The sequence below is a fragment of the Miscanthus floridulus genome, chromosome 16 (assembly GCF_019320115.1).
Source record: "Miscanthus floridulus cultivar M001 chromosome 16, ASM1932011v1, whole genome shotgun sequence".
NCBI classification, from domain to species: domain Eukaryota; kingdom Viridiplantae; phylum Streptophyta; class Magnoliopsida; order Poales; family Poaceae; genus Miscanthus; species Miscanthus floridulus.
In genome coordinates, this window is record NC_089595.1 from 97,161,936 (window position 1) to 97,232,195 (window position 70,260).

General features: G+C 52.0%; 3 protein-coding genes and 4 pseudogenes across 3 annotated transcripts; 1 reads left to right on the forward strand and 6 right to left on the reverse strand.

Annotated features, from left to right (window-relative positions):
• Nucleotides 1–8,632: 8,632 nt before the first annotated feature.
• On the reverse strand, nt 8,633–11,422 carry LOC136513037 (phosphoglycerate kinase, chloroplastic-like; annotated as a pseudogene).
• Nucleotides 11,423–23,326: 11,904 nt separating this feature from the next.
• Nucleotides 23,327–24,187, reverse strand: LOC136511084 (uncharacterized). Its single transcript, XM_066505301.1, has 2 exons — nt 24,086–24,187; nt 23,327–23,665 (listed from the first exon to the last, which is right to left on the reverse strand). The coding sequence occupies exons 1-2, from the start codon at nt 24,185–24,187 to the stop codon at nt 23,327–23,329; spliced, it is 441 nt and encodes a 146-aa protein (XP_066361398.1).
• A 3,932-nt stretch (nt 24,188–28,119) lies between these two features.
• LOC136513398 (metacaspase-6-like) lies at nt 28,120–34,327 on the reverse strand. The gene is made up of 2 exons (XM_066507408.1): nt 33,807–34,327; nt 28,120–29,252 (listed from the first exon to the last, which is right to left on the reverse strand). The coding sequence occupies exons 1-2, from the start codon at nt 34,153–34,155 to the stop codon at nt 28,339–28,341; spliced, it is 1,263 nt and encodes a 420-aa protein (XP_066363505.1). The 5' UTR covers nt 34,156–34,327; the 3' UTR covers nt 28,120–28,338.
• A 2,428-nt stretch (nt 34,328–36,755) lies between these two features.
• Nucleotides 36,756–38,257, reverse strand: LOC136511085 (protein FAR1-RELATED SEQUENCE 5-like; annotated as a pseudogene).
• A 929-nt stretch (nt 38,258–39,186) lies between these two features.
• Nucleotides 39,187–56,775, reverse strand: LOC136511086 (metacaspase-4-like; annotated as a pseudogene).
• A 346-nt stretch (nt 56,776–57,121) lies between these two features.
• Nucleotides 57,122–59,320, reverse strand: LOC136513261 (metacaspase-5-like; annotated as a pseudogene).
• Nucleotides 59,321–65,583: 6,263 nt separating this feature from the next.
• LOC136511088 (uncharacterized) lies at nt 65,584–66,501 on the forward strand. Its single transcript, XM_066505302.1, has 2 exons — nt 65,584–66,036; nt 66,442–66,501. Exons 1-2 carry the CDS (start codon nt 65,584–65,586, stop codon nt 66,499–66,501), a joined length of 513 nt encoding a protein of 170 aa, XP_066361399.1.
• The last annotated feature ends 3,759 nt before the right edge of the window (nt 66,502–70,260 follow it).

Here is a 70,260-nt window from a genome sequence, read left to right on the forward strand (position 1 = left end):
CAAATTCTTAATTTTTGTATCCATCATCGAGCATCATGTTTCGTATTCCGCATCATGTTAAACATGGCATTGTTATTACGTGTAGTGAACGAAGGTGAACACGTGGTAGTTAATCAAGTTGTTGAGGAGGTTAATCCGTCTGTTGAGGTCGGATCGAATACTTGTGAAACGACGCAGGAGCCGGACTTTTCCGTCAACGAAGGCAAGCCCCGGATGCATACAACCCTACCTTGTGTTTTATAAATTAATTTCGCTTTTGCTTTCTGTTACTGCATTAAGTGATTAGGAGTTAAGTAAGAGCCTAATTGGTGCATTACCACCCTTGTTATTCCATATTTACCATATTACCAGTTTTTAAACTCGTATATGCCTAGTTTTGCTTAGCTATGCGTAGAACGATGAAAGTCGGGTGATTACCTGTCACCTGCAAGTTTTAAATGGAACATTGGTTAACTATGTTAGCATGTGATATGGGAATGTGGAGTAATAAATCTAGACCGGGCGGACTCGGTGTGTGTGAGCCACAAGACATGGAGGTTTTGTGAGCGGGTTCTTTCCGCCTGTGTCGATTAAGGCACGTCCGTTGTTGAATTGCATGAGGTGAGAATTTGTAGTACTAACCACATACTCCGGTAAGCCTGAACTTGGTAATTCTATTACGAGAATGGCTACTCGCGCACTGGGAGTGGAGAGATGGCGGGAATAGCGTGTACCCTCGTGGCTGGAATGTGGCCGGATTTGAGGCGTGCTGTATTCTCGGGTGGCGCGGACCCGTTCTTGTTTTAGAGGATCCGAGGGTAGGTTGGTATATGTAGGTCAGGGACCTGCATATGTCGTGTGGTCTGGAATTCCCAGCTGGGTTTTTAATCGGTTCGAATCGTCGTTGCTCCTCGGTTATGGAGACTCAACTCACTGTTCATCATCGTAGAATTAATAACTAGAACTTGAGAATGGTTGATGAAGGTGTTGGATATGAAGTTTCATGATCTCATTACGGATCATGTCATCTTTGTATATGATTTTATGAAGTTTAAATTGTTGAAATAAAGAACTTTGTTGAAAGAGCTTTTACGCAAAATAACTTTGATTATGGCTAAAACCATACCTTGAATCCCTGAGCCTGCATTCCTGAGTTATCAGTTCTTATTTCGGTTAAGTCTTGTTGAGTACTTTTGTACTCAGGGTTCGTTGACCCCTTGTTGCAGGTGAGCCTCATGAGCAGATCTGTTTTGGATCGTGCTGCATGACTATCGTTCGTTCTGACGATGAGAAGTAAATGTGTGATCCTTGGGCAGGATGTTTATTTTGTGTGATATGTCTATATTAATTATGCCACTCCACTACTACTATGGTTTGTAATAACTATCAAACTTAGTTTGTAAGGTTTGAAACTACTGTTTGTAAATTATGTTATTGTAAGACTTCCGCTGTTTTCACTCTGATGCATATATTTGAATAAATGTTGTAATACTACAATGACCCTGTAACGTGATCCTGCTCGGAAATCGTGGATGATTCGGGGTTCCTCGGGGACACCCGACAGTCTTCTTAAGTTACTAGGAACATATGCATAGTCGTCAGAGGTCGTTGGACAGTGACAGGTGCATGTGGGTCCTATAATTTAGGAGGTTCTGCCACAATGATGTGACTAGAATGGTGTATAACAGCTTCTGAACCTGAGGGTAATGAGTTTTGGACTCATTAAAAACCTCACTGATGAAGTAGACCGGATGTTGCACCTTATAGGCATGTCCAACCTCCTCATGCTCAACGACGATAGCTATGCTAACGCCGTGAGAGGTAGCGGCGATGTAGATCAATATGGTTTCATCTGGTTGAGGCGCTGTCATGATCGGGGGCTTCATTAAAAACAACTTGAGTTGCTCGAAGGCTGTATCAGCCTCCTCCGACCAGGAGAAGTGCTTACAAGCCTTGAGTAGTTTGAAGAACAGAAGTCCCTTTTCGCCGAGGCGTGATATAAATCAGCTGAGAGTAGCCATGCACCCTATGAGCTTCTGTATATCCTTTACGTAGGTCGGTTGTTTCATATTGGTAATGGCGGAGACCTTGTCGGGGTTGGGTTTGATGCCGTGGGCGCTGACGATGTAGCCTAGGAGTATGTTAGATGGAACTCCAAAGATGCACTTTGAAGGGTTCAACTTCCATCGGTATCTTTTTAGGTTGGCGAATGTTTCTTCGAGGTCGGTGATGAGATTATCGACGGTTTTGGATTTGACGACCACATTGTCGATGTAAGCTTCGATGTTGCGGCCTATCTGTTGGTCAAGGCACATCTGGATGGCCCTTTGGTAGGTCGCCCCAGAGTTTTTTAGTCTAAAAGACATGGTGGTATAGCAATACGCACCGAAAGGCATGACGAATGATATTTTGATTTGGTCGTCCTCTTTGAGGGATATCTGGTGATAGCCAGAGTAACAATCGAGGAAGGAGAGGAGTTCACAGCCAGTGGTGGAGTCTACAACCTCGTCTATCTGAGGCAAACCGAAGGGGTCTTTAGGGTAGTGTTTATTGAGATCAATGTAATCAACGCACATTCTCTATTCTTTATTCTTCTTTTGAATAAGAACTAGGTTTGCCAGTCACTCAGGATGATACACTTCTTTAATAAATCCGGCTGCTAGGAGCCATTTTATTTCTACCCTAATAGCCTCCTTGTCTAGCGTGAATCGTCGGAGCTTCTGCTTGATCGGCTTGGTGGCGGTAAGACATTCAAGGAGTGCTCGATCTTCTCTCATGGTACCCCCGGCATGTCTATAGGTTTCCAAGCAAACACGTCAGTGTTGGCACGTAGGAAGGAGACGAGCGTGCTTTCCTATTTAGGGTCGAGATGAGCCCCAATCTTGGTGATCTTGGTGGGGTCGTCGAGGCCGAGGCCGACCTCCTTTGTTTTCTTAGACTTGATGGAGGCACGTGGAGGCTCCAGCGCTAGGATCTCCATGTCATCAGTGGGCACCGTCTTGGCGTCGGTGACCATACTAGCCATCTGGATGGAGAGGTCGATGGCTTCGACGAGGGAGATACTCTATGTTTCATAGGTATAGGCGATGGAGAGGTTGGCCCACAAAGCTAGAACTCCTATAGGCGCGGGCATCTTCAATACCAGATAGGCATAGTGCAGTATGGCCATCAACTTGGCCAGAGCTGGCCAACCAAGTATGGTGTGGTAGGCGATGTTGAAGTCGGCGACGTAGAAGTTGATGTGCTCGACACGAAAGTTGCTAGCCATGCCGAATTGTATCGGGAGGGTGATCTCTCCAAGTGGTCGGGATGCCCTACCAGGTACCACCCCCTAGAAGGAGGAGTTGGAGGGAGTGAGGTCTTCTACTCTAAGGCCTAGCTCCTTTAGGGCTCCAGCGAAGAGCAGGTTCAGGGCGCTTCCGCCGTCGATGAGTACTTTCCTGAAGAGTACTTTCTTGACGGTTGCATCGAGAACGAGGGGGAAACGCCCTATGTAAGGGATGTCCACCCACTGGTCAGCCTTGTTGAAGGTGATGGGAACCTCAGACCAGAGGCGATAGCTGGGGTCAGCGATAGCATCTTCTGTGTTGACGGCGAGCACCCGGCTGGCGGTGAGTTTTCGATCTCTTCTATTCTCAACAGCGATGAGGCCCCCGAAGATAGTGGCGACCACTTTGTTGTGATCCTAGAAGGCGTTATTGTTGTCCCCAGGTGGTCAGTGACCTCTGGCTCCGACATCGTTGCCGTCATCCTTCTTTTTGGCCTGGAACTCCTTAGCCAAGCCAAGGCAGTCCTTCATCTTGTGCTTATTGTTCTTGTGGAGAGGGCACGGGCCTTCAAGGATTTTCTTATACTGCTTGTCATAGTTACGTTTGGTGCGAGATTCATCAACGGTGGCGACAATGTTGTCTGGTCGGCGGTGGCGATACTGACCAGCTTTAGACCCTTCCGGCCGATCATGGCCACTGCCCTGATGGTGGTCGCGGTCGTCGTAGCGGCGGTCACTATGGCGTCGTTCGTTGGGGTAGTCATCACTACGGCGAGTTGGGGCGGTGAGTGGCTACATCTTTGTTGAAGCGAACTTCAGCCTCTTCAGCGTCGGCATATTGATTGGCGGTCGTGATTATCTCACCAATCCCCTTTGGTGGCTTATGATTGAATTTGGAGCGGAGGTCACGATGATGGAGTCCTCTAACAAGGCGATGATGACTTCTGTTTCTATGATGTTGGGAATAGAATTCCTCATCTCAGAAAATCGTCAGATGTAACTATGGAGGAGCTCGGATGATTTCTAATAAATGCGATTCAGATCGTGCTTGGTGCCCGGCCGAGTACACGTAGCCATGTAATTGTCGATGAAGACCTTCTTCAACTGTTCCCAAGATTCGATGGAATCTGGGCGAGGCTGGTGAGCCAGTTCATTGCGGTCGGGCATGAGCATGATTCAAAGATAGTTCACCATGACACTGGTATCTCCCCCGGAGGCACGCGTAGCGATGGCATAAGCCAATAGCCACTGTGTGGGATTCATCCGCCCCTCGTAGGGCTCGACCCTAGTGATTTTGAAACCATAGGGCCACTAGAGTGTTCAGAGTGCTCTCGTGAATGCTCGGGGCCCTTTGGGATCATCATCGTTGGGATCGGGAGCATTGCCGACATTAAGTGGCTGGAGGGCTACATCCGGATTACCAAATTCTTGCTCGTATTCTTGACATCGACGTACTTCCTCCTCATGCCAAGAGAAACGGTGCACATCGATATGACGTCATGCATCCCAGAGGTTGTTGATGTGTGCTCGGACATCTTGATTGACCTCTTGGTCGTGTTGGCGAGGGTTGTCGATATGGTTCCCCCTAGCTCCCCCCTAGAGGGGTTGTCTATCATCACGATGTTGGTTGGTGAAATAGCTTCTGCTAGGGCGGCGATTGAATTTTGGCATGGCGGATCGGTGACTCGAGCTTGTCGAGTAGGAAAGTCCCTGATCCTGGTGGATCTTGTTGACCTGGCAGTGCGCAGCTTTAAGCATTACAGCGACCTTGGCGACCTCTGGCGTTTGTTCGAGCCGAGCGAGCTCGTTGGCGGCCACGGCCAAGTTGGCGCTCGAGGTCTTGTAGACATTGTGGCCATCAACACGGACGAATTCATCGTCAAGGTTGCGGTAGAGTAGGCATGGCCTCCCTTGTGAGTCGAGTTGTTCTCCATTGTGAAAAGCCTCGGCTAACACAATGGCGGCCTCATTCGCTCGGTGCTACACACGGTTGGCATTTCTGTTGATGCGAGCTGCGCTGTCCTCATCGGTTTCTCCATCCCATGGAGGGCTATCGACGCTGACATTAAAAATCCTGCCTCCTTGGAAGGGAGGAAAAGGAGGTTGGACGGCAGCGGTTTCGGCGACAATCTCCGTAGAGCCCTAGAACTTAGAGTCTGGATTTTTCTCCAAGATGGTGTGGAGGGATTCATTGGGATGTTGGTCGATTTGCAGCATATTGACAGTCGACGAGAGCTGGTCGGCGATCGGGTCGGTGAGAGGGTAGATGTTTCTAATCTGGTTGGTGAATTTGTCCCTTAGGGCATCCTAATGGATGGTGGTCGTATCCCCTGGAGTTTCTTGTTTGGCTTCCGATAGATCGAAACCGAAAGGTGGTTGGCGCTGAACTAGAGTGGTCAGAGCTAATTCCGTGAGGTAGAGGTAGTCGGTGAGCTTCTGGCCGACCTGATCGATGGATGTGATCAGATCGTCGTTGCTGACCTGCTTCCTCGAGTAGCAGGGCAACAGGCGATGAGTTGTTGGTGAAGACGACCTCGGAGGCGGTTTTGAGATCGGATCTGTCGTTGCAGGTGTTGGTGTGGTTGGCACAGAATCGATCTGCACTAGCTTGATGATCTCTCCATCTCCGTCAGCATTGATGACCTAGGAGATCGATCCAACCATAAAGATTTGGCCAGGCTTTAGAGAGGACAAAGAGCCTAAAAAGTGTACCATCTTGTTCGTCTTGGAAACATCACGCTGAAAGCTCTAGTTTTGTTTTAGTGAATTGATGAAACCCTAAGTGCTAACCTAATTTACCAAAGTGATCATGAGATAGGTAGCACATTCCAAGTGGTGAAGCAAATAAAGATCATGGCATGATAATGGTGATGCCATGGTGATGATCAAGTGCTTGGACTTGAAAAGAAGAAAGAGAAAAACAAAAAGCTCAAGGCAAAGGTATAAGTGGTAGGAGCCATTTTTGTTTTGGTGATCGAGACACTTAGTGATTGTGATCACATTTAGGAACGATAGCCATACTATTAAGAGGGGTGAAACTCGTATCGAAATGCGGTTATCAAAGTACCACTAGATGATCTAACTCATTGCATATGCATTTAGGATCTAGTGGGGTGCTAACACCCTTGAAAACATTTGTGAAAATATGCTAACACATGTGCACAAGGTGATACACTTGGTGGTTGGTACATTTGAGCAAGGGTTAGAAACTTCATTGGTGGAGTGTCCGCCCGTAGAGTGCGAACAGTCCGACGGTGCCACCTGCACCCTGTACAGAAAAGACAGGGTTTCATAGAGTGCACCGGACGCTGGTCTCAACTAGACCGGAGCGGCCGGTCAGTGGAAGCAGTGAAGACACTAGCGTCGGTCTTCGACCGGACGCTGGCTGGCTATGTTTGGTCCCGCTGACGTGGCAGCGCACAAAAAAGATGGTGAGTGACCGGACGCTGGGTGAGTCCGGTCGGACATGACCGAATGTGTCCGGTCACAAATTTCCACCTCTGGGAGCTTACTGGAAGTGACCGGATGCTGGGGTCCTGTGTTCGGTCGGGCGTGACCGGACACGAGTGGAACTTACTGGAAACGACCGGACGCTGGGGTCCTACGTCCGGTCACTTTGAGCAGTGCATCCGGTCACAACTTAAATGTACTGATGACTGTTGAGATCGGGCGATTAGCATTTGAAGCAGGAGACACGTGGCGTGCATCGTGCGACCGGACGTTGGGGTCCTACGTCCGGTCAAACCGACCAGTGCGTCCGGTTGCCTCGATTTTCAGCGGACTGGAGAGCCAATGGCTCTATTTCGTGGGGGCTTCTATTTAAGCACCATGGCCGGTTCAAGCTCACTCTCTTGGCCATTTGCATTGACATAGCAACCTTGTGAGCTTAGGCAAAGCTCTCCCACTCATCTCCATCATTGATTCAACATCTTTTTGAGATTGAGAGTGAATCCATGTGCATTGCTTGAGTGTTTGCATCTAGAGGCACTTAGTGTTCGTGTTTCGCTGCGGGATTCGCTTGTTACTCTTAGTGGTTGCCGCCACCTAGACGGTTGGAGCAACGAGAATCGTCTAGCGGAGGTTGGTGATTGTCTCCGGCTTCAATCGTGATGATTGTGAGGGGTTCTTGACATTTTCCCGGCGGAGAGCCAAAAGGTACTCTAGTGAATTGCTCGTGGCTTGGGTGATCCTCATCTTATGTTGGTTGTACGGCACCCTATTGAGGGTTTGGCGTGTGATGCCAATTAGCGCGTGAACCTCCAAGTGAGTGAATCACCATAACGAGGACTAGCTTGCCGACAAGCAAGTAAACCTCGAAAAAAAATCATTGTGTCATCATTTGATTCCGAGGTGATTGTGCTTTATTGATATTGATTCTTGTGATTGATTGGTTCATTCCTCGACACGGCAGTATAACCATCTTACTCTCTCTCTCTCTTTACATTATCGCAAACTAGTTATCAAGCTTTTAGTGTAGCTAGTTATGAGAGCTTGTTAGTTTGGTTAGTGTGGCTCTTTAGTTAGTCGTTGAGAGCACACTAACTTAGTGTAGTGACATAGCCATTATGTAAAAAAAACTATAGAAACTAAAATTGTGGTAGGTGGTTTGTATTTTTAGTAGGCTAGCGCAACACTTGCTTTGCCTCATAATTATCTAACCGGTTTGTTAAGTGTTGTTGTAGAAATTTTTTAATAGGCTATTCACCCCCTCTCTAGCCATTAGGACCTTTCACACGCACACCTCTACCTGGCGCGCCAACTGTCGACAAAATATCGTCAGGAGTCCTCCGAGGAGTATCCCGCGAAGATAGATTGATCGGCAGAGGTGCACGTAATCAAGAACAAGAAGGCAACAGAGACACAAGAGTTAGACAAGTTCGGACCGTTTGCACGACGTAATACCCTACTCATGTAGTCTGTTAGTTTGTATTGGCTATCGTATGATATTGCGTGTGTTTTGAGAGAGTCCCCTACCCGCCTTATATAGCCGGGGGTAGGATTATAAGTTGGTTAGATCTAGAAGATAACCGTTAAGTAATAACAGATTACATGAACCACATGATCGAGCATATGCTAACAGATCTCGTAGTATCTTCAGGATATCGCTCTTATGTTTTGCGTTACACGCCGAGCAGTATTGTACACCGTAAATCTTCGTCTTGTGGGCTGAACCACTCCTGACGGCGCAGCCCATATACAGCCTGTTCGACTGGCTGGGCTGGATCGTGGATTATTTACTACTTGACTGATTTAGTGTGAGAAAAAAATATTGTTCCAGCTTATAATCCACGATCGTATACGATCGTTTACGGCCTACCGAACAGGCTGATAATCTGTCGTGGATATCCGGAGTCGTACCCTCGTTAGCGAGGAAAGATGACCCAGTAAGCACGTATTATTTGTTTCGTTGTTCAAACGATTTCCAGTAGCTCTATAAACACATTGATCTCTTCATTTAGAGCGGCTGACGAGGAGCAAGCAAGAATGTAGCAAGTATACAATGGCACGTGAAGATGAAGATGAAACAAAATGAAAGCTTGCTTCATACAGCCACAGGGACGGCTTCATCAATGCGACAACTCCTGGAAGCTCCTTTCCTTCCAACAATTCCAAGCTGGCACCACCTCCCGTGGAAATGTGGCTCATAACGTCAGCAACTCCCACCTTCTCAACGGCGGCGACAGAGTCTCCACCTCCAATGATAGTTGTGACACCCTTGGCGCTAAGTTCTGCCAACTTCTTTGCCACAGCCTAGAAAAGAGATATCAGGGTTAGGTTTCTTTCATTGTAACCTCTCCTCAGTCCTCAGTTCGATAGCTAAGCTGCATCAAGCATGTTTGAGCAGTGCTTTACCTCAGTTCCTACAGCAAACTTGTCAAATTCGAAAACACCCATGGGCCCGTTCCAGATGACCGTCTGGCATGTATCCAGGGCTGCGTTGAATGAAGTAACAGCATCTGGGCCAATATCCAGCCCCATCCAACCATCGGGATTGCAGATGCTGGAACAAGTCTGTAAAAAAATTATATGGTCAAGTTTCTTCCTATGCAGAACCGAGAGATGCTTCAACTTCACTACAAAAGATCTGCTGATTAGGAAAGGAGAAGATGCAACAAACCTGGCTGTTAGCATCAGGGGCAAACTTATCAGCAATAACAACATCAGTTGGCAACAAAAGGGAGACACCCTTTTCCTTAGCCTTTGCAAGGAGAGATGTTGCAAGATCAAGTTTGTCTTCCTCAACCAATGAAGCACCAACAGAGAGACCTTGTGCCTTGTAAAATGTGAAGATCATACCACCACCCAAGAGAAGGATATCACACTTTTCCAACAGGGATTCAATAACCCCGATCTTGGATGACACCTTTGAACCACCCACGATGGCAGCAAATGGGCGTTTAGGGCTTGAAACAGCTCCGACAAGGTAGTCAAGTTCCTGCACATTGATTTTGTTAAATATAAGGATCAGATTGAGATTGAGGGGAAAGAGAAAATAATCACAATTTTCTGTTTTATGTAGCATTTTTTTTCCTTTGATCCCATCTTTCATAGTTTCCTGAGTTACAAAATGGAACATGTAAACAAAGAAAATAGAAAGATAACCTTCTGCAAAAGGAACCCTGCAACAGAAGGCTTCAAAAACTTGGTAACTCCCTCAGTCGATGCATGTGCCCTGTGGGCTGTTCCAAATGCATCATTGACATAAAGATCTGCTAGGGAGGCAAGCTTCTGTGCAAACTCTGGGTCATTCTTCTCCTCTTCCTTGTAGAATCTTACGTTCTCAAGGAGCAAAACCCCACCATTGGGCAAGGCGGCCACCAGCTTCTCAACTTCAGGGCCAATAACATCGTCGGCTTTTTGCACCTATTTGTGGGTATAGATACGCTTTAGTCAGAACAATCAATTAGCACATGTGACTTAATTAGAAGTACCAATGATGTAGAATAAATCAATACCTGAATGCCAAGAAGCTCAGACAACCGTCCTACAATGGGACCTAAGCTAAACTTGGGTGTAAAACCCTTAGGGCGACCCTGCACATCCAGAGCAAAAGGGGGGATATTAACCATAATTGGATGAAAAGAAAATTAAGCAGCTATCTGAGAAAAATAAATTGGTTCAGCTATCTTTCATAAAATTATCATTGAACATAAGAAGCAAATCTGCAATTAATAGCCAGTGTGCATATACAAAATCACAAATTTGATTAAACAGTATCACTGTGCAGGTCCTTGGCTCCCACATTGTGAGTGTATGCGGAGAGCAACAGCTAGGTTCCAGTTTTCTAAAATAGAAGTCACAAACAAACGCTGAACTAAAAGATCAGTTTTTTCTACTTTTGTAAGTTTTTTTTCCCCTAAAAGGATTCTCTTTCACCTTTGCAGCAATTCCCAGTTTGTGCCCAAAAATAAAATAGAAGTGATAATTAGCTATGTTGAAGATAAGCTAAAATCATATAACACAGGAAGCAAAATCACAACTAATAGCCAGTGTATTACTTGACCAAAGCAAATCAGATTATCACAAACACCTGGATCCAAGGAGTACTGAATTCCTACATTGCCTATGCGTGCGAAGAGCATTACTTCCCCAAATCAGATGAGATACGGGAAGGCTGGAGGGCCGGGAACTCACCAAGTGGCTTGAGAGGATGACCTTGGCGCCCTTGCTGAGGAGGTACTGGATGGTGGGGACGGCGGCCCGGATGCGGGTGTCGTCGGTGATGTTCTGGTTCTCGTCGAGCGGCACGTTGAGGTCGGCGCGCACGAAGACGCGCTTCCCCTCGAGGTCGGCCTCCGTGAGGTCCCCGACGCTCTTCTTCGGCCATGGTGGCCATGGCCCGCGTGCCGCGCGCGGAGGACGCCTGCCGGCACCGCGACGCGACGTGGACCGCGAGCCGCGCGTCGCCCGCCAGCGAACGCCAGCGACCGCGCCGGCTGGCACGCCGCGGCGAGGCCTCCCCTGAGCAGCGGGGCGGCGGCGGCGGCGGTGGCCGCCCTGGTGGCCGCGCGGGCCGCGAGGGAGAGGGAGGTTGGCGGGGCGGCCGCGGACGCCATTGGGATTCGGGCGGCGGCGGCGGCGGGTGGAGCGGAGAGACCGAGAGGGAGTGATTCGGGAGCACGGGAGGAGGAGGGGCTTGTGGGTCGTATAGAGGGCTTTGTGGATGAAACGGTGGGGAAGGCTTATCGCTGGCGAGAGGTCGGGACGACGGTTCCGGTGGGTGTGTGGGGGAGGAGACGGCGATGCGATGCATCGCGCTGTTCGTTTGGCCTATACAACAAATCAGCCAACCAATGGTACTCAGCCGAGCGAACAGGGCAGATGGCGACGTGTGGGGGCTCGGTGGCTTCGATTGCCCCCGTCCTCTGGGATGGTCGGTTCCAGGGACTAATTTTTAGTCCCTATCACATCGGATATTTGGACATTAATTTGGAGTACTAAATATATTCTAATTACAAAACTAATTACACAGATGGAGACTAATTTACGAGACGAATCTATTAAGCCTAATTAATCCATCATTAGAGTATATTTACCGTAGCACTACATTGTCAAATCATGCACTAATTAGGCTTAATAGATTCGTCTCGCAAATTAGTCTCCATCTATGTAATTAGTTTTGTAATTAAAATATATTTAATACTCCAAATTAATGTCCAAACATCCGATGTGACAGGGACTAAAAAATAGTCCCTGAAACCAAACACCCCCTTGGGTTTGTGTGATCTGGGATCGCCGTCCCTTCCTAGTCCCACGCTTTGGAAACTCGGGGATCATTAGCGGTGCCCGTGAGGCGTGAGCTTACCGGATTTGTCCAAACCATATTCTGCCAAAGAAATTGATAGATCTCAGATCATTGCGAATTTTTTACTGCCGACGATAGTCTGTTCTATTCTGGTAGCGGTAGGGAATTCACCGCGGGCGAGAACGCGGCCGGCTGGGACGTCGCTTCGCTGAAAAGTAGGCCTTGTTTGGCAGGGCTTCTTCATCAATTTCAAAAGCTGTTAAGAGTCGTTTTCAATTAAATGGGGTAAAGTAAATGTCGGTGTCCCGGACCGGGGGTCCTCAACCAACCAGTGAATTTGTTCTGCGTGCTTCCGATTCCGGATGGTGATGCAAAGAGACACAAGGTTTATACTGGTTCAGGCAATCGAGGCCCTACGTCCAGTCTGAGAGATCGATCTTGTATTCCTTGCACCGAGGTGCTCGTAGTATGGGGTTACAAGCTAAAGGAGAGAGGGAGCTGGTCCCAGGTCTCGGCAGGGTGTCGTGCGGGCCGCTTGAGACGTTGCTCTCAGGCGGTAGGGATGAGTGTCTGATACAAGGTGTTCCCCTCCCCTCCTAAGTGGCCCAGGTCCTCTCCTTTTATAGTTGAAGGGAGGACAAGGACCGTACATGTATTACTATGCGGCGTCGTGCCAATAGGGGTGGCTCGTCCGAGCCCTGTGGTCTGCTCCTGTGGCGGCGTGGTCGTATGAGTGGTCCGTCCTTGGAGTACTGGGGCGGCGTGGTTGTCCCGTCAGATCCTGTGCGTCGTGGGAGCCCCAAGAATGCCTCGGAGTGGACGTGGTGGCGAACGTGCAAGCCACTGTGGACGGACTGTGCGCGGGGCCGGGACTCAGTCGGTGCCGAGGCTTGCACTACGGTGGGGAGGTCTCGGCAGGCACAAACCCCAAGATCGCCGAGGCCCTGGTGTAGAGTGCCGAGGCCTTGAGCGAGCGGCCGATCGTGGGTACAGCGTTAGGACACAGTGGCCGGTAATCCCCGTCGTACCCTGTCCCAGCCGGTATGGCGCTGATCGTGGACACAGTGTTAGAACACAGTGGCCGGTAATCCCCGCCGTGCCCTGTCCCGGCCGGTATGGCGCTGATGCGACCTCGGGTCGCGTCAGCCATTCTGTGGCGTTGAGCCACTGTCCGGCTGAGATTGCGGGAGTGGTTGAAAGTATTAATGAGACGTGACGTGCTGTCGGGGGGTCGACCGAGGCGGGGGGCGACGGGCTGCAGACGAGCTGGCCTCGAGCGGTACGGAGAATGAGGCCTCGCGCGAGACGGAGATCAAGCTCCTTGCCGAGGCCTCGCGCGATACGGAGAATGCACCTCTTGCCGAGGCCGTATGTGGAGAGCCTCGGGCGAGGCGGAGACGGCGTTCCCTGCCGAGGCCTTCTCCGGAGAGCCTCGAGCGAAGCGGAGTTTGCGTCAGGATACCGAGACCCCCTGCTCTGAGCTTGAGGTGAGGAGGAGGACCCAGTGGGCTCGGTCGTGGCGGGTGAGGGGCCCACGACTTACCTTCTAGTTTTTATTTATTAGATGGGACTCTAGCGACCCTTTCGATGTTTGCTTAGGGTACCCCCGTTCTAAGGTACCCGACAGTAGCCCCCGAGCCTCGGGGGGGAGTGCGTGCACTCCTCCTGAGGGTTTGCCGAGGCTTATTTTATACCTGCCTTGTAGGAATCGGGGTTTGTGTTTTGAGGTTCTGGTGGGTGCGCGCGAGCGCACCCGCCGGGTGTAGCCCCCAAGCCCCTAGAGGAGTGGAGTTACTCCTCCAGGGGCTTTCTTCATTTTTGCGTCTGAACGAGTGGTTCTTGTTGCATTTGCCGAGCCCCCAAGCGCAAGTTTGGGTTGCGGGGGGTCTCGGCGAGGCCGCAGGAAAAAGCCCTCTAGCCTCCGCACGAAGCGAGAGGTTCGTCAGGGGTCCCCTAACTTTGGGTATGATCCTCATGCTTCCTTTCGCTCGGAAGGAGGGGTGGAATGTGCCAGGCTACCCTCGATGGGCACGAGCGTGGACACTTCCGGTGAGCTGTTAGCGGGCAGTCCGAGTGGAGGCCCGAGCCCCGTTCGCTGGGGGACGGCTAGTGGTCCAGAGACGCACTCCAAGAGTACCAGGGGGTTTCTCTAGTGGGTGCCGAGGCCGTTCGTGGGCCTCGGTGGCTCGGTGCCTCCCTACGGTGGGATCCCATTCGGATACTTTCCCACCAGTCTCGGACACGACTTAGGACGCCCCGAGCGACCGTTCGCTCGGGCCTAGGCCATTCGTAGGCTCGCCCCGATGTCGTCCCTGACTCTGTTGCCCTAGGGCGGCTGTCGAAACCTTTTGGAGGCCCAGCCTTCGAACCCCTAGACCATAACGGGCTCGGTGCCCTTTATCGTGTTTGTAGCAAAACCTCTAGCGCTGTTTTGGACTGTTTGTCTTTGTCTTGGGTGTTCTGGTCCTTTCATCCGATCTTCACATGTCCTTTTCGTTCGGATAGAGGGTTAGTTTGCCGAGCCCATTCTGGTCTTGGCAAGGTTGCAGGAAGAGCCCCTAGCCTCTGCGTGAGAGGGCCGTCGGGAGTTCTCCTGACTTTTTATACGCCCCTCGCGCGTGAGGGTTTGTTTGCCGAGGCCCCTTTGGGCGCGAGCCCGGGTCGTGGGGTCTCGGCATATTTGCAGGAGGAGCCCCCTAGCCTCTTCATAGGGCAAGAAGGCCGTCAGGGGTTCCCCTGACTTTTTATGCGGCCCTCGCGCTTCCTTTTCGCTCGGAAGGAGGGGTGAAATGTGCCTCGCTACCCTCGATAGGCACGAGCGGTGGCACTTCCGGTGAGCTGTTACCGGGTAGTCCGAGTGGTGGCCCGAACCCCGTTCGTTAGGGGATGGCTAGCGGTCCAGAGACACACTCCAAGAGTACCAGAGGATTTCTCTAGTGGGTGCCAAGGCCGTTCGTTGGGCCTCGGTGGCTCAGCGCCTCCCTACGATGGGATCCCATTCGGATACTTTCCTGCCGGTCTCGGACATGACTTTGGGCGTCCCAAGCGTTTCGCTCGCTTGGGCCTCGGCCCCATATAGGCTCGCCCGCAGTCGCCCCTGACTCTGTTATCCTGGGGCGGCTGTCGAAACCCTTTGGGGTCCAGCCTTCGAACCCCTGGATCATAATAGGCTCAGAACCCGGTTCCTTCCTATGAAAGGAACAGGCCGCGGGGAATATCTTCCCTATTGGCTCGGCAACGGGTGGCGCGCCTTTTGAGGCGATTCATGGGGAGGCGAAACAACGCCTGCTGCCGTAATGGCCGAGCGTGACCTGATGGACAGGACGTAACTGTCCTCGCATTTTAATGCGGGAGACGTGGGCGCATGGGCCGCTGAAATCGGCTCGTGGTTAACCGCGTCGGATGGGGGAAAACCTCCCCGATTTCATCGCCCGTTCGTTTCGCCTCCTCCCTGCATAAATACCTGAGGATTCTCGCCCCTCCTCGTCTTACCTCGCCCATATTAGCACCGCCTCTATCGAGCCGTCGCCAGAGCAGCGGGTGCCGGGAAGAAGAGGAGAGAAGAGCGAGCCTAGGGAGAAAGCGAGAAAAAAGCGAGAGCGTAGGAGGGAGAGAGAGAAAACTCACCGTCGCACCCGATTCCTCCGTCGCACCCATGGCCGGCAACGTCGTCGTTGTCGAGGCAGACCCTTGGGATCTGTCGGACGTCACCGAGGAGATGCCTCCAGTCGCTTCTCGACGGTGGACTCCTCCACCCGGTGACAGACCCCACTAGGCCAGAGTGGATTGCTCCGTACGGTGAGCCGGAGCCGAGGCCCCACGATGGCTACGTCGTAAGCTTCGTTTCCTTCCATGAGCGCGGCCTCGGCGTCCCGGCAGGCCGGTTTCATGCGGGCGCTCTCGCACTACTACGGCGTGGAGCTCCATAACTTCAATCCCAACTCCATCGCTCAGGCGGCTATCTTTGTTGTTGTCTGCGAGGGGTATTTAGGGATCGCTCCCCACTGGGAGTTGTGGCTCCACCTGTTCCGGGCGGGGCATACAACCAAGCCGACGGGCACATCGGTAGGAGGAAGGCGGCGCGGGCCAGAGGCTGCACTCTCCAAGTGCGTCAGGACCGCCTGCACCTCTACATCCTGGCCCAACTCGTGTCCTCCACCCGCCGGTGGTACACGAGTTGGTTTTACCTCCACAACGACGACGGAGGGCTTCCCCCCTACACCGGGCGAATTGTGGGGAGTTGCCCAGAAATGGAAGTGGGGTGTCCCGAAGGTCGACCAGCCCAAGCTAGAGCCGCTCTAGAGGGCTAGCAAGGCTGCGGGGGCCATGGCCTCACCGTGGCTATGGTCGTGGCCGCCTTCCACCGTCGGAGGGTGCTGCCGCTGATGGCTCGGCGGTGGCGGCTGTTAGGATGAGGCCGGGTGAGCCCATTGAGGGCACCCGAATGTCCTCCTCCGCCCTTTCCAATGAGGAAATTCTTCGTCGGGTGGGGGAGACGGTAGAGGCGAAGCTGAGGGGCGGTGACTTGACCCCTATCGCGATGCGGCCATCGCGAGGGTTCCTTTCACTGGTAAGTCATGTGCCGTTGTGGCCTCTGAATCTCCTCGGTCTCCCCTTACCCCTTGTTTCCTCATGCGTGTTCGTCGTTCCTTCAGGGGATGAGAGACGTGCGCTCCTCTCCACCGCCCATTCCCGAGGACGCGGGGCGGCGGGCGATCAACCGCGCTCACGCCGATGCGCAGAAGAGGCGAAAGGACGCCCAGGCGGCAAAGCGCACGAAGCACAACCTTGCGCGTGAGGAGCTGGATAGGCGCCGCCGTCAACAACGGAAGGACGGTCTCCCGCTGGAGGAATCCCCGTCGACGTCGTTGTCGACGGAGGCCTCGGACGGGGATGACAAGGGCGAGGAAGGGCGAGGTCCCCTGGACCACCTTCCTGACGTCGTGGAGGTGGCGCCCGGGGTGTCGGCAAGCAGCCCGGCACCCCCGGGAAGGGGAGGAGAAGCAGACCCGGGGCCGGCGGTTGCCCGCTCCGGGCCGAGGCCGACACGCCCGAAGCGCGGGCGTTAGGCAAACGTGCCGTCAGCCCGGTAGGCTCGGCGGCCGTGGTGGAGCAGGTTGCGGTGGAGGCGACGCCACCGCCCCTGCAGAGGACCGAAGGGGCGCCGGGTCCACTGAAGACCGACCGGCGTCGATGGAAACGGATGGTGACGCCTCTGCCGCCGCCTCCACCGCCTGCGAATGAGGTTTGCCGTGGCGAAGCGGGGGCTGCCCCGTTCAAGGCAAGTGTATTCTTGGCAGGGTCATGGTGCCTTCCGGTTGCTTTTTTGGTTTTGCGCTAACCCGTAGTTAACTTTCCTTAGTCGAAAGCGGCCTGCGGAACGACCTCCCTTTGGCGCCCCTTAAGGCGCTTAAGGCGGGCCCTGGCTCCTCCGCCCACTGGGTGGCGGAGGCACAAGCCGCTATCCAACGCGGCGCGGCGTCGACGAGGGTCGACCCAAAGGGGCCGGCCGCCTAAGGAGGGGCTGGCCGAGGCGGCCCCTACACAGACGAGGGAGGGAGCACTTCCGCCTCATGGGGGCGAGTACACGAGTCGGATGGGGCCAGCATGCCCTTTGTTGCCGAGGCTCCCGGGGTCTCCGAGGCTGAGGCGACGGAGGCTACGGCACCCACGACCGCCGAGACCGCAGCGGCCGCAGGGGGGACTGTGTCTCTGCGTTCTGCCGAGGCCACGATGGCGGAGGCCATAGCCCCCGAGACCGCCGAGGCCATAATTGCAGAGGCCGGAGCCCCCGAGACCGCCAAGGCCATCGTGATGGCGGCGGAGGCCATCTGTGCAGGAGGTGGAGATGCAAGCGGGCAGAGGCCTCGGTGGTGCCCTTAATTCAGGCCCGCCGTTTGTTGCGGGAGAGCGCCCGGGAGGCGGGAGGTCTATCCGATCTCCTCCGACGATACTTCCTGGGCATGGGAGGCAGTTGACGCCGAGGAGATCGATGCTGTGGAGCAGCCAGCGCCACTCTTGGGATGGAGGGAAACTCGGCCCTCGTGCAGGTCCGGCCCAAGCCTCGCAGGTGGGATCACCCGCGGGTACTGTGGCGGAGCCGGGACGAGCCTGAGGGGGAGCCTCTGTTCGCCCTTGAGGACGCGGCCGAGTGCGGGCACTAGAACACCTTCGAGCAGTACCGCTAGCTGGCAGAGCGGTCGCTATGGACGGCGCTGTCCGTGGTGGCCGACGAACTACCCGGAGTTCGCCTAGGTTCATGTTTTCTTTCTCGCGCGACGTTTCTTTCCTGATTTTGTTGCGACCAATGGACCCTCGTTATGCTTTCCTAGGAGCTCAAGACCCGGTCGCTTGGGAAGTCGGTCTTTCTCCGGCGGGAGAGGGGCGTCTGGGACCAGCTTCAGCGGTAGAAGGGCCTTCTTGCCAATGCTAACGAGCTTCTGTCGGTGCGAAGCGCGGAGGTGGAGGACCTCCACCTTCGCTGTGCCGACGCGAAGGTCGAGGCGGCCATGGTCTAGGCGCAGCTCGCCCCTTTGGCGGCGCGGGTCAAGGAGCTAGAGGAGGAGCTTACCCACGCGGTCAGCGATCGAGATGCCTTCAGGTCCCCGGCCGAAGAAGCGACGGCTTCGGGCAAGGCCCTCGCCGGGTAGCTGGGGGCAGAGGAGAGTGCGCACTGGCTGACCAAAGGCGCTCTGCACGAGGCCCTTGCTATGGTTGAGGCCTCACAAATCGAGGCTGTGGTTCTGAAGGGGACGGTCGAGGGTGAGTTCTAGTCCCCTTGTTTTGTTTCCTTTTCCTTATGTTTGCTCCCTGACTTCCTTATATGATGCAGAGCTGGGAAGTGAAGCTTCCAGGGCGGCCGAGGCCTCTAGGTCCGAGGCCCAACGGTTGAAGGAGAAGGCCGAGGACTGTCAAGGCCGAGACCCATCGCTGGGAGCAGAAGGCCAAGGGTGAGTTCCGTGGACTTCCGTCCCCAACTTAGGTTGTCCTTTCTCTTGCTCGACTTCATTCCATTTTCCACGGTGCAGAGTCGGAGGCAGAGATCATTCGGGCCACCGAGGCTTCTAGCGCGGTGCAGACGGTGCTCGAGACCGAGATCGGGGAGCACGAGGCGCTGAAGCATGCTGCCCTTTCCACCTGCGAGGCCTTAGAGGTCGAGGGGGTTCAATCAGGCAGCTCCCTTGGAGCCGCTTGATTGCGCTGAGTAGCCAGATGCGCGAGCGGCTCTGAGGGGCACTGCACACGGGTGTCAAGCGGGCGCTAGCCGTCATCTCCTCTCACTACCTTGGCGTCGACCTCCCAGCCATCAGTGATGGCTATGTTCTGCCTGATGATGACGAGGAGGCCGACGCGGCGGGTGGCGAAGCTGATGGAGGCGGCGGAAGGCCCTGGCACGGCGCTGGCGATGCTCTTCGAAGAGGAGGTGGTTCCTCCCCTACCATTTGCCGGTGTTTGAAGGCCCTGAGCCTTGATCTGGGCCCCGAGGGCTGTGTAAAAATAGAATAGGGGTTATTTTTGTATCGTAACGCTTGTGGCCGTTGAGGCCTTTACTTTTGAAGTACTTGTGTTTCCTAGTTGTTTTTCTTATGTTTTCGAGCCTCTGCCCCCTGTCGCTCCTGATCGGATTTCGTTTGCAAAACACCCCCTTGGGGCCTAAGCTGTCCCTTGAGCGAGAGGTAGTGAGGGAGTGCCATAGCCCGGAGGCGTAGGCCGTCTCGCGACTCTACCGGCCTCTTGCTTAGGAAACAAACCTTGGTCCGAGGGGTTTTACAACTAATTCGTCAGAGCCTGCTAGGGCTTGGCGTAGGATTTTTTGCGAAAAACAACTGAAGAATGGTGCATGGGACCTAGGGGATGCCTAGGGAGGGGTCCCCTATCTAGCCCCGAGGGAGGCTTGGTTCTGCCAAGGCAGAACCGAGTTTCCCTTGCCGTGTTACTGTACTACCGAGGCCTACGATGGGCTCGGGGGGTTTCTCAAAAAGTTAGACCAACTAAAGAACGCCTTTTAATTGTATTTCAAGAAACGATATATACAATGCTTGGAAATTTAGGGATAAAAGCGACGTAGCTGTTCTATGTTCGCGTTGGTGAAGACTTCGCCCTTCTTGTTGGACAGCTTGTAGGTCCCGGGCTTCAGCACTTGGGCGATGATGTACGGTCCCTCCCATGGCGGGGTCAGCTTGTGGCGACCCTTGTTGCTTTGCGCTAATCTCAACACCAGGTCGCCTACCTTCAAGTCTCGGCCTCGGATGCGTCGGGCCTGATAGCGCCGTAGGCTCTGCTGGTATTTGGCTGAGTGCAGTAGCGCAACGTCTCAGGCTTCCTGCAGCTGATCAAGGGTGTCCTCTCGGGTGGTGCGGTTACTTTGTTCGTTATAGGCTTGCAGCCTCGGGGAACCATATTCCAAATCGGTGGGAAGGACGGCCTCGGCCTCATAGACTAGGAAGAAAGGTGTGAACCCCATGGCTCGGCTTGGAGTGTTCCTTAGGCTCTAGATGACCGACGGGAGCTCAGCGAGCCATTTCTTGCCAAACTTTTTCAATCGATTGTGAATCCTTGGCTTGAGGCCTTGTAGGATCATGCCATTGGCACGCTCTACTTGGCCGTTGGTCCTTGGGTGTCCTACGGCCGACCAGGCCACATGGATGTGGTGGTCGTCGCAAAACGTCAGGAATCTCTTGCCAGTGAGCTGCGTCCCGCTGTCGATGATGATGGTGTTGGGGACCCCAAACCTATGGATGATGTCAGTGAAGAACAGCACCGCCTGCTCGGATTTGATTCGATTGATCGGGCAAGCCTCGATCCATTTGGAGAACGTGTCGATTGATACCAATAGATGGGTGAAGCCCCCGGGGGCCTTTTGCAGAGGCCCGACCATGTCGAGACCCCACACGGCGAATGGCCATGTGATGGGGATGGTTTGTAGAGCAAGGGCCGGGAGATGTGTTTGCCGGGCATAGTACTGGCATCCTTCGCAGGAGCGTACCAGCTTGGTAGCGTCAGCGACCGCCGTCGGCCAGTAGAACCCTTGGCGAAAAGCATTCCCCACGAGCGTCCGAGGTGCCGCATGGTGCCCGCAGGCGCCCACGTGTAAGTCCCAAAGCAGGGCTTGGCCCGCTTCAGAATTGATACACCGTTGGAGGACACCTGAGGGACTTCGCCTGTACAATTCGTCATTGTAGAGGGTGTAGGTCTTGGCTCACCGCGTAAGCCATCGCGCTTCGGTTCTGTCGTCAGGAAGCTCCCCCCTATCAAGCCAATCGAGGAACGGGACTCGCCAATCTACGTCCTGATCAGTCTGCGGAGTCTCGGCGTTGACTTCCATGACCTCGGGCTTGGTCGAGGGGGGTCTCGGCAGCAGGGGGGGCGTCGAGCCTCGCCGCGGGTTCCATAGGTGGGCCCTCCTCTATTGCCGAGGTGTATCCAATGGAAGGTTTGTGGAGGTCTCTAGCGAAGACGTTCGGGGGACCGGGGTCCGTGCCGAGGCCATTTTTGCTAGCTCGTCGGCGGCCTCGTTGTACTTCCGCGCGACGTGATTTAGTTCGAGACCGTCGAACTTGCCTTCTAGGCATCGTACCAACTTGCAGTAAGCCTCCATTTTGGGGTCGAGGCAATTCGACTCCTTCATTACTTGATCTATGACGAGCCTCGAATCGCCTCGGACATCGAGGCGCCGTGCCCCAAGTTCGATGGCGACTTGCAAGCCGTTGATGAGGGCCTCATATTCGGCCACGTTGTTGGAGGCGGTGAAGTGGAGCCGCACCATGTAGTGCATGTGTACTCCGAGGGGCGAAACGAAGAGCAGACCCACGCCCGCCCCGGTCTTCATCAGGGATCCGTCGAAGTACAGGGTCCAGCACTCCGTCTGAATTTGAGCGGGCGGCAGTTGGGTATCTGTCCATTCAGCCACGAAATCGGCCAAGACCTGAGACTTGACCGCTTTTCGAGGCACAAAGGTCAGGGTTTCCCCCATAAGCTCGACAGCCCATTTGGCTATCCTGCCCGAGGCCTCCCGATTATGAACTATTTCGCCCAGGGGGAAAGATGATACCACAGTCACTGGGTGCGACTCGAAGTAGTGGCGCAGTTTGCGCCGGGCCAGGACCACGGCGTAGACTAGCTTCTGGATGTGGGGATAGCGTGCTTTGGTCTCGGAGAGCACCTCGCTGATGAAATAAATAGGTCGTTGGGTGGGTAGAGTATGCCCCTCTTCCTGCCTCTCTACCACTACGGCGGCGCTGACCACTTGGGTCGTTGCGGCGACGTAGAGTAAGAGGGCCTCGTCCGCGGCCAGGGGTATCAGGACGGGCGGATTTGTGAGCAGCCCCTTGAGTCTGTCAAGGGCTTCCTCAGCCTCGGGGGTCCAAGAAAAACGCTCGGACTTTCTCAAGAGTTGGTACAGAGGCAACCCTTTTTCGCCGAGGCGTGAGATGAAGCGGCTCAGGGCCGCAAGGCATCCCATGACCCTCTGCACTCCCTTGAGGTCTCTGATTGGTCCCATGCTGGTGATGGCCGAGACCTTCTTTGGGTTGGCCTCAATGCCGCGTTCCGAGACTATGAATCCCAAGAGCATGCCTCGGGGGACCCCGAACACACACTTCTCGGGATTGAGCTTGATGCCCTTCTCCCTAAGGCATTTGAAGGTTATCCTCAAGTCATCGATGAGATCCTCAGCCTTTCTGGTTTTGACCACGATATCGTCTACGTAAGCCTCGACGGTCCGCCCAATGTTGTCGCCAAAGACCTGGGTCATGCACCGCTGGTACGTGGCACCTACGTTTCTGAGGCCGAAGGGCATCGTCACGTAGCAGTACATGCTAAATGGTGTGATGAAAGAAGTCGTGAGCTGGTCGGACTCTTTCATCTTGATTTGATGGTAACCAAAGTACGCATCAAGGAAAGACAGGGTCTCGCACCCTGCAGTGGAATCAACGATTTGATCGATTCGAGGTAATGGGAAGGGGACCTTTGGACAAGCTTTGTTCAAACCGGTGTAGTCTACACACATCCTCCATTTCCCATTTTTCTTCTTGACTAACATGGGGTTAGCCAACCACTCTGGGTGGGACACTTCCTTGATGAACCTGGCCGCCAAGAGTTTCTGTGTCTCCTCACCGATGGCCCTACACTTTTCCTCGTCGAAGCGGCGCAGGCGTTGTCTCGTGGGTCTAGATCTGGCCCGGATGTCTAGGGCGTGCTCGGCGACCTCCCTTGGTATGCCCGGCATGTTTGAGGGACTCCATGCGAACATGTCGGTGTTCGCACAGAGAAAGTCGACGAGCACGGCTTCCTATTTGATGTCGAGGGTGGCGCTGATCCTCAGCGCTCGGTCGTCAGGGCAGGCGGGGGTCGACCGGGATGAGTTTGATGGTTTCCGCGGGCTCGAATGCCCCTGCGCGACACTTGGAGTCAGACACCTCGCCACTGAGTTGGTCGAGGTGGGCGATGAGGGTCTCGGCCTCCGCAAGGGCCTCGGCGTACTCGATGCATTCGACGTCGCAGTCGTATGCATGTTCGTACGTGGACTCAATCGTGTTGACACTGCTAGGGCCTGGCATCTTGAGCTTGAGGTAGGTATAGTTGGGCACTGCCATGAACTTGGCGTAGCACGGCCGCCCCAGGATAGCGTGGTAGGCTCCTCCGAACCCGACTACCTTGAAGGTGAGGACTTCCTTGCGGTAGTTGGAGGGGGTGCCGAAGCAGATAGGCAGGTCGATGCGCCCGAGGGGTCACGTGTGCTTCCCTGGCATGATGCCGTGGAAGGGTGCGACGTCGCCTCGGAGCCTTGACCGGTCGATCTCCAAGAGCTCCAGGGTGTTGGCGTAGAGGATGTTGAGGCCGCTGCCTCCGTCCATCAACACCTTGGAGAGTCGGGTGTTGCCGATGATCGGGTCGACAACCAGTGGGTACTGCCCGGGATTCGGAACATGGTCAGGGTGGTCATCTCGATCGAAGGTGATCACCTCTCGAGACCAGTCGAGGTACTGGGGGGTGGCCACCTTGTCCGAGAAGACTTCTCGGCGTTCCCTCTTGCGCTGCCATGCCGTAAGGCACGCCGAGGGTCCACCGAAGATCATGAAGGTGTTGCGTACCTCGAGGAACCTGTCGTCCTTGTCCTCGTCCTGGTCGCCGATGCCCTTCTGCTTGGCATTGACATCGAGGAGCCCAAGCCTGGCGTAGTAACACCACAGCATGGAGCAATCCTCGAGGGCATGCTTGACCAGGCCTTGGTGATAAGGGCATGGTTTCTTGAGCATGTCGTCGAAAGGCCTAGAGCCTTTGGGGCCTCGGGGGTTCTTGCGTTCTACGGCCCTGACCAGATCAGCCTCTAGGACCTCCTGCTTCCCTAGGCGCCCCTTTTTCTTTCTCTTAGGGAGGTGGGAGGTCGAGGCCTCGGGGGCCTCGTCCCCCCGCTTCCCCTTGGTGTCGTTGTTGGAGAAGATGGCACCGACAGCCTCCTCGCCCGAGGCAAAGTTGGTGGCGATGTCGAGGAGCGCAGCAGCGGTGCGCGGCACGTTCCGTCCTAACTCCCGAACCAGGTCTCGGTAGGTGGTGCCAGAGAGAAAAGCCTGGACAATCTCAGAGTCGCCGACGCTGGGCAACTCGGTGCATTGTTTCGAGAAGCGCCGGATGAAGTCTCGGAGAGACTCGTCTGGCTTCTAGCGACAACTCTTAAGGTCCCAGGAGTTTCTAGGGCGCACGTATGTGCCCTGGAAATAACCGACGAAGACCCTAACTAAGTCGCGCCAGTCGTGGATTTGATAGGGAGGAAGGTGCTCAAGCCAGGCTCACGCCGAGTCTGACAAGAGCAGGGGGAGGTTGCGGATGATGAGTAGATCATCGTCCACGCCGCCTAGCTGACAAGCCAGGCGATAATTGGCGAGCTAGAGCTCAGGGTTGGTCTCACCGCTGTATTTCGTGAGGTTGGTTGGCTGGCGAAACCAGGCCGAGAACTGAGCGTTGGGGATGGCTCTACTAAAGACCCAAGGGCCAGGTGGTTTGGGAGAGGGACTGCGGTCCTCCCCACTGTCATAGCGGCCGCCTCGGTGCACGTGGTAGCCTCAGGCGGGTCCCTCACTATCGTGGCGCCATTGTCGGCCGGCCACCTCGTGGTCACCCCTGCGCCTCGCGTTGGTTGTCGAGGCGATCGTGGACCGGGGGGACCCTGTGGGCTATCGGTGCTCGAGCGGGCTCAGGACGAACTGAGGCTTCCCTGTCCTGCCGAGGCGGTGCCGCGGGCAGGTTCGAGACGCCCCCGTGCCGTCGGGAGGCGGAACTCTCGGCCTGCTGAACCGTGGCGGTCTCTAGGAGATCTCGGAGCTCGCCGCGGACCCGCCGCCCCTCCGTGGTAGAAGGCTCGGGCATTGCGCGAACCAGCATTGCCGTAGCCGCGACGTTCTGGCTAGCGCGATTGAAGACCGGGGGTTGCTCACTCCCTTCGTCGTTATGGATGCGGTGATGTACGTCGAGGGCCCTCCGTTGGGCTCCCCCGCCTTCGCCGCGACCTCGATGTTCCTGTTCGAGAGAGTCTCGAAGCTGCTGCAGAAGGAGTTGGTCTTGCTCGACCTTGGCCTGGAGCTCACGGAGCAATTCTAGGTCTGGGCGCTGAGGTCGCGCAAGAGCGACGTTCTCATTTCGTGCGGCCGGCAGGACGGCGTGTGGAGGTGTAGCGACACCCGTGCCGGGGCGGGGCGGGGAACGGCTACCCGCCCCCTCGTCCTCTTCGCCCGTCCTCGGCATCCTGAGCCCGACGTGAAAACATTCGCGAGTGGGGTCGTAGGTGCCTTCATCGTCGGAGTTGGAGTAGCCGAAGCAGTAGTCGCTTACGGCCAAGAACTGGCGCAAAGCCCCAGGGTTGTGGAGTCCGGAGAAATCCACCCTGGGCCATGCCTCGTCCTCGTCCGAGGAGTCGGCGTGGGTGCTCAGGTCAAGAGCGAAGCGCTGGCGGTGTTCCGAGGGATGCTCGTGAGCGGCAGTGTAAGCGTAGGTGTAAGAGGCGGCGGCATTTCTCAACCCAAAGGGGTATGGGGACGGTGCCGTCGCCAGATTCTGCCCCGCCGGGGTCGGCTCTTCAGGGAGTGGTGGAGCGGAGCTTGACGACTGGGCATCGTCGCGTGCCGCCGGCGGTTTTCCTTTGTCCAAGCTCAGGCTAGACAGATCCCTAGCCAGGGACCCTGTGCCAACAGCTGGTCGTAGGATATTGGCGGGGAGTGGCGTGCCGCCCCGGATTCGCGTAGCGTCGGGGTGGTCTTGCTCGCGTCGTGCCTGGCGAGCGCGGTGAGATCGGCCGCCCGGGCGCCGCCTGCGCCTGGGCTACCGGTTCGTGACTTCATCGTCGGATGGTGGGGCTCGAGGAGTGAGGAGTACCATGTCGTACTCATGCCCTAGAGACATGAACTCTAGGCTCCCGAACCAAACCACGGTCCTGAGACGCAATGGTCGTACGGGGTCTGCCATCCGGAACCTGCTGGGATGATGAAACCGACACGCAGAGGCCCCTACCTGGCGCGCCAACTGTCGGTGTCCCGGACCAGGGGGTCCTCAACCATCCAGTGAATTTGTTCTGCGTGCTCCCGATTCCGGATAGTGATGCAAAGAGACACAAGGTTTATACTGGTTCAGGCAATCGAGGCCCTACGTCCAGTCTGAGAGATCGATCTTGTATTCCTTGCACCGAGGTGCCCGTAGTAGGGGGTTACAAGCTAAAGGAGAGAGGGAGCTGGTCCCAGGTCTCGGCAGGGTGTCGTGCGGGCCGCTTGAGACGTTGCTCTCAGGCGGCAGGGATGAGTGTCTGATACAAGGTGTTCCCCTCCCCTCCTAAGTGGCCCAGGTCCTCTCCTTTTATAGTTGAAGGGAGGACAAGGACCGTACATGTATTACTATGCGGCGTCGTGCCAATAGGGGTGGCTCGTCCGAGCCCTGTGGCCTGCTCCTGTGGCGGCGTGGTCGTAGGAGTGGTCCGTCCTTGGAGTACTTGGGCGGCGTGGTTGTCCCGTCAGATCCTGTGCGTCGTGGGAGCCCCGGGAATGCCTCGGAGTGGACGTGGTGGCGAACGTGCAAACCACTGTGGACGGACTGTGCGCGGGGCCGGGACTCAGTCGGTGCCGAGGCTTGCACTGCGGTGGGGAGGTCTCGGCAGGCACAAACCCCAAGATCACCGAGGCCCTGGTGTAGAGTGTCGAGGCCTTGAGCGGGCGGCCGATCGTGGGTACAGCGTTAGGACACAGTGGCCGGTAATCCCCGTCGTACCCTGTCCCAGCCGGTATGGCGCTGATCGTGGACACAGTGTTAGAACACAGTGGCCGGTAATCCCCGCCGTGCCCTGTCCCGGCCGGTATGGCGCTGATGCGACCTCGGGTCGCGTCGGCCATTCTATGGCGTTGAGCCACTGTCCGACTGAGATTGCGGGAGTGGTTGAAAGTATTAATGAGACGTGACGTGCTGTCGGGGGGTCGACCGAGGCGGGGGGCGATGGGCTGCAGACGAGCCGGCCACGAGCGGTACGGCGAATGAGGCCTCGCGCGAGACGGAGATCAGGCTCCTTGCCGAGGCCTCGCGCGATACGGAGAATGCACCTCTTGCCGAGGCCGTCTGTGGAGAGCCTCGGGCGAGACGGAGACGGCGTTCCCTGCCGAGGCCTTCTCCGGAGAGCCTCGGGCGAAGCGGAATTTGCGTCAGGATGCCGAGACCCCCTGCTCTGAGCTCGAGGTGAGGAGGAGGAGGACCCAGTGGGCTCGGTCGTGGCGGGTGAGGGGCCCACGACTTATCTTCTAGTTTTTATTTATTAGATGGGACTCTAGCGACCCTTTCGATGTTTGCTTGGGGTACCCCGTTCTAAGGTACCCGACAGTAAAATAGTTTCACTTGTGAAGCCCCTAAAAATATGCTCTCACAGTGATTTGGGGTGGGATGAAGCCAAAAAAGTGGCTTCTCCCGGCTCCTCCTCCAGGTCCCTAAAAACATGCTCTCACAGAGAAGCCATTTTGCCAAACGGTTTACCAAAACCGCTTTAGCTACACCGGTGGAACTGTTCGTGGAGCTGAAGAAAAAAAAATGACTTCACTAGTGAAGTGAAGCCCTGCCAAACAGGGCCTAAGTTAAAAAGTATTGTTCGTTAATTTATTATGAGAAAAAAATATCATATCATGACTAATAAGGTAGGCTAATAAATTCTAAGGGCTAGCGACCTCGAAGGTCAACGTCTTCAGGCAATAAACAAAGTCTCGATTTTTTTGAGGAAATATAAACTCATAAAAAAAGTCTCAAATTTGTTACACACACGACGTAGCATCCACGGATGAAGCCTGGAATTCACTCGACACGGTGCTCAGGCGTTTATTTCGTCTCAGCAGATGAAGGGCAGCCTGGCGTGCTCGTCGCTGCAGTAGAGCCCGGGCTGCTGCGTGTACCCCTGCTTGGACAGCATCTCCCGCACCCTGACTACCAGCTCTCGGTTGGTCACCGCCGCCGCCCCGCGCTTCTTGCCGCTGCCGTTGCCGGCGAGGATGGTCTGGATCGCGTTGCTCAGCGCGCCGTAGGACATGCCGTCGGCCGTGGTCGCGTCCGCCGAGGTCTCGTCCGTCTGGCATCCGCTGATCAGCACGCCGTTGCGCGGCGGCGCCGCCGCCGGCCCCGCGTACACTTCCTCGACGCTGTGCGTGTCCTGCTCCTGCGCCAGGGCCTCCACGCCCCGGGGAGCGCGCGACTGCTCGGCTTCCCTGTCGTCGTGCCGGAGCTTGGCCACCATGACCTTCATGAACCTCTTGACCTTGGGGCTCGCCTCGTCGCCGAAGTGGTGGAACAGCGTCGTGCGGATGGAGCCCACGCCGACGTCGTGCCGTCCGGTCTTGTCCTTGAGCATCTCGATGAACGTCGACAGCGGCAGCGACCGGATGCTGACGCTGCCGCCCTTCGCCGCCTTCGTGTCGTCCGGCTCCTGCCCCTGGACGCCTCCGCTCTGGACGCTGCTGCTGCTGCCCTGCTGCTGGCCACGACGATTGCAGTGGATGCCGGCCTCCAGAGACTCCAGCACGCCACGGACAATTCGCACGAGGGAGGCGCAGAGTCCGGTCCCGGAACCGGAACCGGGAGGAGGCTTCATTTCGCGCTCTCGGCGCTGCTGGGTTCTGTTCTGCTTGGTGCTGTTGCCGATCTGCTCCTTGGTCTTGTCGATCAGGCCGCCGCTGTGGCACGAGTCCGAGACCATGGTGAAGCGGCAGCCGTCAGGGACCTTGGCCACGAGCTCCGTGAAATCTTGGTCTGCAGGGCAGCGTATGCATGGGGATCAGGACGACGACCATGACGAGCGAGCTCAATTATCAGAACAGGTGCATATGGCAGAATCAGGTCGTCGGAAGAAAACGATCATGGATTACAGAATTAGCCAATTAGGCAGGTTATGAATTGGCAGATTCTAACGTGGCCAGCTTGTTGAACTCACCAAAACTATACCTACCTTGGCTATAGGGATGCTGCCACACAATTGATAGCATAGTACAGCCTAAAAGATCACATTTACACCTGGAAAAAACGCAATAGTAGGTGTATTGTACTTAAAAATAATTTTTTTGTCCAGCGTGTACCCATTTTGTTAGTATCTGTATAGTGTATAAAAACTGTACAGCTACAATGATACTCCAAGGTCAAAATCTTTTGAAAACTATACAGCTACAATGAGTATTTTGAAAATACTTTCCAAGGCCCTAGCTGCAATGGCAACAGAGTCGGGGGGACCGAGATGGAGGTCCCATGAGCACCATGGCGGTAGAAAACAGAGCTCCACTTGGGTCTTGGCGGGAGGGAAATGACTTAGGAGGTGTTTAGTTCCCCAATTTTGTCAAAGGTTTTGGTATTTTAGCCTATCTTTTTGTAAAATGAATCTAAACACCATGTACCCAAAACAGCAAAAGTGGGGCTTCAAAAGTTTTGGCATTTGGAGCCTAAGAGGTCCAAAACTTGTAAAAAACGCGTAGGGGGGAGCCGAATGCCCACTACCCCTGCACCCACCAACCCCACCGCTCGGACCCTATCCATTCCACGCAGTCACTCCCCACCGCTCTCGCTCTCTCCCTCCGAGCGAACCCTAGCTCCGCCCGCCGCTCTCGCTCTGAGCCTCCACGGACGACCAGATCCAGCTCCTCCTCCACGGCCCCCAGATCCAGCTCCTCCTCCTCGGGCCCCAGATCCAGCTCTTCCTACGCCGCCACCCTGAGCCAGGTCCTCCTCCTCGGCCTCGCTGATGGACGGCTACAGCGTTGACGGATACGGCGACGGCAATGGGAACGGCGATGGCTACGGCGATGGCGAATGCACTAGGGACTTCTTCTCCCAACCTAATCTGTTCTCCCCCGTCGGCGGCTACGAGAACATCAACGACGCGGCTTATCCCTTTTCGGGCTCGAGCAGCGTCAATGCTCCCCGAGCGGGCATGGCGGCACTCGACCTCAACTCCCATGGCCAAGAGTGCCCGGAATGGCGGGCTATGAGGACCTCCTTTGCTCCGGGCCGCAAGGTGGAGGCACCAGCGGCGGCATGGGTCCCCCTCCCGTTCGCGTCCGCAACGGCAGTCGTACTCTCGGCTTACGCGCGGCTTGCAGTGGCGGTGGAGGAGGCGCCACGACCGCTCGCGCCTTGTCGTCATCCTCCGGTGGTGACCGTGGACCTCCGTTGCCTCCTGTGACCGTCGGCATGCGCGCTTCGCCTGGATCTACATCTGGCGCGCCTACCGGATCCAAGAGCCGCGGTGGACGTCGACGACCCGCGAGTATAGCTGTTGCAGAAGACAACTTCGACGTCAACAACCCTTTGGATGCTGATGATGACGAGATCTTTCCAAACGCTGCAATCTCGGTAATTTTTCAGAACCCTGCACAGTTTGGTTTTAGTTTGATTGTTACCGTCTTCGTAATATATGTTCGTATTCTTGTTATGCATCGTTTATGATAGAGTCGACAGGGGAAATTGGTCAGAAGAAAATACAGGCAAACTGTGTGAGATTTGGGTTGACCAAATCACTAAAGGTAACTGTGTGAATGGTGTCATGAACAAGTCAGGGATGAGGGAGGTCATAGCAAGGTACTATGTTGCAACAAATTTGGTTCATGATAGAACCCGGATTGGTAATAGGATTAGACAATTAAAGGGATATTGGCAATTCATGCAAAGACTGCGCAATGACATTGGCTTAGGCCGTAGATATGATGGAACTGTTGATGCCACTGAAAAATGGTGGGAAGACAACACTAAGGTAATTGCCAATATCCCTGTTCCTGTTTATGTCTAGAAATCTCTTTCCTTGCTCACTAAAATAAGCTTTGCAGGGCCACCTAGACTAGAAGAAATGCAAGAATGGGTGGCCAGGTTACATCAATGAACTGGACCAAATGTTCCATGGTGGTAGCTGTTGATGGCTCCGCCTCATTTGTTCCTGGAGGAAGTGTCACTGTGGATGAGGAAGAGGAGGAGGAGCCACCTGAGGACCTTGATGTGCGGACCCCAGTTAGCATCACTAGCAACAAGAGAGCAAGCAGCACAAAGCACCACTAGCTCTAGTCCCAACAAGAAGTCCAAGAAGCCCAGCAGTTAGGAGCATGGACAAGTTCATGCTTGAGAATGTCAGGATTCAAGCAGAGAGGAATGTGATGTTCCAAAGACATTTGGAAAACAAGCAGCAGGTTGCCTATCAGCTTGCCTAGCAGAAAGAGGCTGCCAGAGTAGAAAACATTAGGTATGTGCAGCAGTTGGCTAGAGAGTGTGGTGTAGATGAAGGAAACAAGCAGTTGTGGAAACAAGTAGTTGGCTAGAGGCTGCCATTGTGTAGGAAAATTTTACTTGGTGGACTCTGGCTACTCCAATCGACCGAGTTACCTTACGCCCTACAAGAGAACCAAGTACCATCTTTCGGAGTATCGAGACGGTCCGGAGCCACAAGGTAAAAAAGAGATCTTCAACTACGCACATTCATCTCTTAGAAATATCATCGAGAGGTCGTTTGGAGTTTTGAAGATGAAGTGAAGGATTTTGTTGCAAATGCCAAGTTATGCACCTCATAAGCAAAGCCAAATAATTATTGCATGCATGGCACTATATAACTTCGTTAGAACGAGTGGAATAGTGGATAGGGATTTTGATCGTTGTGACCGTGATGAGAACTATGTTCCATCTGAAGCATCCTGCTCTCAGTCACATACTAGTCAAACATCGGCAAGGGATGAATATGTGATAATGAATGCTTTTCGTGACTCGATTGCCCTTGGTTTGTTAAATAGATCATGACAATTCGAATATGAGCTTGAAATGTAACATGTGTTTTTTTATAGTTGAGGACAATTGAATTGTGTACTTGATATATTCAATAATTGTGTAATAAAGTGTAATTTTTTATGATTCCTTAACAATACCGGGCATGGCATCAAAGTGAGCGGCGGCAAGGGTGAGCAGCTCACCGAGCAACTCCGACGACTAGCACAAGGGCACCGGCGTGGTGTCGTGAACATGCATGGTTGTGCATGCAGTAATTAATGAAGCAAATCAACCATTAAATGAGGGCAAATCAGTTTTCTATTATACGGTGTTAAAGTTTTGCTATGGATCTAAGTACCTAAGCCTAAAGTTAGAATGCCAAAACTTTTGTACCCAAAAGATTTGGTGCCAAAACTTTTGGCATGGCTGTTGCATCTAAACGCCCCCTTAGTCCACTTTTCCCTTTTGTAGCTCATCCCTTAGAGCATCTCCAAGAGTGTTGGGATCAACTTGCTATTTCTATTTTTAGCTAACATGCAAGAAATCTGATCTCCAACAGACTAGCTAATGTCATTGCTATTCCATTTGACGAGCTATTCCCTGAGAGTCGGAAGCCAAATTTGGCTAGCCGATGTGCTTTGCTATATTAGCTTATGTGACACTGACAGCTAGTACTAAATTTGTGTTGCTCCAAAATTCTATTCTTTTCTCCCCTTTTTGTAGAATATAGAGTGGGAGATATGGCTAGTCTGTTGGAGTATGTTGAATTATATAGAGACAATTTGAATGGAGTGGCTAGCCAAACCAAGATATGGATTGTGGAATTTAGAATGTCTCTTGGAGATGCTCTTAGTGAGTAATTAGCATAGTTTTATCCTAAACCTCCTGCAGCAGTCTGTCGCGGGAGGTAGCGCCTCTCGCGCTTGGAAGATGTCTAATTTTGTAACCCTTCTTATTTAATACAAAGCCAGACTACCGGATCTTAAAAAAAAAAGAAAATACTTTCAAGCTGTAGTAATTTTGGACCGGGAAATCGTATACTTTCATGAGAAAACACCGGTCAAAATCTTTGCTTTTGAGCCTTTGAAGACTGGGCCAAAAGCCCAAAACAAATTTTTTTTTATTAACGACAACTGTTGCTCAAAAAAAATCCTTCTACATTACTATGGCTCCACACACTAAACTACTAGCGTATCTCGTAGGTTTATCATTGAATTGCTGAATCATGTCCTGGGCTTATCCTTTTTTATAGCACGTATTTCATGAAGAGAATAAAAAGGTTCTGTTACGCTAGAGCAGAAAGCCTAGGCTTACCGTCCAGCGAGGCCACAAATTATCTACGGAATACTCTTTATTAAATGATCGATTTGCGACCCATGCAACCCTGTCGCTACTAAGCTCATCTTATTCATAAACTCAATCGAAATGCTGTATGAAAATGAAAGGCTAGAACCTAACCATCCGATACCAACAGTGTGCCTCCAAATGCAACTACCGTTCGATCCTAAGTTAGTCAGTTCAGAACTGAGAGCTCACAACTGAATGCAGAGAGAAACAGAAAGGAGAGCACACCTTTGATCAGGTTGAGGTCGCATGGCACGATGCACTCGTCGTACCCGGTGTCGTCGTCCTCCCCGGTCTCGGCGGGGAGCTGCAGTCCGTGGCCGCTGTAGTGGAAGAAGAGCGCGTCCCCGGGGCGCGCGTCCGCCACGAGCCGCTCGAGCTCCAGCCGGATGTTGGCCCCCGTAGGCGGCGGCGTGGACGGGTCGGCGTCGGCCAGGACGCGGATGCCGGCCTCGTCGAACCCGAAGCGGTCCACCAGGCAGCGGCGCATGCGGGCCACGTCGTTCAGGCATCCCTTCAGCTCCCCGTCCGTGCCCGGGTAGTTGATGCCCACCAGCACGGCGCGCTTCTGCCCCATCGCTTCTGCGCCGCCGCCGCCGCCGGACGAGAGGCCGCCGTGCTTCGGCACGTTCGATCGGCGGAGGTGTTGGCGGCTGGAATGATGGTCTGGTTGGTACGGTGACGAGATGCCCAATTGGCGTTCTGGCCTGGCAGTGGTAGCTCGTGCGTGCTGGGCTGGTGGAGCTCCGGAGTGCTGTCGCGAGAGGTGCTCATTGCCACCACCCCGCCATTTTTGTATTGCCTGGTGGGTGTCAACGTCAGCTAAAGCAGCCTTGCACTGGGAAACAATCGAATCGGGTTAGCTTAATTTTTTGTACAAAATGTTCTTTTTAGAGGAATTTAGGCAAAGGTTGTTGTATTTGGTAGGTAAAAGTCCATCACCAGTTAGAATTTTTTTTCGTTGAAAATATTCCTTTTGGCATTGACACGAGCAAAGAAGCCATAGTGACCAATCATACGAGTAGCCATCGGTGACCCATCTTGATAAAGACAGTTCTGTCTCAGACAGGAGATCCATTGCGAAATCCAATCTTAAAATGAGTCTCCAACGTAATACATATAGCCTTCAACGGAGTATCTATATGAAAGACTCATTTTGGGTGTCTGGAGAGACATAACCTAAATTTAAGTATCCTCTCTCCTGGAGACCTATTTGCAAAAAATGATTGTTTTTGAGATCTTATTGTTGGAGAAGATCAAAAATAGGTATTGAACCATTTGCCTGTAACGCTACTCAAATGATGAATGGTCTTGTATTCTAGGTCACGGTTGTTGAAGACGATCTTAGGAGATGTCATCGCAGGCACGATAAATAAACTTTGAGAAAGCCTGGAGCAAGTATACAAATTATATGATTAAATATATAGTCTAAAAGAATGATAATGATTATTTTATGCATAACAGTCTCATTCTCAAATCTCAATCTTAAACTCTTATAAAGCTAAACCCCACTGATTATTTCTCTCTTCATGCAAGATGTCCACATCATTTCCCACTAAGTGTCCCACTAACTTGCAATCCTTTCATATAAGCTATTCATGTCATCCCTTATTAATTAAAAAAAATGTCCACATCATCTCTCTTATGTGCAATACTTTGATCTTTAATCTATTAACGTAAAGTCATCTACATATGTTATTTGTTTCATCACCTATCTTTTATAATGTGATCAAATATTCTATTGGTTTTTCTTCTATTAGCTTATCAATTTTTACCAGATCTAATATAATAAAATAATATGCAAGTCAAATTCATATATATACACAGTATAGATAATACCATATAGTAATACTATATATAAAAGATTTATTTTTAAGAAAATCTTACAACAACGCGTGGGTCATGTGATCAAATATTCTATTGATTTTTCTTCTATTAGCTTATCAATTTTTACCAGATCTAATATAATAAAATAATATGTAAGTCAAATTCATATATATATACACAGTATAGATAATACCATATAGTAATACTATATATAAAAGATTTATTTTTAAGAAAATCTTACAACAACGCACGGGTCATGTTTCTAGTTTCAAAAATCATAGCCACCACATACCAGAGAGGGTAATAATGTACAATTAACAAAGGGAAGAAAATTGTATGAGCGACGGGCGCACCGTGCGGCTGCTGCTCCCCTCTGTCGGATGGACGCCACGTATACGTGCCTTGCATCGGACGGCAGCCGGAAACTAGGCGGCTTGTGTGCGTTCCCGTCGGCTCCGCATCGCGGCTTGCGTGCCCTTCCCATCGGCTCCGCATCGCCCAACGGCTCAGCCCAAAATCGATCCTTATCGTGACCCTTTCCTCTCGTCTGACTCCGCCGTCGCCGGAGTACCTGCGGTGTCCGGGGAAGACCACGGCGAGGAGGTCGCGAGGATGGCACGGCGAGGCGTGTCTGCTGCGGCACCTGGAGCAGTGCTCGCCCGCGCAGATAGAAAGGGAGAGGATAGGGAGATGGGAGTGGCGGAGACGGATTGGGAGGAGCTTCAGAGGCGGCGGCGGCAGATTGGGACGAGATCCAAAGCTCTGCGGCGTCGTCCCGGTCCCAGCGACCTGAGCCTATGCCTGGGCGTCCTCGCCGTCCACCACGACTGGCTCCACCAAGGTGATTCTTGTACTGACACTTGATTGCTCATTGCTGAATGAACTGAACCAACTGAACTTAACTGTCTATCATGTTCAGGACAATGAAGGGCAAGCAGACTCAACTGTAATGCTATTTGCTCGTCAAGCATCATGTCGATCTTCAGATGAAGGATGAGAATGGGTCAAGTGTCATCTGCCAAGGAACATGCTACCTTACACTAGCTGTATCATGCACTTGGGCATGCGCTTTTTTTAATTGCAAAATCAGTTGTACGAGTAGCACTGGCTGGTAGTATATATTCATTTTCCAGAGCATATAGGTGCTCGCTGTTTTCTATGTCAGGGTTGCAAGTTCAGAACTTAGTTTCATATAACAGAAACATGGTCCAAGTTTCTGTGTTTCGACGTTTGTTGTCGAAATTAGACAAGTTGTAAAATGTGATTTTTGTCTGAAATATATTTGGATGTTCTGAAATCAACAGTGGAATGCATGTCTGAATAATCTAATAATTGTTTCTGTGGAATGCATTATTCTGAATAAGCACTGCCTGTAAGGTTCATATTCAGAGCAAAGCCAACAGACTGTACATGTACATGTTCCATTTCATAAGGTCACTTGACAACGAATGAGCACAGTTACATAGATTCATGATTTTGCACTCCATCAAAATGTAACTTCCTAACAGTGGTTTGCACTATAGCATCTTGATCAACTCCCATTAAGAGACTTGTGTATCCTCCTGGAATGTATGGAGCAGCCATTGCAGAAGGTTCTGGAATTAAATTGAAGTGTGCCATTGTAGAATTAGCATATCCACTTTGCAGGAAAGAAGCATCCATGGATGAAGATGGCCCAGCATTAAAATTCTGTCATATATTGCATAAGAAAGTGTTCAGGAAATCATGCTTGTAATTATAAGGGAATAAATTGTGAAAATAGGTAATATCTTACTGTTATTTGGTTTGGAACAGAACTTTCATCTATTGTTTCTACAACATTATTTTTCAGATCGTCACCTACAATAAAACATAGTTCAATATTCTAAAAAACTTGTAGACATAAATTGTATTCTTTGGGCAGGTCAGTACCTTTCTTCTGAGAACCTTTCTTCTTCTTCCCTGACTTCTTTTCAACAACATTTTTAAAACGTGTATTCTTTGGACCTTTTATTACTTGAGGAATTTTAAATGATATTCTACCATTTACTGCATCTTGAACACATTCATTTGGAACTGGAGGAACCTCGTCGGATTTTTCATGTGTCTCACTTAGATAAGTATCCACTTCCAAGTTGAAGTCATGTAGAGCTTTCTGCAATTTATCAAGAAGTTTTTGTGATGGCGAACACTTCAATGCAAGAGATGTGGCCTGGCGAGATATAAGTGCTGCCTGTGATTTCAAATCTCCCTTCTCAGTTCCTTGCTTTTCAATATAAAATCCATTTTCACATATTTTGTCCATCTAGGCAGTATATATTGCGATGGCAAATTATATACTCCATTCAAATTGAAGACTCTGAGAGCATGCTTACATAATAAACCTGTAAGATATAGTTTTCTATTTAATTAATAAACCTATATTACACCTTACAATGTATAAATTGAAATGTAGTAGTATATATACCTATGGATTCAAACATCCGGCAAGAGCATGTAATGGTGGAATCTTCAGTGTTCAATACTACTGTTGCTCCATGGTCAGACTGCATATACTTAACAAAGAATGTCAAGTGTGTCCCCGCAGTTTTCAACAATTCACAAGTCAATGTAAATTGCCTTTTAAATTCTTCCTCAAACTCTGAATACATTCTCCTTGTATATGATTCAGCTGCAGTATTCAACATAGGTAGGTTTGGAATGTATGTAACTGGATTCTTTCGGCGGGACTGAAAATCGGCATCCAACTCATTTGCACTGAGACTAGCTGCAACCTTGTCACATTCTACAAGGAGTTTCGAAAGACCAAGTTTTCTACGAAATCTTTTCTTGAAGATATTGTTCATACCTTCGCTCCTTTGGGTCGAGTTCATGTCTGCTGTAAAAGAGTCGCGATATACTGCAGCCCACTTTGTCGTATCTGCCCAATTAGTTTCCTGTCTGCTTCAATAACTTGTCGTTGGGACCTCAGCTTGTGTGACTTATTTGGACTAGCAAGATAATGATTGTGCTCTTGTATGACCTTTTGCACTGTCCAAATCTCCTCCTTGCTGATACTAAACTGAACACGAGCATCACAACCCGTCCTTGTAATGTCCTTTTGTGATGACTCATTTTCTCGTTGTCCTTGGCTACTGCAAACCATATATTTCTGAGATAAACTACCATCTTTACAGTGCTTTGTCCTGCTCTTTCTAACACTGAATCCAATCTTGCTAGTATAGGTGTTGTACATCTCATAAGCTTTTTCCTCGGATTGAAAAGTCATTCCAACTTCAGGAATAATCAAATTTTGCCTAGATTTATTAACCACCTCCTGCAAATCAATTGCTAATTGAAGGTGTACTATAATAAAAACAAAATATCATATGTTCTGACAAATTTGTTACTTATATGATTTTTTACCTCATCAAGTGCTTCAATCTCCATGGGTGCAGAAGTGTGTGAAATGGTGCCGATGGTCTGTACACCGGCCATAACCGTGGTGTTCTGTGAAATATAGAAGAAAATGCATTTGTTTCATCAAAAGAAAAGAAAAGAAAAGAAAAGCCCCCATCAACTCGAACAGATAACCAGCGCCTGTGTTACCTGTTCGTCTTCGCGACGACCAGCAGCAGCAGCATCAATTTCTAATGCACATGAATCCTCCATGGCAGAAGAAGATCCCATCGGGTCAACAGCTGCGATCCCTCCTTGGCCCCCAACGTCATCCATGGAGTCTACTGGTTCATCCACGAAGACGGTGGCGGCGGCGGCAACTTGTCTAGGGCAAGGCACTGATCAGTGGCGGCGGCGGCCGTATTCAACGTGACTTCGGGTCGCGTCGTTCAATATTCCTCAACACGACTGAAACGAGCCGATTTGGTGCCGTCGTCAGCCGATGCGGAGCCGACGGGAACACACGCAAGCCGCCTAGTTTCTGGCTGCCGTCCGATGCAAGGCGCGTATACGTGGCGTCCATCCGGCCGAGGGGAGCAGCAGCCGCACCGTGCGCCCGTCGCTCATACAATGTTCTTCCCTTCCTGGCGAGGATGGTCTGGACGGCGTTGCTGAGCAAGCCGTAGGACACGCCCTCCGCCGTGGTGGCGTCCCCCGAGGTCTGGTCCGTCTGGCAGCCGCTGATCAGAACGCCATTGCGAGGCATAGGCGGCGCGCTCGCCGTGGTGCCGGCGTACACCTCCTTGACGCCGCCGCCGTGCGCCTGATCTTGTTCCAGGGCCCCATCGAGGTCGAGGGTGTCCACCTGTCCTCCCGCCTCGTTCCCCTCCAGCTTGGCATCCTGCCGGAGCTTGCCTGCCATGACCTGGACGAACTTTTTGATCTTGGGGCTCGCGTCGTCGCCGAAGTGACGGAACAGCGTCGTCCGGATCGTGCCCACGCCGACGTCGTCCTCGCCGGTGGTCTCCCGGAGCATCTTGATGAACGCCGACAGAGGCAGCGATCGGCTTTTGATGCTGGCGGCGTGTGCGCTTGCCCCTGCCTTGGTGTCCGTCTCCGTTCCTCCACTCTGGACGAGGCGAGGCAGGTGGATGCCCAGTGAATCGAACACGCCATGGACGATCCGTAGGAGGAAGGCACAGGCACCGAAAGGATGCCGCGTGACTCGCTCGGCCGGGTGCTCGGTTTTGTTCTGCCGAGTGCTGTTCCCAATCTGCTCCTTGGCCTTGTCGATCAGCCCGCCACTGTGGCACGAGTCTGAAACTATGGTGAAGATGCAGCCATCTGGGACTTTTGCCACGAGTTCCTTGAAATCTTGGTCTGCAGTTCGTACATGCATGAAAATTAGTATCATCTTCAAAAGTGAGAGAACTGACAAGGAAAATCTTGCTGCTGTAATGCTGTTCTCCTTCTACACGATCTCTGATGTTGTTCATTTGTGGCTAGTCGGTGCTTTGCAGGCTTGCAGCTGCAGCAGCAGAAAGCTCAGCCGAACACACCTGAATCAGCAACACCAGTAGTATCCTATTCAAGTCTGAATCCTGAGGCGTGTTTGGGTGAAAGATATATCTTATAAAACTATACAATACTTAGTTGGATTTCCTAATCACATTTATATATGTCATTATGAAAATATAGCCCATAAACATCTATCCACATTACCCACCCATACTATTTGAAAACCAAGATAAAGTACTCTCTAATCTCATCTAACCTACCCACCTATGCTATTAGAAAAAAGGGTAAAGTACGTTTTTCAACCCTCAACTTACACAAGAGTATGAATTTAACCCTCAAACAATAAAACCAGACAATCTACGCCCTCCAACTTACAAAACCAGGCACTTTACCCCCTACCCTGTTCCACCCTGGTTTTGCGCTGAACGGGTCGTCTAAAAGGGCCGTGCAAAGAGGCCGGCCCATTCACACATAGGCCAATAGTTAAAGCGCTGAAGGGCATCATAAATAACATTGACATCAATATGGATAACAGAATAGTAATTGAAGCCAACAACATGGCATATGAGATCTCAAAATACAAATTCCATAAGCCAACAACATGGCAATAACAAGTCTTCACACATAGGCCAATAGTTAAAGGGTCCCATAATTAAATAAGCCAACATATGACTAACAGAGTTCTGACATACACATGGATAGCATAGTAACAGACCAAACACTTAAGTCATAGCATCATATCTTCCTGCCACTCCCGGATGATGAAGCAGCACCAGCAGTAGGAGGAAGCATCAGGTACTGCTGGAACTTTGCCGGCATTTTTTTCTTTCTCTTTGATGGTTCTTGAGCCCTGACTTTTGCAGAGGCTGATCCAGAGCTTATATGTACAGTGACACTAGAGCTTGCTTGAGATATTGGTAATTGTGCCTTGAGGATTAGTGTAGCAGATCCTCCTTTGTCTGTAGAAACTTTAGCTACTGCACTAGTTCTTGTCACACTCCCTTATTTATGCCAATGGACTCCTTTCTCTTTTTTTGTGGCTATAAACAAATAAGATTGAGTGAATGATTACATTTTGTTAAATGCAAAAGAAACGTTGTGCATTGTTGAAAGAATGTAGACTAACCTGAGAGGTTTCCGTTGAAGTGGTCAAGTGAGAACTTCTTTTTCTACTGTTGCCTACAACTCTTGCAGTAGAACAACTTTGTTGTCCACTTGACATTCTCACAGTTGCAGATTTAGAAGGACCAACAGGTGTTGACATTCTCACAGTTGCAGATTTAGAAGGACCATCAGGTGTTGACATTCCATTTCTCTTAGCACATGATTTTCTGTTGTGCCCAACTCCTTTGCAATTTCTACGTCTAATAACTGTGCCTACCTTGGATATCCTATTGGGTTTAGGCTTCTCAGTTGACTCTCACTTTCTTGGGCCTACCTAGCAATTTAACATATGGTGGAGCTAGAGGCTTTTCCCTTTCTGAGATGGGCCAGTTGTGCATTCCCTCTACTGGTTGCAGGTAGTGACAATAGGTTTTCTTAAATTTAGTAACTGAAAAGCATGGTGCTATGTAGTCTTCTAGGCAATGTGTGATGAAGTAAATGCAACTTATTGCATGTGGACATGGCAAACCAGCCAGTTGCTAGTACCTGCAACTACATGTTCTTGCAGTAAGATCCACAGTCCACCTATGGTCATAGTGCACTACTTCATACTTGTCATTACCATTACTAATTGCATGACAGAAAACCAGACTGAGTGATGTACACATTGAGCTTCTTAAGGATGTTTGGACAGATCATAGTGGGCCATCTATCAACTTTGGTGCTATTCTCTTGGATCCTCACCATTACCTTCCTTCTAATCATTCCAAGCATGGTGATGATAGGGTAGAATCTGGCCTCCACTATCCATTTATTGAACGATTCACAAAGGTTATTGTCTACTGAGTCACAGTAAGTGCCTAACCTGAACCATGCCCTACTCCAATGACTTGGATCTATGTTCATCAGTGCATGTGCTCCTTCTCTAGTGAACTGTGCCAGTCTAGCCCTTGCCATGTTGAATAAAAGTGGGCATGATGCTTTAGCACATTTCCACCATCTCTTCTACCATTCCTTCTTCTTGAACTTTTTCCTCCAGTTGGCAAACAAGTGCCTTGCACAATTCCTATGCTCCGCCAAAGGAGCCCAGTGCTATACAACATTAAGTATTCCCTGTGTACAATAAACCATATGAGATTAACACTACTAATTACTGTAGTAGGGTTGGAAAAAATGAATAGTTGAGAATATCATACCTTCTGCTGATCAGAGGTGAACACCCAGTCTTTCCCATTACCAACTGATAAATCTCTGAACAATATGTCACAAAACCAGACCCAAATGTCATTGTTCTCTTTTTCGACAACTGCCCATGCAATAGGATACATTTGATTGTTCGCGTCCCTTCCAACAACATATAGAAGCTCACCATTGGTGGCGCCTTTGAAAAAAACACCCATCAAGACCCACTACTTTCCTGCAGCCTGCCAAGAATCCTTTCCTGCAAGCATCTAAGCATATATACATCCTCTCAAATATAGGCATCCTTTCTTGTACCTTCACTATCACAGTGCTGCCTGGGTTGCTTCTCAACAGTTCCAACTGATAATCAAAAAGCCTCTGGTACTGACCCTTTGTGGCATCAAGCATCTTCTGTAATACAATTTTCTTTGCCCTCTTGAGCTTTGCAATGCTAACATCAGCAAACATCTCCTCTTGGACTGTAACCTTCATAGCTTCAAGACTCCAAGTTGGATTTGCTCTTATCATCTTCTCACATCTCTCTGCTATTCTCCTTCCAGTGACCATTTTGTTATCTCTCCTTGGTGGACAGCTATGTTCACACTTGTAGCTTGAAATCTGCTAACTAGTTGTAGTGGAATTTGTGGTCAACAAACAAACCCAGGGACAAGTTGGCCAGTCACACTTTGCTCTCACTCTGTCACCCTCATCTTTGATAAACTTGATCACCTTCCTCTCAGCTAAAGCATACTTAATGACAACTTTCTTGAGCTGTCTTTTACCATTGAACTTCATCCCCAAACTAAACTTGGGTACTGGATCTTTCTTGCTAAACCTTGGGTACTTGCTCTCCTTTGTAACAAGTCCATCGACATCACTTCCCAAGTCCTCAAATGACTCATCTTCATCACTACTCTTGGCATAAGGGGTTACATTGCCTTCATCCTCTATAACAGTGCAATCTCTAGTTTGTGTTGTTGTACCCCAACAAATATGTCATCTAGCTGTGCTGTTTGACCAGAACTCAACTTCTTCTTGAATTCTTTGAACCTCCCAAAGTATCTCTTTGGCTTCTTCATCTTCTTCAGAGCTGCTATCATCTCCAGCAAGGAATTCACTATCAGTGCTTGATATCTCATCAGCAGGATTGCTGGCAGCACCATGACCAGGACAAGCATTGCCATCAGGACCCGTTTTTATTTGATTGTGTACAATGACTCCAGATCGAGGACTATATGGCACGATATGTCTTGTTGTAGACCCCAAGTCAACATCTTCAGGTAGTGCTTCTTCTTCATCTTCCATGTCTGCTTCATCTTCAGAGCATCCATCTCATCCTCATAATCACTTTCTTCATCTTCACTGCCATTGCAAGCCTCATCATCTGATATTTCTTGTGCAGCAGGTGCCTCAACATATACTTCTGCAAAAAATCCATCATCGGTGCATCTCAACATATCTAGGCATGCCTTGTCATCAACTAGTACTCGCAATCCATTGTGCAGTTCCCTCCCTGGAATTAACCAGTGCAACAGGGTGCCATCCAAAACAGTGCAGTGGTCCTTCCGATGCCCAAGTAATTCAGGAAGGGATACTTTGTCATGGTCAATGTAGGATGTGGCCATGGTTCCTCCACAATAGTGCATTTTCTTCCCATTATGAAGGAACTCCCCATTGTAATGGAACCTAATGTTCAGCTTCTCCAACCAATCCATGTGTCCTATGTAAACAAACCAAAAAGAAATGTATAAACAACGAATCTAGAGACAACAAGAGGGATTAAAATAGCTCAAAATCCACCAAACTGTGCCGCATTAAGCAATTGCTGATGCATAAACTACTCTGCACTACCGATCCCTAAGATTTAAACAACACTACCAAATCCCTATGCATAAACTACTCTAAAGTACCATCACCCTAAACCCTAATCTAATCCACAATCCCTATGCACAAGTGATTCCTTCGAAATCCATGCGTACTGACAACTACTACCACCACAATGATGATTCCAAGGAGGAAAGGGACAGCCAACTCACCTCTGTGCCTTAACCCTTAACGCTTGAACTACATCAACTCCACGAGGAAATCGCTGCCGGCCATGGAACGAACATTGGCACCACGCATTGGAGTGCTTGCCTCAGCTGGACGATAGGAAATCAGCAGCAGTAGAGCATTGGAGTAATCATGGATTCCCGGTGCCACCGCACCAGCAGCGCGCAGCCTGTCCTCGGCCAACCGACCACCCACCGCTGCACGCCAGGCCCCTGCCGTCGCACGCCGCTTGGCGCTCGGCCACCGCGTAGCGCGCACGGCACGCGCGTACCCGCTGCCACTAGGCCGCTGTGTCGGGGGGAAGCGAGGGGAGGAGCGGAGGATGGTGGGGCAACGCGGCACGGAGCACGGTGGGGCGATGCCGCAAGGAAGACAGTGGGGCGGCGTCGGAGGGAAGCAAGCAGAGGCGCCGTCTCCTGTCGGGCAGCTGCTGCTTGGTCTAGGGTTCTTCGTGGGGGTCGGCAGCAGGGACGGGAGTGAATGGGCCGGCATCTTTGCACGGCCCTTTTAGATGACCCGTTCAGCGCAAAACCAGTGTGGAACAGGGCAAGGGGGTAAAGTGCATGGTTTTGTAAGTTGGAGGGTGTAGATTGTCTGATTTCATAGTTTGAGAGTTAAATTCATACTCTTGTGTAAGTTGAGGGTTGAAAAAACGTACTTTACCCTAGAAAAAAATAATCTAAAACCCCTAAATTTTCATATAATTAAGACAAACACCTCTGTTGTTTATATAAAAAATAAAGTAACACTATGGAAAAATAATCTAAAGCGACCCTTAAATTTACACATTATTAAAAACAAATAACCCCATAAATTTAAATATAAATTTGGGTATAAAATATCCTAAATTTGGAAAAATTCTAGAAATTCAGACACTAAAAATATAGCAACTCCCAGACCACAACTCTAGTTAATTGAGTTGTAACAGAACTACACAACAAACTCCGGGTAGTACAGGCAGAGCCCGCCGCACCTTTGATGAGGTTGTCGTCGCATGGCACGATGCACTCGTCGTCCTCACCGATCTCGGCGGCAGCTGCATCCCATGGGCGCTGTAGTGGAAGAAGAGCGTGTCCCCGGGCCGGGCGTCCCCAACAAGCCGCTCGAGCTTCTGCCTCGAATTTTTTACTATTTGGCCCTTTTTCGAAAGTTTCTCACAAATAGACCCCTGGCGGAAAGAATTCTGGAAATGGACCCTTGGCTCGGCGCCAGAGTGACTGGCGCCGAGCTCGGCGCCACGGTCACTGGCACTGAGGTCCTGGGCATGGGGAAATGGCCTGCCAGGGGCTCGGCACCAGAGTGACTGGCGCTGAGCTCGGCGCCGTAGATCTTGGCGCCGAGCTCGGCGCCAGTCACTCTGGCGCCGAGCCCCCTAAATATCTACCGCCCCACCTTTCTTCTTCTCCATCTCACCCTAGCCGCCCCTGCCCGCGCCGTCGCCGCTCCACCGTCGTGCCCGCGCCCACGCCCGCCCGCGCCATCGCGCCACGCCACGCCGCCCGCGCCCACCCGCGCCGAGCATGCCCATGCCGCGCCGCACCGCGCCTGCCCGTGCCGAGCACGCTCCGCGCCGCGCCCGCCCGCGCCATGGCCGAGCCCTCCCATGCCGCTGCTGCTCCAGCGGTCGAGCCCGTGCCCTCGCCGCGCCACGCCGCCGCCGCTACTCCCTTGCCCGAGCCCGCACCGCGTCGTCGTGCCCTCACGCTGTTGCCCGTTGGTTGGCTGCAGCACCGAGCCGCCACGCCCTCCTCCGCTGTCCTCGCCTTTGTCTCCACCGGTGGCCTCGGCCTCGCCCTGCCTTGCCCCCTCCACCGTCGGCCTCGCCCCGCCTCCTGCGCCCGTCGAGCCGGTCTTGCCGCGCGAAGCGCCGGGCACCCCGCGACCGCCGCGCGCCACCTCTGTCGTTGGCCACGCCACCACAGGCCCGGATCTTCGCCTTGACCTACGCCCATCGTCCGTCGACCCAGAAAGGTAAAAAATATGAATATGCAATGTACCTATTTAGTTGGTGTTTGTTATTTACTAGTTATACTGTGATGACTTAGTTAGTTGATTTAGTGAGATATATATGTAGATAGATAGAAACATAGATACATTGGTAAATAGATATAGTTAGATAGCTACTTAGATATGTAGTTATATTTGTAGTTAACTACATATGATCTAGCTATTTAGTGAGTACACTATAAATATATACGTAGTTATTATCATGATTACTTAGTTTGTAGTTAGAAAGTACTTGTTAGGTGCTATCTATCGTCTATTTTGGACTAAAGGACATGTGTTTTGTTACGTTTTTGAAATAGATGGACAACCTAGTGACCATATATCATGGAGGCACGGTTGAAAGCGATCATTATGGATATGTTGAGTTTCTTGACATGCAAAGCGTGCTTGTGCTATTCAATGATAGGCCTTCATTTAGTGAGATGGTTGCAAGGGCTCGGGAGGAGCTGCATTGCTTTGGAGTTGATGACATTGCAGTTGATGGTGTACTGCACCTAGGTTGTCCTCCGAACATCTTCAGGCGAATGATCTCAATTGGTTGTGCGGATCAGTGGGACAACTATGTGAGATCGGCTATGAAGAGCCAGTTGCAATGTTTAGATGTGGTTGTTCGTCGGGTGTTAGTTGATCCAATCCCTCATGGGTTTACCCTAGCAATGGATCATCCGGCACACATCGACCCTCCCATTCCGGAACCTTACCTGCATGTGCAGATTGCGCCTATGGTTCCTGATGCTCAATCTGCCCCTAATGCGTTATTTGGAGATGGTTGTCATACTCATGTTTTCGTGGCAGATCCTCCTTATGAGATCCCTTTGACACAAAATCATCTGAGTAAGTGTCTTAACCGCATGGTTTTTGGGAGCTTATCCCGTTCCTTACATCTATTTCTTTCATTCTTTCCTCATTTCTGTAATGACGTTGCAGGAGACATTCCTGAGAATATGGATGTGCCCCATGTTGCTACGCAGGTGCACTTTGGAGATGGATTTCGTGGCTCTAATAATGTTGAAATTATGAATGATTCGGAGCCATATGAGATGGCTAGGGCTCTTGATTCTGATGATGATCCTCCTGTTGGAGAGCTGACGGAGAGTGATGTTGAGATGATGAGGCGTATCTTTCTCGACCGCCGTGATCCTAGAGTTCATGAGTTTAGTGATCTTGCTCATTCCGATCTAGCGTTTGCAGAAGGACGTGATGATGAGCTCCTAGAAGCTCCTGAGGCCGGTCCTAACATGGTAATTGAGGAGGGGAGGGTGTTCAATGACCTCCCTACTTTGAAGAGGTGGTTGCAGGCTTTTGCAGTGATACGAAAGAGGCCTTACAGGGTATTGCATTCATATGTGGAGCGCTGTTACACAGTTGTGTGTGACAAGAAACGCTGCCCATGGAGGGTTTGTGCAAGGAAGCAACAGATGACCGGAAAATAGAAGATCACAAAAGTTGTTGGGCCACACAATTATGCTGACCATGAGCTGACACTGAGGCATCGACAGTTGCCATCTACCCTCATTGCCATGCGGTTGATGGGAATTTTGTAGGGAGAACCCAACATGAAGGTAAGAACAATTATCAGGACCGTTGAGGCGTTGTATGGAGGATATGTGATAACTTATGGTAAAGCATGGAGGGCTAAGCAGCGAGTGTGGAAGATGATATATGGGGACTAGGAGGATGGGTATGAGCAGCTGCCAGTTCTTTTCAATGCAATCAAAGCGGTGAATCCAGGCATGCATTATGAGTACATCCCAAAACCTAATGCATGGAAGGATGGAGGCAGATATTTTTTCGTGCCTTCTGGTGCTTTTCTCAGTGTGTCGAGGCCTTTAGGCACTGTTGTCCCGTCTTCTCCATTGATGGTATGTTCTTGATTGGCAAATACTAGGGCACACTTCTTATAGCCATATCCTATGACGCGAACAACAAGTTGGTTCCTTTGGCATTTGCTTTGGTTGAGAAGGAGAACAATGACAGTTGGGGATGGTTCTTGAGGCTAGTCCGGATACACGTAGTTGGCCCTGGTAGGGAGGTTGGCATCATATCTGATAGGCATTAGGGCATACTTAATGCCGTGCGAGAGCAGTTAGAGGGGTATGCACCTTTGCACCATCGTTGGTGTACTCGACACCTTGCCGAGAATCTACTACGGAAGGACGGTGTCAAGAAAAACTTTGATCTATTCCAGGAGGCTGCTCGATAGCTTGAGGACAAGTACTTTAGGGAAAAGTTGGAGCAGGTCAGAACCGCATCAAATGCAGAAGGTAGACAATGGCTCACAGGTTTGATGAGGGATTTGGAGAAATGGACGACAGCTCATGACGACGGTGGCTGGAGGTACGAGTTTCAGTGCAGCAACATGGCAGAGTCATTCAATAAGTTGCTATTGGGGATATGTGGTATGCCCGTGAATGCAATTGTTCAATTCACCTTCTATAAGCTTATTACCTGGTTCAACGATAGACACACCCATGCATTGCAGTTGAGGAGTGATGGAGAGATATGGGCTCCGAAACCAAAGGCACACCTAGAGAAGGCAAGAGAAAGGGCTGGCACACATGAGGTTGCATGCTTTGACCACACCACAGGGACTTATCAGGTCAAGCATAGGGGCGGTACAACGTCCGATGGCGAGGTCCGAGAGTTGAGGATACATGTGGTTGTCCTCTAAGATTTCAAGTGCACTTGTGGTAAACCAAGGCAATACCACTTTGTATGTTCGCATTTGGTGGCAGCAGCTAGGCATCACAACTATAATATCAAGAGGAGGATACCTCACGAGTTCAATGTCAACACGCTTGTGAACACATGGAGCCCCCGCTTCGTGCCTTTCCGGGACCCTGGAGAGTGGCCTCCATATGATGGGCCGAAGTACATTGCGGATCCAGCTTACCATTGGAACAAGCGTGGATCAAGGCAGAGGACGAGGCATAGGATGGTTATGGATTAGATACCCAGAAGAACTAGGCGTGGGAGAGGAACTCCATTTGTTACTGATCCCGAGCAGTACGAGTGCGGCAAGTGCGGTAGACTTGGCCACAACTCATGAAGTTGCCGTTGGCAGATTAGTGAGGTAGGACTATTGGTTTATAGTATTATTTTATATTTGTCTTATCATATATTTAATTATGCATGTCTCAATTTATGCTTGTATTTGTGTCAATTACTTATACATTTATAAGTTCATGTTTCATTGTACATTGCAATTCTAATTCATTCACTTTTTTTGTAGGATGGAGCAATTCCACCTGCTCGACCCGACGTACGAGGAGACCCACCGAGGACGTATCGTTGCGCTGGGGTAGGTAATAATCTATAAGTTTTATCCGTACATGTGTTCGTGAAGTAACATGTGACTAAGTTATATTCGATGCAGGACCTTCCGCACCTTCATTCTAGGACCCACAGTGGGTTCTTGGACATTCGGTACGACGATAGGTACACTCCTTTCCTACAAAGAGCTGGCCTCGATGTCATCTCCTTTTAGGTTTGTCGTGGGTTGCCCAAGTTCAACTCAGCGGCGATAACTGCGTTGGTAGACAGGTATTAAAGTGAATCATTGCCTCCATTCATGGCCATTTGTTCATGCGATTGACTTTTTGACAAGTAATCTTGCTTGGTCTTAAATATAGGTGGCGGCCGGAGACTCACAGCTTCCACCTACCTTTCGGGGAGATGACAGTCTCACTTCAGGGCTGTCAGAAGATGTTAGGCCTAAGGATTCATGGAAACCCAGTCACTGGGCAGTGCAGGTCAGAGGGCTGGAGAGCATGAGTGGAGGCCTTCCTTGGGCGCGAGCTTGGCGAGCAAGGGGCTCGCACTTCTGGAGTTCCCATCTCATGGCTACGTACAGAGTTTGCACAGTGTCCTGAGGAGGCAGATGAGGAGACGGTTGGGTACTACTGCCGGGCGTGGATCCTACACCTTTTTGCTTGCGTTCTCTTTCCCGACGCGACAGGTGACAATGCGTCATGGATGTGGATCCACTACCTCAGTGACTAGGACCAGGCGGGTCAGTATAGCTGGGGCTCTGTAGTCTTGTGTTTTCTATACCGGCAGCTGTGCGAGGGGTGTCGTCGGTCTACGGCGAACCCGTCACTTGGTGGATGTGTGTACCTGTTACAGCTGTGGATGTGGGCTCGTTTTCCAGTTGGTCATCTAGAGGTACTGGCTCGTCGTGAGTGGTTCCAAGGTCAGCCTCCAAGTCGCCAGCCGACGTGGGCGTACCTTTGAGACCAGGTCAGGGTTCCGCACACGAGGATAGACCGGGCATACATTGAGTACACGAACGAGCTAGATTCGCTGACGGCGTCTAGTGTAAGTAAATTTTATTTTCCATGCTGCTTTTAAAAGGATTAGTATACCATCTAACATCTTATTTGGACATGATGCAGGTGGAGTGGGAGCCATATGGTGGAGAGGACGCACTTCCTTTTCAGCTGAGCAACGTATGTGGGGCCGACGACTACTTCTATAGGATGAGGTGCCCTCTAATATGCTTCTATGTTGTCGAGTACCACCTGCCAGATAGGGTTGCACGCCAATTTGGAGTGAGACAGCTTTGGCCTATGCCTCTGTTCTTAACTGGCGTTGACTTACACAAGTAAGTGTTTTGATATTTCAAATGTCTCATGATGATGGTCCATTTCTTATAATATGGTGCCACGTACGTGGATTAATGTAACGATGACATACGTGCAGGTTGGATCGTTAGAGGAACAAGAAGATTTTTGACTGGGAGAGGCACCACCAGTCCTACATTGAGGAATGGGAGGAGATGCACGACAACCTAGACGACAACAACGAGCCGCACACGAACCGTGAGTTCAGGTGGTACCAAGCTTGGTACCAGCGTTCAACAAGGTGCAGGCTCAGGCTACAGTGGACCGAAACTGACTACGCCGACATCAAGTCCTCCAACGATGAAGACACGACGTACGACCGGTCCACTCGTGCAGGAAGGCAGGTGTAGACAGGACCGATCTTGGACAGAGTGGTAAGCCAATCGCCTTATTTTGTTACGTTTAGTTATATAACAATACATTAGGCGTTCTTGGACTGACATTAGGAGTTATCTATTGTAGTTATTGCAACCTTCGAGCCGTATAACCCTTATAATAAGTTACATTCTTGTACAAAAGAAAACAAAACTAAATGCTATCTGTTCAGAAGTCTTATTATTGAAAACTTTGTTGCAGGGCAATACACTGAGAAGCTCAGTTGAAGAGATCGAGCGTGTTCGGCCGAGAGTCAATGATGACTACATATTTGGCTTCCTAGATGTAAGATTAAAAATATTCTTTCAAACAAATCATTAATACGTTATATTCTTTTAGTTAACATAGTTTTGTACAACAGAGGCTGTCACGTCGTCTACGCCGTGCGGCTGGTCGTTGTGGTTGCAGGACAAACATGACGCATGACGTGTACGATCCTTCCGCAGGAAGAGGAGCCTTGGGTTCCTCTAGTCAAGCAGCTACAGGGGACGGGGAGGAGGACGAGGAGGCCGATGACAACGATGACATGGACAAGAGGCACGATGAGCTTGGGCCCTCTCAGCTCCATGACGCTCCATCGACTCATCCTACACCGCCTCTAGGCACTAGGCGACGCCGTCCGTGTGACCCTTACACTCCAGGCACCAGCGCTCTGGGTCACAAGGGTAGGGGCAAGAGTAGGAGATAGTGAGGGACGCGGTAGGTGTTACTATGAACTATTGTGAATTTTGTATTTACTTTTCTTTAACTATTTGAGACTGTATGGACATTGTGGACTATTTGGACTTTGCATGACATATTATGTTGGTTGTGATATTCGTTGTGGTTGCATTATGCTTGTTGGATGATTAAATGTTTAGAATATATATTGATGTCTCTGTTTGTAACTGTGGATGCTCCTAATACAAGACTGTATATTGCGAATTTTTTGCGTGAACCTTTAATCATACTATACTTGTACAAAGGCACAAATGTAGTACACAAATTAACTATAAATTTATTACGTGTATAATCCAGGAATATTTGTACATACGCTATGTAGAAGAATCTAGGATTACCAAGCAACAGTGAACGAATCTATGCTTTTCAGACAATAAACATAGACTTTTCAGATACACGGACAGCATCGAATTATCACATCACTGATATAGACCTTTCAGATGCATGGACAACATGCAAGGAAGCACAACTAAACTCTATCTCCACCATCCATCTTATGACTGTTTGATCCAAGGGCTGAGGTGAAGAGGCACACGGATCGCTGACATGGCACATTGGCAGGCCTCCATTCCTCATCTCAACCTATAAATAACCACTCACTCCCTCTCATTCACACAAACAACAAGGAAGAAGAACACTCCTCAACATTTGCTTTTGTTGTAGTACCAATGTCTGGAGGGTTGTCCAGAGGAAGAGGAAAGGGGAAGAAAACTACCTGGGGGTGGGAGGGTCCTCTTGGTCCCGATTTCTTTTAGGAAGTTCTTTATGAGAGGTTCCCAGTTGAGAGCAAAAGTGATTTCACCAAAAAGGCACCACTGAGAGAATATGATGAAAGGAAAGAAGAGTGGCCAAAATGCATGCATGGTGAGGACTGCCTAGTGCAGATGTTCACCGAGGGAATAGATGGAGGTCGTCATTTCTTCAAATGCCCGCGAGCATGGGTAATTGCTATTACCATTTGTTTCTTCAATATGTTTGTCTTGTATATCACTTACACGACATACTTTTTGTAGTCTTCCTTGGCCGAAGAAAACTATGGGTTCAGTAGGTGGGTCGATCCTCGACCTATTTATCCGCATGCGGAGTACATCTACTACCTACAAGACCGTATCTTTGATCTAGAAAGGGAAGTTAGCAGCGGTTACAAGGACGACGAACAGGACGACAACAATAATGGTGCCAATTCACAGGAGGCACTCTGCAATGATCCATATTGCACCTGCCCTAACCACAAGAAAAAGAGGCCTCCCCCATCACCCCCGCCACCACCACCACCAACAACGGGAGGCTACTATGGAGAAGGTGCAACACAATTTGCTATGTGGCCACACTACCAGGATGACTTTATCTTTTTCTTATGGAGAACCCCAAGTTGAATTATCTAAGGCATGTTAGGTTTAATTACCGAAGGCATGGTTTAATTACCTAAGGCATGTTAGGTTTAGTAAAAGAAAACTATGTACCCAGGTTCAGTACATGTAGTCACATGCCATTTAATGTGTTTCGTGTGTTGATTTCTATAATGCCGTATGTCGTTAACTGTTTTTTGCAGCACGTGTTCAAATGGAAATACGTCCGTATCATTAAGCGGAATATTAAGACCATTGATAATGAAAACAACCACATAATGAAAAGTTCAATACTATGTCACATTACACAACATATTAATACTACAACTAAGTGCCGACAGTAGACATATGGGCAAATGCACTTCCAAATCCTCAATCTGAAACGTATTGAGTAAGCAACTCATCATCCGAGTACCAGTCCTCTACTACAACCCTGTTGCTGTGGCTAGGCTCAACTGTGTTGCTCTAACCTACCTATCGCTTGTAGTAAGCGGCCTCCGCTTCATCTGCAGCCGCTACGGCCTGAGTGAAGAATGCGTTGTCATCCTCCTCTGCCTATAAGCCCGCCTTTGCTAGAGCGATGAGCTCGCTCAGTCTGCCAGTGTCGTCGTCAGCCTCCTACGCCTGAATGCCCGCCTCTGCTAGAGAGATGAGCTCGCTCAGTCTGCTAGTGTCGTCCTCAGTCTCCTGTGCCTATATGCCCGCCTCTGCTAGAGCAATGAACTCACTCAGTCTGCTAGTGTCGTCCTCATCCTCGTCTCCATCATCACACAACACAATCGGTGATTGAACGGTGCGACCAGCTCGTGATCTATGGCCATCTAACTTCTTCTCCTCATACCTTGCACGAGCCACCTCTGCAGCATGTTCCCCGCTGCAACTAATCCCTTGATATATAAAATGCAATCAGTTAGCAACTCGATAATATTACATTTAAAACCAGGCAATGAAAAAAAAGTTTTCAAGCACTCACAGCATATAATGTAGCAACATGCTCGTTCAAGACCTGCATCTGTACTCTTGTCTCCTCCCTTGCCTCATTCTTTGCCCTCTCCTCCTCTAACGTCGTCCGTCTCTCCAATTCCCATTTGTTAAGCCCAACATCGATCGGGTTATAAATACCGCGTTGTCTAGCAAACTCACGCATCTTTTCTTTGTGATGTTTAACGAATAGGTTGACGTAGTCAGATCCATATCCCCTCTTCCGTGCAATTACTTGCCTCTTCTTCAGTTCATCCAAGAACTTAGCTTGACCATCATAACATTCCCAACTGCATTTCCTAGTGCTCTGTTCAAAACAAATATTATATCATATATGTCTTAGCAAAACAAACAAAATACGATTTCATGTTTACCAGAAAAATAACGAACCTCATCATACTCAATCATATGGCCGCAATAATGACCTATTCCAAGCTCCGAAGAGACTAGGCCATAGTTGGATTTTACACCACATTCGCACATGACAGGAGATGCTTTGTAGATTACCCGTTCTTTCTTCTTTTCCTTAACCCTCCGCGGTTCTTCCGGCCATTGGTTCTTAGGACCATACAACCACTCCTTGAAACGACACTTCGCCATTGAATACACCTAAATAATGAGATATTAGTACATGAACACATATAGCTCAAGATTTTAACACATACACTTTGCACTTACTTCATGCTTGTTTGGACACACAAACTCCAACGTATTCTCAGGGTTTATCACAGCTCGATCTCCGCAATCGCACAAAGGAGGTTCCTCGAGTCGTCTAACTGCGGCTAGGTGCTTCTCCTTAGCCGTCATTGCCGGAGGGTTTGGGGGGGTGGAACCCACCGCTTGAAGTGCTCACGTGGATGTCTCCCTCTAAACCAATCGTCGAAAAAGAGGTACCTAGGATCAAACTTGTCTGCACCATCGATTCACTAAAAGAAAAGGCACCTCTCATGGTCCTATACAACGAGATTCCAACAAATTATTAGTACCATACTTAAACAAATAAAGAAAAAAGATAGTACAAACAATTTCTTACATTAAACCGACTACATGTGTAGAAGCAACGCGCGGCTGTGTCCGGATGTTTCGATTGAAAAACATGGGCCAGAAAACCACAGTCACAGTTAGGGATAGGAAGGTCAGGAGGAACGGGGGCATCTTTGCTAGACGCGTCGGGGTATAATTCTCGAAGACGACCCTGTTTTCGCCAAAACTCCTTCCGAAACATTTCTTGCATCTAACAAATAGGATGTAATTTAACAAACATAAATAAAAACATCACAACAAAATATCAATGAGAACCATAACTACAATACAATCAATTTCGTTCTAAGAACCAAAAGCAGTTAACATTATACCCTAAACCTAGGGTTTCTCATTTCATCCACAACAATGAACCCATAACATAACTACATGCGGCTTAGTTTGCTAGCTTTTTTCACGCCTTGGAATCAACCAACGGTTGTATAATACATATATTGAGGGATACAATGAAACCCTAAGTGATGACGATTCTTAGATTCAAAAATCCGACTAATATGTACCGAATCGATGCGAGAAAAACAAGGAGGTGAGCGAGTATACCTTGCTCTCGAAGATCTACGGATCAAATCAAGGTTTTCAAGGTCCAATATGTCGATTCGTGAGGTAGGGTGAAGTGACGAGAAAAAAACCCGAGACGGAGGAGAAATAAGAGGAAGAACGCTTGGGGAAGGCGCCATTCATTATGGCGTCGAGCCCCTGGCAGGCCATTTCCCCGTGCCCAGGACCTGGGCGCCAGTGACCGTGGTGCCGAGCTCGACGCCAGTCACTCTAGCGCCGAGCCAAGGGTCCATTTCCGAAATTCTTTCCGCCAGGGGTCTATTTGTGAGAAACCTTCGAAAAAAGAATCAAATAGTAAAAAATTCGGGCAACCGGATGTTGGCCCCCGTGGGCGCCGGGCGTGGACGGGTCGGCGTCGGCGAGGACGCGGATGTCCGCTTCGGCGAACCCGAAGCGTTCGACGAGGCAGCGGCGCATGCGCGTCACGTCGTTGAAGCAGCCCTTCAGCTCGTCGTCCCGGCCAGGGTAGTTGATGCCCACCAGCACCGTGCGCTTCCGCCCCATCGCCGCCGTCACGCCGCGCATGCACACGCAAGCGACGCGCTTAGCTAGGCTTCCTTGCTTGAGGTGGTGGGCTGATGGCGGCCGGAATGGAACTCGATCGGGCTGGTGCGTGCGGCAACGAGTTGTCGATTGGCCTTTCTTTGGCGCCGATCTGGCAGCTCGTGCAGAGTTGGTGGAGCTCGAGTGCAGAGTTGGTGGAGCTCGAGTGCCGGTGCCCTCGTGCGAGGTGCAGTGCAGAGTTCATTCCCCTGCTATTTTCTATTCGCTGGAGACTTGAGTCACCGTGTACGAGTACATTAATTCATTCATATTCATACTCATACGTTACATGCAGTTCTCGAGCGGGAGTAAAATATGTCATCTTGTGCAGAAACAATCCATTCCCAAATTTCAGCAAAAAACATAGCCACTGGTCCATCACACACGTACACCATAACAGTGACAATATACTACAAATACTGCAATCCACAGGGCAAACCCAATGAATCAGCATATAAAAGCCACACTGGCATTCTCATCGCTGCAGTAGAGCCCAGGCTGTTGGGTGTAGCCCTGTTTCGACAGCATCTTGCGCGCTTTCAGCACGAGCTCCTTGTTTGTTACCGGCCCGTGCTCTACGAGGATGGCCTGGATGGCATTGCTGAGCGCACCGTAGGACACACCCTTCGGTGTGGTCGCATCGGCAGACGTCTGGTCGGTCTGGCACCCACTGATCAAGACACCGTTGCTTGGCACCCTCGCCGTCGTCCCGGCATACACCTCTTGGTCGCTGTGCACATTTTGTTTCATGGCTGGGTCGAGCTCTTCTTCCTTGACATCAAGCTGCTTTCAGGAATTCCTGTGCCAGGGCGCCCATGAAGCCCACAATGCCACCATGCTGTCCCTGCTGTAACTTGTTCAGCATGACCTTCATGAACTTCTTTATCTTCGGACTGGCGTCGTCTCCGAAGAGGTTAAAAAGTGTTAGCCGGATTGAACCTACATCAATGTCATCCTTCCCAGTCTTCTCCTTGAGCATCTCGATCAATGTCGAGAGAGGTAGCGACCGGTTTTTGACGTGGGCATCAGCTGTGTTGATGTAGCGCGACTCTTCGTCACCATCGTCACCGTGACCTTGCCGGTGGCTATGGCTACGGTGGGGCAGGTGAATTCCTTTAGACTCAAACACGTCCCGAACAGTATCTTTGAGGAATTCCCGGAAGCTAGTGTCAGAAGCAGGCCGTTCTTCAAGTTCACGGCTCTAGGGTCTGGTTCTGCTTGGTGCTGTGGCCAATCTGCTCCTTCGTCTTGTCAAGTAGTCCTCCACTGTGGCACGAATCAGAAACTATGGTAAAGAGACAGCCACTGGGGACTTTTTGCACAAGCTCCGTGAAATCTTGGTCTGCAGTTCATAAAAGAACATCAGTTACTTCTTTTAACCTCTATGAATGGAGCATTCAAACATGAACTAGATAAAATGGCACACAATTGGATTCAGGCATAGCTGTTTGCTGAGTGCTGACATGTATTAAAACTGATCTTTTTGGCCCAAATTCTAACATTTTCTAAGGAGATAAACTCTGTTTGTAAGAATGCTTAAAATTTTGTTAACATTTTTCACTATTGTCAAAGTGATCAGAACAATTTCAGCCTTTCAGGAATTGCATTTTCAACTCCCAAGCTAGAAATTTACAATGTATAGTATTCCTCTGGTAAAGTAAACACATAATGCGGATCTAAATTATTAGCATCATCTTTTGAATATGCAGACCCTGGTTATGAGTAGACATCTGAAATCTTTTTCGTTATTACTGGCCTAAAATCATATCCATTTCTGGTTCAAATATAATTTGTGCAATATGAATTCATAGTCACGTAGGAATCAACCCAATCATTCACTTACATTACCACAATGCTATCATGTTCAGTCACAGATTAAACGAATAGCAATCTGATTTTGTCATTCTCAAACCCCACCTACAATTCGATCCCCACTTCTCGATTAGCCCGACCCACCAATCCACCATAGCAACTAGCAAGCAACAGAGGGGCAGAACTCGCACACCTGTGATAAGGTTCATGTCGCAGGGCACGATGCACTCGTCGTAGCCGGTGTCGTCGTCCTGCCCGGTCTCGGCGGGCAGCCGTGTGCCGTGTCCGCTGTAGTGGAAGAAGAGCAGGTCCCCGGGCCGCGCGTCCCCGACGAGGCGCGCGAGTTCCCGCCGGATGTTGGCCCCCGTGGGCTGCGGCGCGGAGCCGTCGTCGATGAGGACGCGGATGCCGGACTCGTCGAAGCCGAAGCGGTCGACGAGGCACCGGCGCATGCGAGCAACGTCGTTGTGGCAGCCCTTGAGCTCCGCTTTGGTGCCCGGGTAGTTGATGCCCACCAGCACCGCGCGCTTCACCGCCATCGGTCCCTTTTATGAATTCGAAGCCGCGTCGCGTCGAATCGGCGGCCGGCGACGGTAAGGCGAGGCTACGCGGCGGCGCGGTGCCGGTGCGTGCGTTCGACGGTTTCGAGGAAGAGGAGGATGGTGGTGGCTGGCTGGTGGGTGGGGCTTTGGACTTTTGGGTGGGACGCTCGCCGGCCGAGCTGTCTATTGGCGCTCCGATCTGGCAGGTCGCGTGGGGATGGTTGGTGGGAAGGTGGTGGGGCCGTGCTAGGTGGTCATCGCTGGTCGCGGATTTCTATTGGTGGGTCAGCGTCTCAGCGACTCGGCGTCGGGCTAAAAAAACGTGTTTTGTCTGCACGTGCTGTTTTCCTCGGTGTCATACGGTGTTTTGAATCTGTAGCCCGTTTGTGGTTCGTAAGTAAAAGACGCTGGATTGCTAACACAATTTTTTTTAGGCATCTGCAATGGTTAAGCTAATTTCTCTGATAGCCTAACTTTTAGCACATAATCCTATCATATCCTATACTCTTATAAAACAAAACTCTATTAGGCCCTATTCGCTTCCTCAGGAACGACGTCCAGGAAGAATTCCTGGTCAGAATCGTTGCCTAATTTATGTAAGTTTTCCATAGCCGAAACAATTCCTCGGTCATACCGCCCTAACCGAACGAGGCCTTAGTAATTTTTCTTAATCCACGGCCCTCCGTATCATCGTTCCCTCCTAGCCCAGGCATCCACCTTCACCCTCTACTCCCACCCTGGGATCTTACTATTCAACAGGAGATGGCAAAAAAAAAAAGCGTCATCATCAGAATATTAGGAACCAAACCTGTCCGTCTAGTCTATTGATGGCCACATCCGTCTAGGCTGCATGTGCACTCCCTTTAGGCCAAGTTTAGTTACCTCCAAACTCCTGAATTTAGCACTATGCAAAAAGAAGATTTCCCGTCATATTAAACTTGTGGTACATGAATAAAGTACTAAATGTAGATGAAATCAAAAACTAATTACACAGTTTGATTCTACTTTGCGAGACGAACGTTTTAAACCTAATTAATCAATGATTAGACAATTATTATCAAATACAAACGAAACGCTACATGCTTGCACAGCAGGACTAGACGGGAGAGTACTGACGGACATCGACGTTACCCGTCCATCCGTCGTCCCTCGAAGCTGCTCATCCACCCTGGCCTAGTATGCTCTCTCTCTCTTTCTCTCTGACAGAGTGATAGTATAGCGTCGCGTGAAAGCTTTGAGCATACCGAGGGAGAGAGCCATGAGCCATGAGCCTATAGATGACAGGATGAGTACTCCTAGTACTAGACTAGAGAAAGATGATGGAGGCACAGTAGAGAGGAAGAGGTACTCTTCCCATTCTAAAATATCTTGTCATTTTCGTCTTTCCGAGAAACAACTTTAACAAAAAAAAATATATATTAAAATACTAATATCTATGGTACATAATTAGTATCATTTGAAAAGATTCGTGAATCTAGTTTTTTTAATAAATATATTTGGAGATATAAATGTTGCACATATTTTGTACAAATCAAGTTCAACTCGCGGCACGAAAACCAAAAGCGATAAATAATTTGAAACAGGGGAGCATAGTACTGTTTTCATTTGTATTCTTGCATGCGGCCTTTTAATTTGTAGGCATGCGCGTGTGCTCGTGTGTGTGTGTATATATATATATGCGCGGGAAAATTGAGGTTCTCTCTTCATCTCTTCTGCTGCATGTGGCCTAGATTAGCTGAGCTGCTGCTGCTTGGAGGAGCGTGCAACGTGCGGCCTTGTGTGTGTGTGCCTGTGTGTTGTGTGGGACTAGGACGAGTGGATGACGACCGGACGATGGATAGATGATGGGACGTGTCGGTGTTTTGGTCCGGCGGGTCCTCAACCGACTAGTGAAAGTGTATTGCGTGCCCCTAATTCCGGATGGTGATGCAAAGAGACACAAGGTTTATACTGGTTCAGGCAATAGGTGCCCTACGTCCAGTCTGAGAGAGCGATCTTGTATTCCTTGCACCGAGGTGCTTGTAGTAGGGGCTAACAAGCTGAGCGAGAGAGGGAGCTAGTCCCAGGTCTCTGCGTAGAGTGGCGTGGGTTGCTTGAGATGTTGATCTCTTGCAGTGAAGGAGCGTGTGTGTTACAGAGCGTTGTGCGTTGCTTGCACGTGTGAGTCTGATCTCCCCTCTAGAAGCGGACCTGGTCACTCCCTTTTATAGTCGAAGGGAGGCACATGGGCGGTACATGTATTTGCTACGTGGCATTTTGTGAGCAGAGGCGGTATGTCCGAGCCCTATAGCTCATCACTGTGGCGGCATGGTCGGTGGAGCGGTCTTGTCCTCGATGCACTGGAGCGACGCGCCGGTCACGCCTGATCCTGTGCGACGTGGGAGCTCCTGTGGTGGCATGCGCACCTTCTTCTGTTGGAGGCGTGCTGGTCACTGTATGTTTGACCGGCGCGGAGAGCCAAGGTTGGGTAGATGCGATGGCGTGGGTGCGCTGATTCCGAGGCTACAGGAGCTTGGCCCTGTGCATGACGTGGGAGCTCCTGCAGCTTGACGCAGGGCATGGCGCATACTGCGGACGACGTGACGGTCCTAGAGTGCTGACAACATAGAGAGCCGAGGCCCAGTCGGTGCAGAGGCAGAACCATTGTGGGGGGCTCGGCGGGCGCGAGTCTCGAGGCTACAGGAGCCCGGAAGTGGATAGCCGAGGCTCGGAGGGAGCATTTGGTCTTGTATGTCGATTCCGAGGCTACAGGGACCCGACATTGACTTTCCACGCCGCGCTGTCCTTGGAGCAGGGGTTAGGTAGCACAGTGCAGCACGGGTGTCAGCCGTGGGCACAGTGCTGAGCACAGCGGCCGGTAACCCCTACCCCGTCCTGTCCCGGTCGGCATGGCGTCGATGTGACTCCCGTCTCATCGGCCACTCCGCTGTATCGCGCCGTCGTTCGGCTGACGTCGCAGGAGTGGTTGGACGCGTTAGTTGGATGTGACGTCCCGTCAGAGAAGTCGGTCAAAGCGGCGGTGACGGGGTTGATGCCGAGCCGGCCTCGAGCGAGTCGGTAACTGGGTGCTCGTCCGAGGCCTCGTGGCGTGGGGCCTTGGGCGAGTCGGAGAATCGGTACCTCGTCCGAGGCCTTGTGGCGCGGGGCCTCGGGCGAGTCGGAAAACCGGTACATCGTGGTTTCGTTCTGGGCCGAGCCCGCTTTGGGTGAGCCCGGATATTGTTCGAGGTGGGCCGGGTGGTCCAGCCGGGCCTCGGATAAGGTGGGGGTTTGCCGGTGGTTGTCTCTTGGCTTCGATATTTACAAGGTCTAAGCGATTTTTTTGATTCTTGCTTAGGGGACCCCTTTTTATGGTACCCGATAGTAGCCCCGAGCCTTGGAAAGAGTGTGAGCGCTCTCCCTGAGGTTTTGACGAGACTTGGCTCGCGGTAGCTCCTGGCGGGATGGTGTTTCATACTCGAGGCTTCGGGGGGTGCGTGCGAGCGCACCCGCCGGGTGTAGCCCCCAAGGCCCTGGAGGAGTGGATTTATTCCTTCAGGGGCTTTTTTCATGTTGAGTGAGGGGTTTTGTCGCGTTTGTCAAGCCCCGAGTGCGAGTTTAGGTCGCTGGGCCTCGGCTTGGTTGCAGGAAGAGCCCCCGAGCCTCTGCTCGGAGCAAGAGGGCGATCAGGAGTTTCCCTGTCTTTTTTGTGCGGCCCTCGCGCATCCTTTTCATTCGGAAGGAGGGGTAGAGTATGCCAGGCTACCCTTGGTGGGTGAGCAGTGACACCTCCGGTGAGCTATTACCGGGTAAGTCCGAGTGGAGGCCCATGCCCCATTCGATAGGGGTCGGCTAGCGCTCTAGAGACGCACTCCAAAAGTACCAGAGGGCTTCTCTAGTGGGTCCTAGGGCCGTTCGATTGGCCCCGGGGGCTCGGTGCCTCCCTACGGTGGGATCCCATTCAGAGACCTCCCTGCTCGGTCTCGGAACACGACTTAGGGCATCCCAAGCAATTGCTTGCTTGGGCCTCGGCCATGTACGGGCTCGCCCATAGTCATCCCTGACTCTGTTTGTCCTGGGGTGGCTGTCGAGACCCTCGGGGGCCCAGCCTTCGAACCCCTGGACCGTAACGGGCTCGGTGCCCAGTTCCTTAGTCTGAAAGGAATCGGGTGGGGGATATTCCCTTCCCATCGGCTGACGACGGCGGGTGCGCCTTTTGAGGCGGTTCCTCGGGGAGACGGAACGGCAGCCTGCCGTCGCTGTGGTCGGATGCGACGCGACGTCTGCGGATGGGACGTTACTGTGTGCGCGCGGTTAATAAGAAAAAGGTGGACGCGTGGGCTGGTTTGGTCGGATCTGGATTAACTGCGCTAGATCTGAGGGAAACTTTCCCGGTTTCGTCGCCCGCCCGTTTTGCCCTCTTTCCTCCCTCATAAATACGTGACGAGCCGCGCCCTGCCCCTCCTTACCTTTTCCGCCTGCGTTCGCCCTTTCTGCCCTCGAGCAGTTGCTAAGAACAGAGGAAGAGAGCGCTGGGGAGAAGAAGGGAGAGGAAAGGAGAGAGAGAGAGAGAGATAGCGAGAGCACGCCTTACCGCCGTAGCCACATTCTCCACCGCAACCATGGCCGGCGGCGCTGTTGTACTCTAGGCGGATCCTTGGGGTCCGTTCGACGTGTCCGCGGCGACGCTGCAGTCGCTCGTCGATGACGGTCTCCTCCGCTCAGTCACTGACCCCAACAGACCGGAGTGGATTGCTCCGAGGGACAAGCCAGAGCTGGGGCCACGCGATGGCTACATCGTGAGCTTCATGGCCTTCCATGAGTGCGGCCTCGGCTTGCCAACGGACCGGTTCATGCGGGCGCTCCCACATTACTACAGCGTGGAGCTCCACAACTTCAACCCCAACTCCATCACACAGGCGGCCATCTTCGTCGCCGTCTGCGAGGGGTACCTGGGCATTGCCCCCCACTAGGAGCTGTGGCTCCACTTCTTTCGGGCGGGCCTCACCACCAAGCCGGTGGGTACGACGGGCACGCAGAAGGCGTTGAGGGCCAGCGGATGCACTCTCCAAGTGCGCCAAGACCGGCAGCCCTTCTACATCCCGGCGCAGCTCGCGTTGTCCAACCACCGCTGGTACAACAGCTGGTTCTACCTCCGCAATGATGACGGCGGGCTTCCCCCTATACTAGGCAGGTCGTGGAGAGCCAGCCGGAGAGGTGGAGGTACGGCGTCCCATTGGCTGATCAGTCCAAGCTGCAGCCGCTCCTGAGGGTGCTGGAGAGGCTGCGTAGCCGCGGCCTTACGGCGGCCATGGTCGTGGTGGCCTTCCACCACCGGAGGGTGCTGCCGCTGATGGCTCGGTGGCAACGCCTGTTCGAGATGACACCGGGTGAGCCGATCGACGACATTCGGTTGTCCGCCGTCGCCCTTTCCGACGAGGAGATTCTGCGTCGGGTGAGAGAGACGGTGGAGGGGCGGTAGAGGAGCAGTGATCTGACCCCATTCCCAATGCGCCCGTCGTGAGAGTACATCTCTCTGGTGAGTCACGCGTCGCTGCGGCCCTCGAGGCCTCCTTGCTCCTTATGTTTTCTATCTGTTCCCTTATTTGCATTTGTCGTTCCTGCAGGGGATGAGGGATGTGTGAGCCTCCCCGTCGCCCGTTCCCAAGGACGCAGAGCGGCGAGCGGAGAATAGGGCGCACGCCGAGGCGTACAAGGAGCGGAAGGACGCTGAGGAGGCAAGGTGCAAGAGGAAGAGCCTCGAGCGCGATGAGCTGGAGAAACGTCGCCGGCAACAGAGACGCGACGGTCTCCCGGAGGAGCCATCTCCGTCATCGTCGTCGATGGATTTTTCGAGTGATGATGACGAGAGCGAGGCGGGGTGGGGTCCCCTGGACCACCTCCTTGATGTCAGGGAGACGGCGCCCGGGGCATTGGCGAGCGGCCTGGCGTCTCCAGGAGGAGGAGGAGAGGGCACCTCGGGGCTGGCGATCGCCCGCCCCGGGGCTGAGGCCGACATGCCCGAGACACGGGCGTCGGGGAAGCGCACCGTCAGCCCGATGGGCTCGACGGCGGAGTTGGAGCGGGCGACGGTGGGGGCGACTCAACCGCCTCCGTAGAGGGCCGAGGGGGTGTTGGAGTCTAGCGAGGGCCGGCCGGTACCAGCGGACACGGGGGCCGTGCCACTGCCACCGCCACCGCCATTGTCGAGGACGAGGGACGCGGTGCGGAAGCTATTGCTTCCCCGTTCGAGGTAAGTGTTTTGTCAGTGGACTTTGCATCATCTCTCACTCGTTCTTTGATCGTATGCTGACCTTGTGAGTGTTTTGTCTTTAGCCGGAAGCGTTAGGCGGAAGCGCCCGCCCTGGCGCCACTTAAGGCGCTCAAGGTGAGCACCAGCTCCACCGCCCGATGGGTGGTGGACGCATAGGCCGCCATGCAGCGTGGCGCAGCGTCGGCCAGGGCCGACCCGAAGGAGCTAGTCGCTCAAGGAGAGGCTACCGAGGCGGCCATGAAGCGGGCGGGGGAGGAGGCGCCTACGCCCCGCAAGGCCAGGGCCCTCGAGTCAGGTGAAGCCGAGGCGCCTTCAATCGCTGAGGCCACCGAGGGTGAGGCCGAGGCCCCTAGGACCTCCGAGGCTGAGGTGGCGGAGGCTAGGGCTTCCAGGGCTTCCGAAGCCAAGGTGGCGGACGCCGAGGCTCCCAGGACCACCGAGGCCGAGGTGGTGGAGGCTGGAGCTCCCGGGACCACCGAGGCCGAGGTGGCGGAGGCTGGCTTGGGCGCGGCGGAGCGGGCGGCCCAGGATGTGGAGACGGAGGTGGGGCAAGCTTTGGTACCGCCCCCGGTCCAAGACCCACCGCCGTTGCAGGAGATCGCTCGGGAGGTGGAGGTTCATTCAATCTCCTCCGATGATACTTCCCGGGGGAAGGAGGTGGCGGACACCGAGGCGGCCAGCACCGTGGAGCAGCCAGCTCTGACTTCTGGCAAGGGGAGCTCGGCCCTTGTCTGGGTACGACCCGAGCCCCACGGGTGGGATAGCCCGTGTGTCTTGTGGCGGAGCTGGGACGACCCTGAGGGGGAGCCTCTATTCGCCCTCGAGGACGCGGACGAGGAGGGGCACTGGGGCTGCCTCGAGCAATTCCACTGGCTGGCGGAGCGGTCGCTGCGGATAGCGCTGTCCATCGTGGCTGACAACTTGCCCGGCGTTGCCTAGGTACGCACTTTCTTTTCTTGTGCTGTGTCGTCTTTTTCCCAAGTTTTCTCGTAGTGCTTGACGTTTGTTCTGCCTATCCAGGAGCTCGAGGCCCGGTCCCTCGAGAAGTCGATGTTCCTACGGTGGGAGAGGGACGTCTAGGACCAGCTCTGGTAGCAGAAGGACCTGCTCGCCAATGCTAATGAGCTTCTGTTGGTGCGGAGCATGGAGGTGGAGGACCTGCACCTTCACTATGCTAACATGAAGGCCAAGGCAGCCACGGCTCGGGAGCAGGCCACCCCTTTGGCGGCGCAGATCCAGGAGCTGACCCGGGTGGCCGGCGAGCGGGACACCTTCAGGTCCCGGGCCGAACAAGAGGCGGCCTCTGCCAAGGCCGTCGCCGAGCAGCTGGAGGCGGAGCAGGGCGCGCACCTGCTAACGAAAGGTGCCCTGGCAGAGGCTATCAAGGTGGCCAAGGCCTCCCGGGTCGAGGCCTTAGCCTAGAAGGAAAAGGCCGAGGGTGAGTCCTGTTGAGCCATGCCCCTTGTTTTATTTTCTTTCGTGCTTAACCCCATCCCGCTTGTCTTGGCGCAGGGTTGAAGAAGGAGGCCTCCCAGGTAGCTGAGGCCTCCGTCGCAGTGCAGGCGGTGCTCGAGGCCGAGATCCAGGAGCACAATGTGCTGCGGAGCGCCGCCCGTACCGCCTGCGAGGCCCTGGAGGTCGGGGGGGGGGTCGAGTCGGGCAGCTCCCTTAGGAGCCGCTTGATCACGTTGAGCGGCCGAGTCCACGAGCGGCTCCGGGGGGCGCTGCATACGGGCGTCAAGCGCGCCCTGGCCGTCGTTTCCTCGCACAACACCAGCATCGACCTCGAGGCCGTTAGCGATGGTTACGTCGTGGCTGAGGATGATGAGAAGGCCAAGGAGGAGGTCATGAAGCTGGTGGAGGCGGCTGAGGCCCCTGGCACGGCACTAGCTAGGTTGTTCGAAGAGGAGGTGGTTCCTCCTATGTCGACCGCCGACGCTGGCGACCCTGAGTTTTGACCTGGGCCAAAGGGGCCATGTAAATAGATTAGGACTTACATCATTGTACCATGACGCTTGTGGCCGTCGAGGCCTTTTAAAGTACTTATGTGTATATGCTTTTTAATCGTTTTTATTGTATTTTCGAGCCTCTGCCCTCTGTCTCGTCTTTGAACATATCTCTTGCAAAAAACTTCCTCGGAGCCTAAGCTGCCCTTCGGGCAAAAGGTGGTGAGGGAGTTGCCGTAGCCCAGAGGCATAGGCCGTCTCGCAGCTCGGCCGGCCTTTTGGCCCTGAGACAGACTTTTGGTCCTTAGGTTTTTTACAATCAATTTGTTAGAGCACGCGAGAGAGTTTGGCGTAGAATTTTTTTGAAAAATGACTAAAAACGGTGTTTGGGACTTAGGGGGGGTCCCCCCTTCTAGCCCCTGAGGGAGGCTCGGTTCTGCAGAGGCAGAGCTGAGTCTTGTTCGAGCCCCACGGTGGGCACCTCTATAGAGGTAGAGTCGAGTCTCCCTTATAGCGTTATCGTAACGCCGATCCCCCATCGATGGGCTCAGGGGGTTTCTCGAAAAATTAGAACAACTAAAGAACGCTTCTTTATTGTATTTCGAGAAACAATGTATACAATGCTTGGGAATTTAAGGGTAGAAGCGACGTAGCTGTTAAGCGTTGGTGAGGATTTTGCCCTTCTCGTTGGCTAGCTTGTCGGTCCCAGGCTTTAGCACTTGGGCGACGATGTACGGCCCTTCCCATGGCGGGGTCAGCTTGTGGCGGCCCTTATTGCTCTGCCTCAGTCTCGGCACTAGGTTGCCCACTTTCAGGTCTCGGCTTCAAATGCATCGGGCTTGATAGCGTCATAGGGTTTGCTGGTACTTGGCCGAGTGTAGCAGCGCAACATCTCGGGCTTCCTCTAGTTGGTCGAGGGCGCCCTCGTGGGTAGTGCGGTTGCTTTGCTCGTTGTAGGCCTGTAGCCTCGGGGAACCGTACTCCAAGTCAGTCAGGAGGATGGCCTCGGTTCCATAGACCAGGAAGAACGGTGTGAACCCCGTGGCTTGGCTCGGAGTGTTCCTCAGGCTCTAGATGACCGACGGGAGTTCGGCAAGCCATTTCTTGGCAAATTTCTTCAACCGGTTGTATATTCTTGGCTTGAGACTCTGTAGGATCATGCCGTTGGCAAGTTCTACTTGGCCGTTTGTCCTAGGGTGTCCTACGGCCGACCAGGCCACACGGATGTGGTGGTCATCGTAGAATGTTAGGAACTTGTGGTCGGTGAATTGTGTCCCATTATTCTTGGCTCACAGAGCGGACTTCCTTGGGGGCGGGGTTCTCGTTCCGCGCTGCCGAGGGCTCGACGCATGGAGGTGTGTCGTTGTCTGCCCCCTCATGGGGCGGGGAGCGATTGCCTGCCCCTTCATCCTCATCGCTCGCGCTCGGCACCCCGAGCTCGACATTGAAGCACTCACGAGTGGGATCATAAGTGTCTTTGTCATCGGAGTCGGAGTAGCCGAAGCAGTAGTCGCTCGCGGCCATGAAGCGGCGCATGGCTTTAGGGTCGTGAAGCCCGGAGAAGTTCGCTCCGGCCCATGCCTCGTCCTCCTCCAAGGAGTCAGCGTGGGTGTGGGTCTGGGTTGTGGCGATGAGGTTGAGGGAAAAACGTTGGTGGCGTCCTGGGGGCTCTACGTGAGTGGAAGCGTAGGCGGCGGCGGCATTGCCCAACCCGAAGGGGTACGGGGATGGTATTATCACCGGGCTCCGCTCCGCCGGAGTCGACTCCTCGGGAGGTGGCGGGGCAGAGCTTGAGGACGGGGCGTTGCTGCGCGCCACCGACGTCTTTTCCTTGCCTAGGCTTAAGCTAGACAGGTCCCCAGCCAGGGACTCTGTACCAATAGCCAGGTATGGGATACTGGCGGAGCGAGGTGCATCACCCTGAGCTCGCGCGGTGTCGGGGTGGTCCCACCCGCGTCGTGCCTGGCGAGCGCGACGAGAGTGGCGGCCCGGGCGCCTCCTGCGCCTAGGCTACTGGTACGTGATGTCGTCGTCGGTCGATGGGGCTCTAGGTGGGACGAGTATCATATCGTACTCATATCCTAGAGATATGAACTCTAGGCTCCCGAACCAGATCACCTTGCCGAGACGCAGTGGTCGCACGGGGTCTGCCATCCAGAACTTGTTGGGATGACTAAGCTGACACACAGTATGTCCCCTACCTGGCGCGCTAACTGTTGGTGTTTTGGTCCGGTGGGTCCTCAACCGACTAGTGAAAGTGTACTGCGAGCCCTTAATCCCGGATGGTGATGCAAAGAGACACAAGGTTTATACTGATTCAGGCAATAGGTGTCCTACGTCCAGTCTGAGAGAGCGATCTTATATTCCTTGCACCGAGGTGCTTGTAGTAGGGGCTTACAAGCTGAGCGAGAGAGGAAGCTAGTCCCAGGTCTCTGCGTAGAGTGGCGTGGGTTGCTTGAGATGTTGATCTCTTATAGTGAGGGAGCGTGTGTGTTACAGAGCGTTGTGCGTTGCTTGCACATGTGAGTCTGATCTCCCCTCTAGAAGCGGCCCTGATCACTTCTTTTTATAGTCGAAGGGAGGCACAGGGGCGGTACATGTATTTGCTACGTGACATTTTGTGAGCAGAGGCGGTATGTCCGAGCCCTGTAGCTCATCACTGTGGCGGCATGGTCGGTGGAGCGGTCTTGTCCTCGGTGCACTGGAGCGACGCGCCGGTCACGCCTGATCCTGTGTGACGTGGGAGCTCTTGTGGTGGCATGCGCGCCTTCTTCTGTTGGAGGCGTGCTGGTCACTGTATGTTTGACCGGCGCGGAGAGCTGAGGCTAGGTAGATGCGACAGCGCGGGTGCGCTGATTTCGAGGCTACAGGAGCTTGGCCCTGTGCACGACGT

Bases quoted from the DNA above. Each gene is read 5' to 3' on its own strand.
- LOC136513398 (XM_066507408.1), bottom strand. From the start codon at position 34,155: ATGGGGCAGAAGCGCGCCGTGCTGGTGGGCATCAACTACCCGGGCACG. The intron at 29,253-33,806 runs GTGTGCTCTCCT...GCTGCCCTGCAG, and splicing joins CGACCTCAACCTGATCAAAG to ACCAAGATTTCACGGAGCTC.
- LOC136511084 (XM_066505301.1), bottom strand. From the start codon at position 24,187: ATGCTGTGGTGTTACTACGCCAGGCTTGGGCTCCTCGATGTCAATGCC. The intron at 23,666-24,085 runs GTACGCAACACC...AACTACCGCAAG, and splicing joins AGGACGACAGGTTCCTCGAG to GAAGTCCTCACCTTCAAGGT.
- LOC136511088 (XM_066505302.1), top strand. From the start codon at position 65,584: ATGCAGCGTGGCGCAGCGTCGGCCAGGGCCGACCCGAAGGAGCTAGTC. The intron at 66,037-66,441 runs GTTCATTCAATC...CTGCCTATCCAG, and splicing joins AGATCGCTCGGGAGGTGGAG to GAGCTCGAGGCCCGGTCCCT.